The 65,798-nt window shown below is 35.8% G+C and overlaps 4 protein-coding genes and 1 pseudogene across 6 annotated transcripts; all 5 read left to right on the top strand.

The window, feature by feature from the left end:
• The first annotated feature begins 718 nt into the window (after positions 1–718).
• Positions 719–2,888, top strand: LOC103425538 (probable WRKY transcription factor 75). Its single transcript, XM_070815478.1, has 2 exons — positions 719–1,156; positions 2,525–2,888. The coding sequence occupies exons 1-2, from the start codon at positions 762–764 to the stop codon at positions 2,700–2,702; spliced, it is 573 nt and encodes a 190-aa protein (XP_070671579.1). The 5' UTR covers positions 719–761; the 3' UTR covers positions 2,703–2,888.
• A 13,819-nt stretch (positions 2,889–16,707) lies between these two features.
• LOC103416587 (uncharacterized) lies at positions 16,708–22,733 on the top strand. The gene is made up of 12 exons (XM_008354828.4): positions 16,708–17,030; positions 17,925–17,989; positions 18,410–18,487; positions 18,682–18,760; positions 19,041–19,105; positions 20,085–20,186; positions 21,185–21,274; positions 21,362–21,436; positions 21,533–21,565; positions 21,661–21,741; positions 21,966–22,088; positions 22,280–22,733. Exons 1-12 carry the CDS (start codon positions 16,985–16,987, stop codon positions 22,472–22,474), a joined length of 1,032 nt encoding a protein of 343 aa, XP_008353050.3. The 5' UTR covers positions 16,708–16,984; the 3' UTR covers positions 22,475–22,733.
• Positions 22,734–23,162: 429 nt separating this feature from the next.
• LOC139192986 (probable DNA primase large subunit) lies at positions 23,163–28,077 on the top strand (annotated as a pseudogene).
• Positions 28,078–28,607: 530 nt separating this feature from the next.
• LOC103403185 (teosinte glume architecture 1-like) lies at positions 28,608–31,495 on the top strand. 2 transcript variants are annotated; one of them, XM_008342016.4, is made up of 5 exons: positions 28,608–28,829; positions 28,970–29,029; positions 29,965–30,351; positions 30,464–30,600; positions 30,705–31,495. In XM_008342016.4, exons 3-5 carry the CDS (start codon positions 30,092–30,094, stop codon positions 31,235–31,237), a joined length of 930 nt encoding a protein of 309 aa, XP_008340238.3. In that variant the 5' UTR covers positions 28,608–28,829; positions 28,970–29,029; positions 29,965–30,091; the 3' UTR covers positions 31,238–31,495. The 2 variants fall into 2 exon arrangements, with proteins under 2 accessions (XP_008340238.3, XP_070671302.1); XM_070815201.1 differs by having other exon boundaries at positions 28,655–29,029.
• A 19,555-nt stretch (positions 31,496–51,050) lies between these two features.
• Positions 51,051–56,766, top strand: LOC103416586 (agamous-like MADS-box protein MADS4). 2 transcript variants are annotated; one of them, XM_029096341.2, is made up of 8 exons: positions 51,051–51,550; positions 53,774–53,852; positions 54,788–54,855; positions 54,944–55,043; positions 55,440–55,481; positions 55,625–55,666; positions 55,814–55,974; positions 56,461–56,766. In XM_029096341.2, the coding sequence occupies exons 1-8, from the start codon at positions 51,366–51,368 to the stop codon at positions 56,534–56,536; spliced, it is 753 nt and encodes a 250-aa protein (XP_028952174.2). In that variant the 5' UTR covers positions 51,051–51,365; the 3' UTR covers positions 56,537–56,766. The 2 variants fall into 2 exon arrangements, with proteins under 2 accessions (XP_028952174.2, XP_028952173.2); XM_029096340.2 differs by having other exon boundaries at positions 51,065–51,550; positions 55,772–55,974.
• The last annotated feature ends 9,032 nt before the right edge of the window (positions 56,767–65,798 follow it).

Raw genomic sequence — 65,798 nt, 5'->3', positions numbered from 1 at the left:
ATGATGGATAATTTTTGCAAAAATGACTTTCTTTATGAGAAATGATAAGGGGATTCTCCTATAAGTGTGACATTCTATAATTCTTTATCACACCACAGAACATTAATTTTTATGTTAATATTATAAAATATTATGCTAAAAATAAAAGGAAGAAATAATCTATAAAATGTCTATTTTTTAAGAGAAGTCCTTATCCTTCTCTTCCTTTATTAATCTCACTACTTACGTGCCGCTTACGACATCATCGATCATACGACAAAAGATTAATGGAAACTCGCAGCCACCAAGCCGCCTCACCCTTGTATAATTCCAAGTTTCCAATCAGAAAAGAAAAGTAGAAAACCGCCCCGCTATAAACCACATAACAAAAGTTACGTATAAATATTATTTATATTATGTTTTTGTACCATATTTTCAAGCTATCTTAGGTCGTATTTGATGTAGACAATTATATCATTTGAATTAATCAGATTTTTAAATTTAGTTCATTATTTAATAAACTAATAATTAAGAAAAACTAGTTAATTAAATGATGATTTTGGTATACGAGGAATCTTTCTTATTCCTTTCATTGGGTTTTGCAAATTTTTCAAATGATGTAGCTATCCACATCTGATGCCATCTAAAGTGATATAGAAATATAGTATAAAAATATAGTATAAATAACATTACTGCGTGTATTTATAAGTTAAAGCAATCTTTTCATCACTAACCCTCTCTCTCTCTCTCCCTCTCTCTCTCTCTCTCTCTCTCTCTCTCTGATGGAAAATTACCCAACATTCTTTTCTTCATCCACATCGCCTGCTCCTTCTTCCTTGTCATTGAACATGGGGAACCCAGCTCATCATGCTTACAATAGTACTGATCTTCGCCAATTCCAAAGTAGTAAATCATCGAATGGGTTCTTAGGGCTGATGTCAGAGATGGGGGCTTCAAACAATATGATTAATAACAATTTTAGTTCTCAGGGAAAAAGCGTTGGAGGATCTGGAACTAGTGCGCCAACTGTGAGATTAGGGATGAAAAAAGGAGATCAGAAAAAAATAAGAAAGCCGAGACATGCTTTTCAAACAAGGAGTCAAGTTGATATACTTGATGATGGATATAGATGGAGGAAGTATGGTCAAAAAGCAGTGAAGAACAACAAATTTCCAAGGTATGTACATACAGGTAGCTAGCTTCTTGATTAGTTTTGTTATGAATTGATATATATATATATATATATATATATATATACAGGTAGCTAGCTTCTTAATTAGTTTTGTTATGAATGATATATCTATATATATATATATATATATATATATCAATATTGTGATCAATATATACGTTATAGCTCCAAGCCTTCTGTTTCCCTGATCTGCTCTTAGCTAGGCTGCTGAAAAATATCTGGATGATAGTCATAGACTGCATATTTATGTAAGATGATCGGCAGACAAAGAAACTTGAATATAATCCGAAGACAATATAGCATGTGTTTAGTTGTGTGAAGAATATATTCACATATGGTAAGGAACTTTCTTTAGATAAATCATGCATGTTGAACTCATGTTTGATTAACTACCAGGTCATCCGTTATATATCATGGTGTCCTTTCGCTTCTCAAATCTTGCAATTCTCTCGATGGGCTTGGTTAGAATGTTGACTTTACTACTGTTTAATCCTTATAATACTAAAAAAGTATATATATAAAAAAATCTATAAACTGAATAGATAAGGAATTGTTTCTGTAGATCGAGTTATGAGTACTAGTAAATACGATCCCAGGCAATTTTGGTTTTAGAGTACTAGTCTTGTAGATTCAAGCAGTTAATAAAGTTAAAGAAGCCCTAGCTCAAGTAATTGAAACTAAGAAGCTTAACAATGCAATAATCAGAGTGGTAAAATTTGTATAAGGAGTTTGCCAGTGCAGTCAACTTGTTCTTGATAATTGCTGCAGCTGCTGCTTCTGAGACTTCGTATCATAATGTTGAGACTGAACCCCATATTGGAGAAAATGAGACCTTGCATGTTATAAGGAGTTGAGTTAATCCCTATATTGCCAATTGGTTAAGATATGGTGACAACTCAACATTTTTCAATAAGGTCACTGAGAAACATTTAATGTTATTTTTAAAAGAAGGAATTGTTATTGGCACTTCAAAAATCTCATTTTGCACTCCAAACTTTCTATAATTAGAAAAAATAAATGTACTTATGAGCAGTGCAAAATGAAAAATTTGAAGCGTTAATAACAGTTCTTTTAAAAGAATTAAATTCTGATACATCAAACTGGTCTAGATATGATCTGCGTCTCTATTAGAATATTATGTTTGATGATTTGATTATGTTCTGATTCCACATAAAATCGAGTCATTATCTTCATGCAAATGTTTGGATTCTTCAACTGCTCGGATATAGAACTAGTGCCCAGAAAACATTACTATATAATACATATTCCAACCTGCATAGAAATAAATCCATTAGTTTCCAAAAAATTAGCAGTTAACTTTGTATATTTGTTTATTATTTCTTATTTTTGCAGAAGCTACTACCGATGCACCCATCAGGGCTGCAATGTGAAAAAGCAAGTTCAAAGGTTAACGAAAGATGAAGGAGTCGTTGTGACAACTTATGAAGGCATGCATTCTCATCCCATCGAGAAGAGTACTGATAACTTTGAGCATATTTTGAGCCAGATGCAAATCTACACTTCATTTTAATTAGATATATGTCAATGTGCTCTGCGTAAAGAGACATATATAATATTTTACCTGCAAGCTGTAGTTTGTGAATAATTGTGTAGTTTAATTTGTAACAAAAATAAAATGTACGCATACGCGTCAGGAATTCAGATTTTTATTTTATCAGAACTTGAGTTGTTTTATAACTTATATTTGATTTATTTATTTCTATGTGTTTCACACTATTAATTTCAGGTTTTATTCTATCAGCTCTTACTTCCTTAATCTACTCAATTTTGTTTGTTTACCATCTAATCCTATTCACATTTAATTTTTACGTGCGCTCCATTCAATTTCGATATTGTTTCCAACATAATTTGTTTACTCTATCCCTCTTGATTTTTAGGCTCCCTCACACAAACCCTGTGAAACTCCGTATTTTGAAATAATATATGTTTATTATAAGTTTTCTTATATATGATATACACATGTATATGTGTATGTATATGTTTTCTTTGAGTTGATAGGATCTTTGGCTTTCTATTAATCCCTTTAAAAGCTTCTTGTAGACTTTTATGAGTCAGTTGAGGTGTTGTGGCAATATATAGTGATTATAGACTTCCACCTAAGAACTTTAGGTGATGACTATCTCAAGCTTCCTAATTGGACGGGTGTTGTATTCTATCTCCACCATTTATAGGGCAACCCATTTATAGGGCAACCGTTTGTCAATCCAATGTCGACTTACATTACCGCGCAGCAGCTTGTAGGGGAATTCATTTGGTTTGATCTGTAGCCACCCAAGCCAACCAATTAGAGCCTAGTGTTGGCCGCCTCTTTTCCAGTATAAATAGGAGCACTGCTCTATGGTTTTAGGAGTAATGCTTCACTTATTACATTTTTTATACCACATTTGTATCACCTCTTCAATAGGAGTAGGGCCCAATAACATATTTGTGTCTTATCTCTATTAGAGAGATGATACAAAAGTAGTATGAAAAATGTGGTAAGAGCAACATTTTTGTTGTTTTAGAACGTGAAAATGAAAGAGACTACATGAATTGCATGCAAAGTGAAAATCACCTATATACATACATAGTTCTAGCACATGTGTGATTGTGTAAATCATTAGTAGATTGTATTTAGGATACTAGAAGATCCTTTTGCCTTTAGGATTGTATAATTAGGCAACAAATCCTCCTTGATTTATTATAAGTAAAGACACAAAGATTGAGGAATAAAGCACATAATTCCTCAAGCCTATTCTCCATCTTTCTATCTCCTTTGCTGCACCTCTCTCTCTCTCAGATAAAATAGGCCATAACAATTTTAAATATATATATATATATATATATATATATATATATATATATATAGGGAGGGAGGGAGGGAGGGAGAGAGAGAGAGAGAGAGCTTAGTTTAAGTGAGTTTGTTAGATTGTTGGCGGGCTTGTTTTATCAAGATTCTAGGTATCAATTGAGGTAGTGGTTTATGTAATGTGTTCTAAAACTTCTTGTTTTACAGCATACTGAACTGACAAATTATATATTATACTCATTGCACGATAGTACTTGTTGCTCAGCCCTCACCCTTTTATTTTACATATGATTTATTTGGCAAGACAACGAACTAAGATTGTGTTAGATGTAGGATTTAAGAGCTTTATTATTGTCATGCACACTATTAAGAATTTTTTGATTATTTGTATAAGAGGAATTTTTATTAATTTTGTATTATTTAAATTACTTTTATTCACGCACCAAGCATAAGGTTTATCTTTCAACTAATTCTGGGTCAGGTTCGCGACATGCACACCTCAATCCGGGTGCCGCATCCAAGACCTTCTCCATGTATAGATAATGGTGTTGCTATCCACAAACGTTTTTTTATTTCTCACACATCTCTTATTAATTTATTCTTATGATCTTCTTCAACTCATTTGGTTTGAAGGTCGAAAATTAAGAGAAGTGTGAGAAATAAAGAGAGATGTGTGCATAGCACAATCTGCTTAGGTAATTGTTAACTCTAGAAATTACAAGACTTAGGTGGCATGCATACCGAGTAATTTACTGAGCTAACTGCATCCTTCTTGTAAATGCGGGTGCACCAACTTGCAACCAAGTTTAGTAGTGCAAATAGAATAGATGTAGTGATGTGGTGGTGTGGTGTTGAACGTGCTATTGACTTTTGTATTAAGCAACTACGGCCAAGAAACAAACTTTTCGGCCTAGAGTTCTCGAAATTGAAGACAAGGTTGCCTTTACTATGAGGTTCAATCAAAATTTGACTTTCAATTTACCAAACACTAAGTAATCTAATAACTCTTCACTTTGTCGAAAAAATTAATGAAGTGACCTCGTTTAAAGGACAAGTATTGGTGGCCATGCCAGAAACCAGAATTTTCTTTGTTGAGTGTTCAAACGTGTCAGATTTTCTGGCACTAAACGAAGAGTCGTCTACAACATAAATAAGATCGGAAAAAATAAAAAGGAAAAATGTAGCATTCTTACACATGCTGCTGATCACCATTTATTCTTAAAATACTCACAAAAAATTAGCCCTTTCGATTAGATCCTTATGACGCATTATATTGAACTTTATGCCAAACATTATGTATGTTCATTTTTTAAAGAGAAAAGTTTAGACCTTTATTGTTGAATGGATGGTTGAAAGGATAAAAAAAGGAGTGTGATATCCACACACCCCATTTTACTTCTCACACATCTTTTTAATTTTTGGCCGTCGGATCGGATGAATTGAAAAAGATCAACGGACAGAAATTATCAAAGGGTGTGTGAGAAGTAAAATAGGGTGTGGATAGCACACCCCTAAAAAAACAACTGAAATGACATAAAATCGACAATAATGCTTATCCTTTGCACATTTAAATTTCGGTGTCTAATTTGTGCTCATGACTTAGTGTTGGGAAGAGAACCACATCACAAACAAGAGTCAGTTCTTTGGCAGAAGAACATATGGACATTTTTTTTTTATCAAATTGCATTGTTTACAATTCCAAAACGAAACTTTAAAGCATTTCCACCCATTTTTGTGGATTTGGATCTTTTTTTTTTTTGGACAAATTGTGGATTTGGATCTAGAATTAGACTAATGACAATACTATTTACTTAAATATAAATTATCGTGACGAATTCGATATCAAATTAGGCTGTCTATTGTGTGATTTAAGGTAGCGTTTGGTACGCAGACGGGACGGGACGGGACAGAACGGAACAAAGATTCATGTCATGTTTGGTACTGGCAAGATGGAACAGAACGAAACTAGATTAAATGACTAACTTACCCTTTTTATTTGACTCTCTCTCTCTCCCGTTTCTCTGCTTTCTCTTCTTCCATTTGACTCTCTCTCTCTCTCCCGCATGCTCAGATCTCCCAGTAAAAATCAAACCCAGTAAATCAAACCCATACTTTCTCTTCATTTCATTATCTTTCTCTTCAATTCCAGTAAATCAAACTATTTTTCCCCAATTTAAAACCAACGATATGAAAAGGCTAAGGGAGGCGAGTGTGGATTCCCAATTTCCATCCACTACCTGGTTTAGCGTAATATCAATTTACCTCCTCCATTTGAAGATTTAACATTAAACACACATTACACACACAATGCCTCAATTCCAAAACATTAAAAACCTCGATTTATCTCTCACAATTTCAGGATTAACATTTCAGATCACTGTGATTATTCAAATCAACAAACGGATAATACAAATTTTAAAACCAGAGAGAGAGAGAAGGGGTGGGGGCTTACGGAGAAGGGGAAAGAGCCATTAAGGAGCAACAGGGGTTGACAGAAGCCATTGGAAGGTGGACGTGGAGCTGCTGCTTTCAGGCTTTCAGCTTCTCGTCGAATGTTAGGAGCTTGATTTCTACGGGCATGCTTGATGGGGTTCCTGAAAAATATGTTTCCTTGGCACGTGAGGTAAGCTCCTGAGCTTCTTGTCCATTTTTGTTCAGTTAAGAGAGAGAGAGCCGGCGAAAGAAATAGAAGAGAAGAGGAAGAGAGAGCCGACTCAGCCCGGAAAGCCCGAAATCGAGCTCGAATTCATCTGGGTTGCTGGGTAACGAAGCTACGTTTGGGTAACGAAGCATTTGGGTTGCTGGGTTTGTGGTGGAGGAGGAGGCTACAGGAGAGAGGGAGGGTAACGAAGGTATGGGAGAGGGAGGCTGCGGGAGAGAGAGGGAGGGTAGACAATGGAATTTTTGTGTTCCACATACGTGGAACAACCCGTTCCGGGGGGAGGAGGCGGGATGCAAAAACACCCAATTTCTGTCCCATGGAACAGCACGTTCCACCCATTTTTGACGTACCAAACGCGGAACGGAACGCCTCGTCCCGTTCCGTCCCGTCCCATCCCGCGTACCAAAAGCACCCTAACAGAACTCCCTCTCTCCTTAGTACAAAAATATCGATATACTAAAAAATTAATAATAAACTGTCGTGATAGTTACTATTCACTCTTCACTAATTGTCAATAGTAATTCACATTGATTTATTTTATTTTAATCTATAATTATTTAATAATTATTGAACGGATGAGATTAATTTAGAATATGTGACTATGATTATGCCACGTGTCCATGTCTATAAAAAATCTAGTTTAAATTTTTGAGTATATTTCGATTGCTCTTATCGTATCATGTGTCTTCATCTTTCTTCAACTATATATATATATATCAGAAATCTTGCTCAGATTCTCGAGAAGATTTCGGTTGCTCTTGTTTTGGCTTTTGACTCTACCTTCGGCGGGAGATGCCATTTTTGTAAAAGCATAAACAAAATAGGAACGTAAAAAGTAAAAGATTGTGTAGAGTTTTGGTGTGGGAAGTGAACAAAATGATTTAGTAGTATTTATAGAAGAAATTTACAAGTAATCGTTGGAGTGTTTTTTTTAACTTTTATTTGATTTTTTTTCTTATTTTTTAGATTTAAAATAAACACTATTATAAAATATAATAAGAATCGTTAGATTAAAGTAAGAATTTAAAATGGACATTTGAGATTGGGGCATGTAGTACGTAGTTGTTAAAGCCATCTGACAATTGTGGCGGGCTGCAGGTTTCAGAAACTGTTGCACCACTTGCCGAGCTAGCCGTGTGCTGGCAAAAAAAATAATTATACGGACATGCTAACGTCAATGCCAAAGATTTGAGTTTGGACTCATAATCGACATGACAGTAGCCCCAAAAATGAGTGGAGTTGTGTTTTGGGTTGAATTTGGGATCTGATGATGTCAGCTTTAACATGGATGAAAATGCTCTACAATTGTATGGTATTTTCGGTAATTTGGTCCTAGATAGTCAAAGGCTAAGTGACACGGTATGAGCAACATTTAGGGTATTAGGATTGTAACATTTCATATTATTATAGTAAGTTAAAAATTCATAAACATTTGAAAAATAAACACACACATTACTTTTTAAAAATATAAAAAAAAACTTTAAAAACATCCAAGCAAGGTTAAAAGTAAACACAATCACTTAAATAAAATAAGAATCTAGCGACTAATTTGACCAAAATTAAAAGCAACCCAAGCGAGATTTACTGTATTCATGTGAATTATTTCCTTTACCACTATAAATGAATTATTCAATCATTGTTTACTAATAAATAATAGGGGAATTAACTAGGGGTGAGTTGGAAAAACCAAAAAAAAAAAAGAGGGACCGAAATCGAAATCGTAACCCAAAAAACCGAACCGAAAAAAAATCGAACCGAAATAGTTTGGTACGGTTTCGATTTCTGTGGTTCGAAAACTAAATCGTACCGTACCAAACCGAAGTTAGTGTTAAACAAAGTTGTTTTACCCCTTTGATAGGTGATGTCGTTTTTTACTCATAAGTTGGTGCCTTTTTTTTTTGTATGTAGAAATGGCAAGTGGAAATTCAAGAAAATGTGCTATGTTGCCCCTAGGCCGCCTAAGTGTTAGAAAGCAAACTCTCATTCAAACGTAAGCATTGAGCTTGAGGAATTGAAGAAGTGTGGAAGACACGGAACTTTGCATGTTTATTTGAATTTATGATTTTAGTTGGAATGTTTATTTGGACTTTTTGTTTGTTTAGGTGTAGAAGACTTGAAATGTGATGTTTCTTTCAAGTTGGACTTTTGGAAGACTTTAACTTTGATGTTATTTTTAAGTTAGGACTTTTGGAAAACTTGAAACTTTGATGTTTATTTTAAGTTTTGGACTGTAGAAGACTTGATTCCAGTTAACTTTGAATATTTGAACTTTGATTTTAGTATCTTTGATTTATGTGGAATACTTGTTTTATTGATTGTGTTGGAATTGTTAATTTGAAGTTTTTTTTTTTTTTGAAGAAAAGAAAAGGAAAAAAAATTATTGGTACAAAACTGAAATTGAACAAAAAAAAAACCAAATCGAAAAAAGCCGAACTGAAAGAAAACCGACGAAAATCCGAACCAAATAGTAACTTTGGTAGGATTTCAGTTTTAGCAAAAAATTGAACCGAATTGTACCGATCCCACCCTTAGAATTAACATAAAGTCAACACTGTTTATGAAACAATCCAATTATAAGAAGTTCTTATATACTTTTGGGTATTTCTTGAGAAGGCATCTGTTAGATACTTTTATAAGTCAAAAATATTTTTAGGTGTTTTTTATGCTAAACGCGGCCAAAAATATATTTAATTAAGAGAGAAATTTAAGTAGAACACATACACAATTACCACAAAACATTTTAATTTCATAATACAATCTCATATATTGAAAATTTACAAATATTCTTATTTTATTAAAAAAAGCCACAATAAGAGCAACTCCACCCCTAAAAAAATGCGACAACACCCAGTCCATTTAATCCACTCAGTGAACAGTGATAGACCCCAATGAACAGTAATAAGCCAAATGCATCTCCACCCCTAAAAAATGTGCTGGCACAAACAATCTCCACCCCTACAAAATACGCTGGCACCCAACCCATTTAAAATATTATTTTTTAAATAATAAATAAATAAAATAGTTTTAATTTCGGATAAGATTTTTAACCAATCTCATCACGTCACGTGTCATTATCCGAACGTACTATTTTGTGAATACATTTCCGCTAAGATTTTTAACAAATCCTGATGCGCCTCGTGTCACTATCTGTTTACAATAATTTAGCCAAGATTGCGATAAGATTTTCAACCAATCTTGTTAAGCCACGTGTCATTATCCGAACGTACTATTTTGGGGATAGATTTCCGATAAGATTTTCAACCAATCCCGACTCGCCACGTGTCACTATATGTTTACAATAATTTAGCCAATATTTCGATAAGATTTTCAACCAATCACATAATGCCACGTGGCATTGTCCAGAACCTCATCTTTTCTTTTTTGGGTAAATTACATTTTACCTTCTCAAGTTTGGGGTCCATTTCAATTTCTTACAACATCTTTAAAACATTTCAATTTCATACATTGACTTGTCATTTTATTTCAATTTCATACATTCGTTAGAAAATCTATTAAGTAAACCGTTAAGTGATGATGTGGCAAATATGGGTTGACGACGTTGCCAAATTTGTGCCCCGCGGAAACTTTTTTTCATTTTAAATATAATAATATTTATCTTAAACAAAAAAAAAAAAAAAAAAAAAAACACGCACACGCACACAATCAAACCCAGAAAACCCATCCTCTGATCCACTCCATCTCCAATCTCTTCACCTCCACTCCCATCCATCCCACCCCACGATCACCTCCCCCGCAACCCCCCCACCCCATACCTACCTCACCCGCAACCCCCGCCACCCCACCTCACCCCACCCACCTATTTTCGGGTGAGGAGCATTGTCATACCATATCTAGAAACAAAGAACATCACCAATACATTATTGAGTGCAAGTAAACATAATAAGCCAACAACCACTTCACATTTCCACAAACACTTTCCAAGAAAGGAAAATCATGATTTTTTTTCTCGGAAAATTAAATTCAAAGCCAACTGATTCAAGTATCAAATCCAACAATGAATCGAATAACCCATCTTCTTCATTCAAATCAATAAACCCATTTGAGAAAATTCAAGAACAAACCAAATCACCCACCTTCTTGAATCAAATCAACAAAACCCATTTGAGAAAAACCAAAAACAAATCTTACCAAAGTACAAATCTCACCATGTCCCTGCTCTGAGGCCACGGAACCGGCACCTTGTACCATTTGGGAAGCGGCTCCAGGCACCACGGCGTTAGTGGGCGCGGGAGAAGAGATGGGTTGGGAGGAGAAGATGGAGGTCTGGAGATCAGAGTAAAAGAAGAGAGGGTAAGGGACGTTGGTGGTGGTGTTGGTGAAGAAGATGATGGTGATGCAGGCGAGTGGGAGTAAGAGGTGTGAAAACAAAAAGGAACTTTCACTCTTTAAAAAAGTTGGGGACTGAGATTCCCATTGGTGGGTGGGGTGGAGTGGCAGGTTGCGGGGGAGGTGAGGGTGGGTTTTTGGATCGGAGAGGAGATGAAGAGAGTGGAGGAGAGGGAATGGGTCGCTGGGGGAATGGGTTTTAGGGTTTGATGTTTTTTTTTTAAATTTTTTTTTAATAAGATAAATATTATTATATTTGAAATGAAAAAAAAAATTGCCACGTGGCACAAATTTAGCAGCCATATCAGCACAAATATGGATTCCATATTTGCCACGTCATCACTTAAAGATTTACTTAACAGATTTTCTAATGGATGTATAAAATTGAAATAAAATTATAAGTCAATGTATGAAATTGAAATGTTTTAAAGATGTTGTAAGAAATTGAAATGGACCCCAAACATGAGGGGGTAAAATGTAATTTACCTTTTTTTGGTCCATATAAACCACATCCCTACATCCATCCTCACACAAAACTCAATCCTTCTTTTTAGCTCATAATCCTTCTTCATCGTTTTCAAATCTTGAGTTCTTTTTACAATTTCTTCTTCAAGGAGAGTGTATGAACAGTTTAAGGAGCAATAGAAAATATTGTTGGCACAATAGGAAGAATTGGTCAATCTCGAGGAAGGTGGAGGTGGAGATGAGGCTTTCGCAATGGAGGAAGATAAGGATGATGACCATAGAAGGCAGAGGGCCTCACATTCCCGCTGTGCCTTGGAAGTTGTGGGTCAGATAGCCAAACCCAAACGTGCTGCAAACTTCGATAGAAAAAGGGAAAGATGAGGTAAAGACCTCTTGGAAGATTATTTTATTCCCAACAGCGTATTCCCTGATCGTGTTTTTAGACGTCGTTTTAGAATGCAACGAAGTTTTTTCGACAAAATCATGAGTGCTATTTGCAACCATGATCCATATTTTGTGCAAAGAGATGATGTTTTCATGTTCTAAGTCTTATTTCTGAGAAAAAAATTATGACTGCCTTATGAATGCTTGCATATAGAGCATCTGCAGACCAAGTGGATGAGATTGCGAGGATGGGAAAAACAACTATTTTGGTGTGACATCCTACATCGCCCAGGGGAGTGATCCTTAAATGTATATTCTCATCCCTATCTAACACAAGACCTTTTGGGAGCTCACTGGCTTCGGGTTCCGTCGAAACTCCGAAGTTAAGCGAGAAGGTGGCCAGAGCACTCCCATGATGGGTGACCCACTGGGAAGTTCTGCTCACGTGAGTTCCCATAAACAAAATCGTGAAGACGTGGTTGGGGCCCAAAGCGGACAATATCGTGCTACGGTGGAGTCGAGCCTGGGATGTGGTGGGGGCCTGGGCCGAGATGTGACAAAATTGTATCAGAGCCAATCCATGGTCGGAAGTATGCTGACGAGGACGTCAGGCTCCTAAGGGGGATGAATTGTGACATCCCACATCGCCTAGGGGAGTGTTCCTTAAATGTATATTCCCATCCCTACCTAGCACGAGGCCTTTTGGGAGCTCATTGGCTTCGGGTTCAGTCGGAACTCTGAAGTTAAGCGAGAATGTGGCCAGAGCACTCCCATGATGGGTGACCCACTGGGAAGTTGCTCGTGAGTTTCCAAAAACAAAACCGTGAGGGAATGGTAAGCCCAAAGCAGACAATATCATGCTACGGTGGTGGAACGGGCTCGGGATGTGGTGGACCCGGGCTGAGATGTGACATCTGGAGTCCCTAATGCGATTTTGCTCTGCAATTGAAGCGCTCTACACTAATGAGTACCTTCGGAAACCCACGCCAAGGGACATGCGAAGGCTTCTGAGGAAAAGTGAGATGCGAAGCTTCCCTGGCATGATTGGAAGCATCGACTGCATGCACTAGACTTGGAAAAACTGTCTAAGCGAATGGCAATGAGCTTATGGCGACAGAAAATGAGCCAAAAATATCATTTTGGAAACGGTGGCTTCATTTGATACATGGATTTGACATGCTTTTTTTGGTGTTCCAGAAGCTCAAAATGACCTATTGGGTTAATGGCACCGAGATGCCATTAATATCATTTTGGAAAATGAGCCAAAAATATCATTTTGAAAACGGTGGCTTCATTTGATACATGGATTTAGCATGCTTTTTTTGGTGTTCCAGAAACTCAAAATGACCTATTGGGTTAATGGCACCGAGATGCCGTCTCCAGTGTTCGACGAACTGTTGCAAGGAAAAGCATCGAGATGCACATATTGGGTTAATGGCCATAAATACGATGGACCATACTACCTTGCAGACGATATTTACCCAAGGTGGTCAACGTTTGTCAAAACAGTCCCACATCCACATAGTGAAAAAGAAGAACACTTCGCAAAATGTCAAGAGGGATGTATGAAGGATGTGGAACGTTGTTTTGGTATTCTATAAGCTCATTAGGCGATTGTCAGGGCTGTTACTAGAATGTTTGATGTCGAGGCTCTTCGATCCATCATGATGACGTGTATTATTCTCCACAACATGATTATGGAATATGAGTATTATTATGATGCCCTCGATGAATACGAGCCGGATACGATGAACAACTCAAGAACACGTATCTATTATGCTCATGACTGAACCGAATATCCCGTGCAACACGAGCTGTTAGAAAGTGATGGATGTTACAATGAATTGATCGTTGAGCGGTACACTTCAGTGCAAAAGCCATACTGACACATATGCCGCCAGAATGACTTGATTGAGCACCAGTGGGGATTGCAACAACGTGAAGATAATTAAAATGAGCTTCTGGTTGAAGAATAAAGTGTATTTTTTTAAGTTTATGTAATTTTATTTAGTGTGTTTTTTTTAAAGTTTATTTGGTGAGGTTATGTAATTTTATTGGGTTTTTTTTTTAATTTAGTTGGTGAATTTATGTAATCTTATTTGATGTTTTAAAATAAAGTTCAAAAAATAAATTTGAAATTACATAAAGTTTTAAAAATAAATAAGAAATTACATAATGTGACGACCTGTCCCGAATAATTATATATTTTATCCTTAATTGTGGGAAATGACTATTTTGCCCTCGTTGGCCTTGTGACATGGATATACCTAGATAATTTTAAATTATTTTTTCACGGACGTAATTAAATCATACTCGATGTCACAAGAGTGTTAACGCAATTTAGGGCCGAGTTGGGTTTATAACGAAAATGTTACGAATAAACGATTGTATAATCGAGCCAAAGGAAGTGACCAATCACCATATCTCCCATAATTTTGGACCCAATTAAGAATTTTAGGTTGTTATTGGATTAAATGAAACCCCTAAATATTGTGGCCCAATTAGGGCTTAAGATCCCTTTTATCTATGCCCAATTCGAACCACACGCACACACTCACACACACATATATACCCTCACCCTTTATCTCGATCTTTCATTCGTCTGTACAGTCCGTACACACATACACCCAACCATCATCATCTTGCACAGATCAAACTAGTGAAGGTCACTTTCGAGTTCCTTGCAAGTTCAGGAACCTAAGCATACCCTTAGTTTAGAGAAAAGACCTCGGAAAACCGAGAACTCGTGAGCTCCAACGAGGTGCTCTGCTACTTCATCGTGGTCATGGACGTTTCATGGAGTTTCAAGGCTCAAGGGAGGCTTAAAACAACTTCACATAGATCATAGAAAAGTTTTGGAAGGTTTTGGACGTCGGGATAAGTTAGTTCCTTAAGTTGCAGTTTTGACCGGAATATCGAAGGATTTTCCGACTATTTCCCAACAGTTTTAGGACTTCAAAGTCGTAACAACATGTTCTACTCATTCAGGGCTTCAAATCCATGTAAAGTTTGTAAAATTTGGTTGAGATTTGAGTGAGATATTTAAATTTGAAAATTTTCCAGTTTCCTGCGACGCAGCGGCGATCGGTGCTGGAATTTGGCGAACCACCGAAGAAGGAAGGGGAATATTTTGTCAACTTTGACGGAATATACAGACGGTGTCAAGTAAAGTTAACGAAATATTCCCTAACGGCATTAAAGATTCCGTTTGTGTGCCAGGCATGTGCCTACGCATTGGCTATGCGTGTGGCTGTGCCTTGGCCGGTACGTGGGTCATCGAAAAATTATTCTAAAAATATTGGGATGCTCATGGTGTTGAGTAGGTCACGATGGTATATTCAAACACCCCAATTGAGTAACATATGAGAAGTGATTATATCGTTTTGATTATGTGCTTAAAAGTAACGTTAAATTAGTTGTTTCACATATAAGTGAGATGTTTCCAGAGGATGAGCGCAGTCAGGTGAGACTCAGGGGTTACGACCCAACTACATATCAGTGAGTAGGCTGTTGGTTTTCTATATATATATATATATACACACGTATTTATGATTTAGATTTTCTTAGAAATTGTTTTAAATGAAATTATGTTTTAAATGCCATGTCGATTGCATTACATTTTAGTATATGCATTAGTATGGATATGCATATTATTGCATGGTGATGCAGACGCACAGGTAAGCTTCAGGTGAGTACATATTGATGATAGTGATTGTAGTATGTATGATTATGTTAAGATACATTTAGTGTTCATTATCCTGCACCCCGGTGTTAGTGCTCCGCCTGAGGCCAGGGCCTATCCTTCACGTGATTGTTCACCTCCCACACCACATGCTCACCTTGGATCAAAGGCAGGTGCCAGCCTGTTGTACATACCACATTAGGTGGTTCCAACTCGTAGGTGACTTGTGATATTTCGCACAGCCTTCACGTGATCGTATCACTTGAGCGTATTTATTTACACCCAACCTGTCGTACATACCACATTAGGTGATTCCGACTTGTGTGTAGGATTTGATTGATGAGCTATAAACTCAGCCATATAGGTCACATTAGGTGACTCCAGCTGGCATATTATTTTACATTGATTTATTTCACCTGACTTACTTATTTCATTGTTGAGATACTTGACATGGCATATACTCGGTTTTCACTACTCTCGAGCATGATTTCTATATATGTATGTATTATTTTATGGGAAATTATACGGGTTTTACAGTGAAGGGTTATATGTTTTGAAAGTGAAATGATTTTGAAAAGTTTTATTTTTGTCCACTCACATTTTCTGTTTTGCGCTCTTCCAGGTTCTAGATAGAAGTTCGTGTTGGTGACTCACGAGGACTCTGTGGCGGTTCTGACAGACATCCATCAATGTAGGGTTTTCTTTCATATCCTGTATAATTAGTATTTAGCCTATTGGACTGCACCTTGGTACCTACGCTCTGATTATGTGTATCTACACTCTTAACACTTCCACTCGTACTTATATACAGGTCTAGTATAAGTTAGTCAGTTTGGTTTTTATTTACCCACATTATCTTATCACCTTCACTTCCGTACGGCGTACATGGCTACGTCACCCTCACGTGACGCCCATCATGCCTCGATTTAGGTTGGAGTGTGTCGCACAAAGTACAAATAATAAATAAGAAATTACATATATTAATAAAAATAAAGACGAAATTACATAAAGTACTAAAAGTAAATACGAAATGAAGGTGCCAACGTATCTGCTGGGCTGGAGTGGATTGGCCGGATGCCGAGCCAATAATTTGGCTGGGTGCTTGCCTAAAGAGTCCCCAGTGGAACTGCTCTAACTATAAACCCGTTCTTGTAAATTACATCTTTGAATAGCGAGTAAAAGTTATTTTAAAAAGGGCCTTTGTACTACTAATCGAGCCCAAGGTCATTTTGCTTTCACGGGCGGAAATAGGGTTGTCGCCCTTGCTCTACAGAAGTAGTCGATTCTCAGTTTCCTCGTATAGGGAGGGAGGGAGAAAATACCCGTAATTCGGAAAGAGAGAAAATTCGATTTCTTGTGAAACAATTTACCAGCTCTGTGATCTCCAAAGGAGGAGGAGCTTCGATGCCTTGTCGCTCTCCAGTTTAGTCTCCGCGAGACGATACCTAAATATAATCAGAGTCGATGGCTGCTCTCCCTCTAGGCAAGCTCACCATTCTCGTCGGCGCAGGTTCCTACAAATCCCTCGTTCCTCTTTTTACCCATTCAATTTTGTAGTATCTCAAACTCCATAGCAGTCTATTTTGTTATGTTCTCGAAACCCCGTTGTAATTGAGTCCCGAACTGGTGTACTATTTTTAATTTTTGATTTTGGGCATGGTACTGGCAGAAAGCAATCATGCCCATGCACCTGGTGCGGGTTCGATCCCCCTCCCTCCCCCTAACATTTAACAATTCAACCCACTGCTATCGTTTGTCAAAAAGAAAAATGTTAGGGTTTTCGATGAACCCTGGTTCTATCATTTGGGAACACTGAAGGGATGCTGGGTGTTAGCTGGGAGGAAGTATGCGTTCTTTTGAATGTACTGTTAATCCGACATTGCAATTGAGAAAGGCGTCTGAGAGTGTGAAAGTGGAGCTGTATTGGTATTTGAGTATCCGGGCCATATTAGTTCTGTTGGTTTTTGCATTTGATTAAAAATATGCAGTGTTTTATGTTTATTAAGGAGCTTAAGTCGTGCTTAAACTATCCAAGACTCTGTTTTGTCATATGGGTTAGTGGTATTTTTAGGAGAATTGGACGGTATGCTGTGAAACGTGAAAGTGTAGGCTTTTGGGTATTTTAAAACTAAGTGGGAAAGGGTTCCTCTTGTGTGGTTATGTGCTTTCTTGCTTCTCGATTTTTCATGCCCGCTTGTCACCTGTCCAGTCCCATTCGAGTACTAGCTCCTGACTTCATCTAAGGGGTTCTAATCAATCTGGGTTGGTGTTCTTATTGTTAGTTTCTCGTGATTGGTGAACCAACTTATTGCAATTGTGGGGTTCGACGTAAAATTGTTAATTTATGCTGTCTTAGTTGAAGAGCATGTATTTCTAATCAATTGGTTTTTCGTATGCTTTTTAGGCATTCTCGGTTCAGTTCTTGCAAAAGAAGGACGTGTATCTGATGTTGTCTCTGGTGCTTTCAAGGTAGTTTCTCATGCTACTTCTGTTTTGTTTCTATATGTTAAAAATTGCACTTCAAATTTGCTGTTTTAAAGTCTATGTATGGGTGGCATCCAATGTATTACATATTGATCATGCTACCAGGTGGTGATGTTGCATCCAAGGACTGAGTATTTATATCAATCAGGATAAGAGGGTAGAGGTTCAATGTTCTTGAGGGCTTTTGAGAAGAGATTAGGACAATAGGGAAATCTGTGTGTCATTACAACTATAAGATTTTATCGGGATACAATATGCATATTTTGTTGGGCTTGGCTGTATTCTTTAAACTATATTTAAAAAAAAATCTTCAGTTTTAATGTATCTTGCTTTTCTTTAAATTGTATAAATTTTACTGTATATCATTACGACCACAAGATTTTATAGTATTTGTTTTTACCACAGATTGCTTGGAAACAAATTAGACGAAGTGATAATACTCCGGCGGTTAATAAACCACACAATGACTCTCTGATGGCTCAGGTTTCATATTTTCTTCTAGAGTTTTTGTTACTTATAATTGCTTTTAAAGTAGTTGGGTACTAGAACAGTTATGCCTCACGACACACATTGAGCAACAAATTTTCTTTTTCTCGGTCAGCATCTGTGTGCTTTCATTATTGGAGCTTCGTATTTTAGTGGATGGCATAATGTGATTAAATAATTAAATTTTACAGATGAACAACCTACGGAAGGAGCTGGAGATAATAGCCTCAAGTCGACCACCAGTTACAATTATAACTATGAGTCGAACAGGTTTTGATTACCTTCCCTTGACTTCTGAACATGATTATTTATTGTCTGGATTAGTAAGCTCGCACACCAACAAAACCTTAATAAACTAACAAAATTACATGGTTTTTGTATCTTATTTTTTCATCCAGTTTGTAAACATCTTATGGCTCAGCTAGATGAGCATGAATATATGTTATTAATCAAGTTCAAAGTTTTCATAAAATTTATTGTTATGTGTTCTGTATATAGCTCTGTAACTATCAGTTTGTGATATTCTGTGACATGGTTTTGGTTACTGCAGGTACTAGCAAATATGGTATAATTATTGTTGTAGTAGCCGCTGGATATGGCTACTTGTGGTGGAAGGTAAGAGGTTTTATTTAGTACGATATAATAAAGAGGTTAAAGCTTCCCCCTGGGCCAACTGATCAAACTTCTTTTTCCAAATTCTACCTATCACTAAATTGTGGACGTTAATAACATTCTTGATTTGAAAAATGACTATTAGTATTTATCTATGACTTCTGTGGCCAACTTGTTTAGCTTTAAAGAGAAAAATTTGTACTTGAAAATGTAGTACTGATATCTGTTTGTGAATTCTTTTACATTAGTGAAGACATCAAACTTCAGCCACTAGATACTTTGGTTCTTTTCAGTTTTGGTATCTACTACAATTGCTAAATAATAAGTACTACCAGTGAAGACATGATTCAACCCCTTTATGTTTCTCCTTGACATTTTGATATGATCTACTATAAATAACAATCCAAGTAGTGGATCAAGGTATACAACGAGCAGAAGTTATGATAAAAGGCCCGGGTCTCGGAAGAGATTTGGCATTAATAACCATCCTATTAACTTCCTTACATGCATTTGTTTGGTCCATCCAACTATGCCTGTTTGGGATGCTATAATTCTTTTTCATCTAGTAGGATCCATTAATCAAAATGGTTACTGAAACAAACACTTTGCTTACTTGATATTAGCTTTGCTAAGGATTGCTTGCCTTTGTCTAGTGGGACGTTGTATCTAAACTTGATGATAATCTTCTAGTGTTCGTGTCATAGCATACAAAATCTAAAGTAGATGAATCATTTAACAATTTAGAATTGAATTTTGAGTATGCTCTCAAGGACTCTGTGTTTGTAGGGTGTTTATTGCGTAAAAATCATAATTTTTTAAAAGGTTGTAATTATGATAGGTATCGTTCCAAAATCTCAACCTGTTTGGTTTGATAAACAAATTATTTTTGAAAAAAATTAACTAGGGGATCAAACTTTGTTTTCTTCTGTTCTCTCTTGTCAAAGTTGTTTATTATATATGTGCATTTCTTGTATGTTTGCAGGGGTGGAAGCTTCCTGACATGATGTTTGCAACAAGACGTAGCTTGTCTGATGCTTCCAATTCTGTAGCTAAACAGCTTGAGAGTCTGTTTACATCAATTTCGGCAAGTCTTCTCTCTCTCTCTTTTGCTATTGATTTTCTGATGTTACTTTTTCTATTACCAAGTGAAATATTGTGTCTTGTATCCATGGTGGAATGTGTCTTGTATCAATGGTGGAATTGACATGGTGCACTATGTAATAAGTTGGTTGTTACGTTGTTTCATGTTATGTTAAGTGCTTTCTCAAGAATGAGAGGAGCTTTTGTTTTTCTGTCTTCACTGATGCCATTCAATTAGGGTTTCACATTGACTATATGTCTACGCCATGAATATTCTGTTGCAAGTCAAGTGTTTGTCTCTTCCAAATGTTGTCGGTAAAATTTATATGGACCCAACCATTTGCTCACTAGACCCATCTATTATTTCTTTATATATTTTTCATAAGTTTCAATTCCCTAAACAAAATAAATAAAACTAAAAATGAGCCACCCCCTACCTAGCTGGCAAACTCTCTGCGATGGTGGACCAGGTGCAGAAATTTTCTCTGTGAGGTCGCAGCCCTCCATTCCATTCAGATTTTTGATAGTGTAGAGAGCGAAAGCAAGAGATGAGAGCAGGGGCTGATGGTTGTAAGACTTAACGAAGTTGACGTTGTCGTTCCGGTTGGGCATGGCGGATGGTTGTTGGGTTTCTTTAATCTTTCATTATTTTATAAATTTTATTGAAGGGCAAATGTTGGAATTTAGAAATTACCAACATTTGGTTGGGTTTTATGAGCAAATTATTAAGTCCACATATAACCATCCATGTTATGAGGTACTTGATTTATTTCCAAAGGGCCTTGGTTGTGGTTGAAACTTTTGTGATTTAGACGAACTTGTGTGATTAGATGATTTCATCTATTTCTGGTGGTTTCATGAAAGTCTGCATAATTCACAAGAAAATTTTATGAACCTGTTATGTTTGTCATGCTTTTGGATTGATTTTTCTTTTAATATGTTTTTAATTAGAAATGAAAAATAAAAGTCTCTAACTTTGTAGATATTTTGTTTGATTTTCAGACCACTCAGAGGAAATTGTCTTCCCAACTTGATAATGTGGAATGTAGTTTGGATGAAAGTATAGAAAATACGGCTAGGACACAACAGGAGGTGGGTATATTAGATATTAATGAGTAGTTTTGTTTGTATTTCTGTGATTCAAGTTCATTAACAAGAAACCTTCTATGCCATTTATAGGTTGTTCAACTACAAGGAAGGACGGATACCATTAGCAGAGATTTTAAAAAAGTTCACCATGCAGTGCTGACTCTGGTGACTCATTGTTTTATTATTTCTTTTCATCTCTCACAAAGTATATTCATGGATGGAAAATGGAAAATCATATCCCTTATTTTTCTTTGGTCTCAGGAAACAAAAATTAATAGAATTGAAGGGAAGCAGGTATATAGTAGTTAACTCTTTTGATTTATGAGTTGTTATTCTCTACCCTTGAATACTGTTTTGTACTGACAGCCTGGCCTTTGACTTCTAATTAGGGTGAAATTGCCGGTGGAGTATGGAAGTTATGTGACTATGCCCTGAACATGGAAAAGGGCATAAACGCCGAACGCATTCAGGCATGTACTGATTATTTCCTGCATAACTGGAAGATTGATATTTATGTCTGATTCTGTAGTCATCTTACGTTACTTTTCCGTAGTACTGCTTCATGTAACATTAATTTTTTCGTTTTTTCAGAGTTTATTACTTTTATGGCTTTGTAACTTTACTTTATCAGAATGAGCCTCAATTGATATTGTTCATTTGGCATTTTATTGACTCTGATTTCCACAATATTCAGGCATCACCATCCAGTTTTTCCAGGCCAGTTCTTGAACTACCACCAGCCTCCCCCTCATCTTTGGTGACACCACCGAAGGCCTCGAGGCCAGCGCTTGAGCTACCCTCAGCATCACCCTCAAGGGTAAGATTGATGTTCAAAGTGTGTATAGTGGTTCGATATGCTATCTTATTAAGATAATATATTGAATTGGTTGGAGGCTTAACACCTCTATTCTTAAACCAACTCTACAATTGTTTAAATTTTCACTTACTTGACTTTGTCTCATTTTCGGTTGAGGTATTTATAGTCCTATCCATCTCCCGTCGTTTCAGGGGAATAGTGGAATCTTGGAAGTTGTTGAGTCCTCAAATCGTGGCGAGGCTTCCAATGAGCTTTGTGCTCCAGAAGGCACAAACAATGCGTCTTCCAGTTCTGGTTGGTTCGGGTTTGGGTTTCCAACTTTGAATAGTTCGGCACTCCTGAGGACGCGAAGTGCTACAACCGGAATGGTTCAACGGAAACGATGAACTGGTTAACCGTTATGAGGATCTTTGTATAGATCTGTTAAAGTCATTTAGAGTATATTCATATGATAAATCATCATTTGTACTCTCTCTGAGGTGAAAGCCTTGAGCTTTTAGACTGTTTAGTTTCGAGAGCCAAAACCTCAAATATAGCTAACGCCTCGTCCCCATTCAAATTCATTGTAACGGGACGGGATGCTGAGAATTTTGTAGCGCAGTCACGAAGTAATATTGGTAATTCAGATGGTGACATTTTTCAGAATTTGTATTTGTGTATATGAATGATGCCCGTTGTCGCAGAAGAGGTTTAAGTTCGTTCTTTCGGCCAATAATGGCATCAAAGGTGAGAAATTCTTAGGTGTGACTTTGTGTATATACTCCTCTAATAACAATCTAGTTACGTTACGTGACTTTGATGTGGTGATTAATTGAGTGGCGTAAGCATCCAGTGACACCTAAGAATTTATTATCGGTAGTTACTCCATGAGAAATGCGAGCAATCTTTGCATTTGGACTCTCATGTTTGCACATGATACGTGTAGTTTTTACACAAAAAATAAGACCTTTAATGTCTTTGATACTATGTTTTCTAGTTTTCATCATTAATTCTTAGCTAAAAGCATTAAAGGTTGTGTTTTTTTATGTAAAAAAGATGCGTCATTTGAAGAAGCGAAAATGTTCAAATGTAAAAATGACGCTTTTCTTAGTCTATATTGCAATACGGTTTTTGATAATTACGAATTGTAAAGTGAACATAAAATAAAAAATTAAATTGTTTTGGATACATTCTAAATAAGTAAACATTTCGTAATTAAATTTATTTAAATGTTCATTTGAATACATTCCAAATAAGTAAATATACTATGAAACCCTAAATCCAGCTTCAGCACGACCTTTTTGAGCCTGTAATGTAAAGAGAGCTGTTTCCCGCCATTTTTCATTGCTCGGCTTCTTTGGAGCGCAGGTATAAAATATAAAGAATTCACACTGCAGTAGTGGCCCACCGGAGAGAGAGGAGCAAGAATGCAAGCCGTTCGATCTCAGAGGAAATCTTTCATCTCCCGACCCTCCCTCTTTACCGCTCCGCTCCCGCCCTCGAAGTTCGTCTCGAAGAGTTCGAGCTCTTCGCCCTCGATCGCCTCCGAGGTAATTTTGTTACCTTCTCCGGAATCCTTGTAATTTCTCTTTCGCTGCTGATTTTTTCTGTCGAAACTTCGGGACTTATCTTTTAATTTTGGTTTTTGTTTGGTTGCTGAGAAAATTTTGGAAAAGGGAAACACTTTTTCTGGTGCTAAGTTAAACCGTTCACCGTTTAGGGCGTGAAATTAACCGAAAAGGAAGAGCCAATAAACTTGGGGATGAGAATGATTGAGATTCATAGCGGTATACGATCTTGTATTTTTTGGATTAGTTTGTAAGTTTCTTATTAAGGTGGAAAATGCTGAAAAAAATTGATTAATTTTATGCTAGAGTGTGACTGTTTGGGAGCTGGGAAAATAGAATTGCTTTCGGAGTTGATTTTAGTATAGCTCCATGGCTTATTTCGGTTGGTCTGGTTTTCCCTTTTTCTTCTGGATTTCGGAATCAAACTAAATTTGTGAAATTTGATTCGTGGCATTTTAATGGAGAAGGTTAAGTAAGTTCTTCGACGGAATATGAGTTTAGCGTTTTCCCTACATATATCTCGAGAGTTGGCAGTGATTGACGGAAATTACTGCTGTATGCAGTGCTTACAGGGATTTCTGATGGATTATCACGCGGAAAGAAACCTGACGAAATGCAGAAGTTGGTAAAACCATAGTTCCAGGTTGAAATTCTTTTCATTTCCCTTGTTGCACCCCTTTAGACAATTAACATTTAGGCATTTTACAGGCAATAGAACTATGGAAGACAAATATGAGGCATCCTCAGGCATCTGAGGTCGTCAACAAGGACATAATATCGCACTTTGTTCTGCGACTAGTTTATTGCAGAACGTAAGAACTTCTAACATTTTATTCTCTTAAAAGATTTCTTCATTGTATTTTATTTTATGTTGTTACTTTTTAATCTGCATTTAGGGAGGACCTGAGAAAATGGTTTCTTTCCATGGAGACTGCCTTATTTCGTTACCGATTTATGAATGAACAACCTGAACCGCAGGTAATCTACATTTTACTTGGCTCATTCTGTTAGTCAGTTTCTGATCAATATTCTGCTTTTGGTTTTCAGCGGGCACTCATGGAAGAATTTGATCTTCCATACAAGGCAGTCAGTGGTTCTGAACTTGAGGTAATTATGTGCTCAATATAGAAAATGTGCATTTGAAACTAAGACCATTTCGGCATTTTTATGTCAGTTTCATACTTTCTAAACCCTTTAAATCCTTGGTATATACTGCAATCACCGTATAAGTTTGTCTTTCCTTGCAGAGTGTATTAGATAAATTGGTCCTGGTTTCACGTTCGCTTGGTGCTCAATCTCCACCAACTGGTAGGGGTGCATATTTTATAACACTTTGTAATGCCTGAGTCAATAAATTGTGCATTATCCTACAACCCGCATCACTCTCTGGTTTCTGTCCTGTCTTATGTGGGTATATTAGCATTTCAATTAGGCGATCAGAGTCTAGATGTATGTAATGGGAAACTCCATGGTAACATGTTATTTGATTACACCTGCTGTTGCATGTGTATTTGGTACATAGACACTAGATACTAGTCAGTGACGTTTACCACTTATTGGGTTTAGTTGGTGCTTTTATATGCCTATATGCAAGTTAGCTAGAGTTTTCAAAATTATTTGAAGTCATACAGCCTTGTTGTGCTGAAGAAGTTGCAGAATTGCAAATGATGATTTTGGGGAATGCAGAATGGCATATATATTATGTAATTTATAGTTTTTTGTGGCGTATTTTGGTGCATGAAAATTGTCAGCTGATGTTTATACGCACAACCTTGCTATGAGCCTATGACAAACTATAAAAGTTATCAAAAGAATCATGAATCTATCTTTCTCGGGCTCTTCCTTCCCTATTGCTAAGTTTTCAGATTAACCTCTGTGTAGGGTGTTGGGTTGAAGCTGGATGATGCCCTTGGGTTTTGGAAAGCTGAGTTCTCGCAAAAAGTGAGTATGGAGTTTCTTAAGTATTTCATCTACTCATTCTTAATAATCACACCAGACACAAGATTTTCTTTCAACGTTTATTGTCCATGTATGGTGAAAAAATTTGTTTTAAATTTGTAATTCCAAAATCATAGTGCATTGTATTATAAAGATGTTTTCCTGTTCCGTGCCTGGTCCTTGTGACTTGCTTGGAATTTAATTCCAAGCTTTGTATTTGATCTTTGCCATAGGTTGGTGCTGAAAGGTTTGACAAAGAGTATTCGTATGGCATACGCCACAATTATGGAAGAGAGGGGAAAAGAACGGTAAGACATCAAACTTAAGATTCAAGAGTATAAAGATGATATAGTCTTGATTCTACTCAAATAGTAAGAATTGAGTGATGTTATGTCTAGACTCATATCACGGGATCAAAACTGAAATCATGGGAAATATTCAAGAAAAATTGAAACCTCTACATAGTTTATTGCTTGTTGCTGTTGGATGTTAATCTTAGATGTATAACATTTTTGTTGAAAATACTATTAGAAACCTGGAAGTACTTGTGAAGAAATATTTGATATATATCATGCTGTGTAGTATGATGACGATCAAATATGTTTGCCTTTTGACATTGCAGGATTACACACCTTATTCCTGTCAAAAAATCATCTCATCTACTCCCGGTGTAGGAGATCATCATGGATGCCCATATCGATATTTCAGGTAATTTCGACAATAAAAAATTTCATTATTCATCTGGATGATGTTTAACTTGGCCTTTCCAACGTTACTGGCTGTATTATATTGGATAGAAGTACCATAGCACGAAAACTAAATATATCAGTGCCTTATTTTAGTAATGCAATGGATTTCAGATAAAGTAGTCATACATACATGGCTGATCAACCATATCCTTCTATTCGCCATATTTATCTGCGACAGTGAAGAGAACTCGAGAGCCGCTCTTGGTAAAATGGGAGTTACCGGGCGAGCAGTTGGAGATGTAATGGACAAAGTTAAAAACAGGCATTATCAGGTGGAAATGTTACTAATCTGCATCAAAATTATTCCAAGTTGTTTTTGTTCTGACACAAGATTAATGTGGAATACTTGGTAACGTATGCATCAGCTGGCGTGCACCTTTGACGTTTGAAGCTATTCATGGTTCATCATGCGACGCTGGGATTAACCATCCAAATCAGTACTTTAACGACAGCCAAGTTATCATAAAATCGAAGGTAAATTAAGCTTTTATTCACAGTTTCCTACAGGACACCAAAAATTGAGCAAAACTTGTTTTTAGTTGTGTTGTGAGAGTTTGCCTAGGCTTCCCAAAAAGGCTCAAGTTGTGTACTACACGCTTATCCGAACTTTCCCTTTGTAGAACCGGTCTGCAGCGGAAGGGAGAGCCTTTTGGGCATCCGAAGAGACGGATATATTAGCATATTCTCATTCCACAGGTATCTCTCTAAAAATAGGCTATGTACAATGCAAATAATACAGCATCCAGCCAAATTGGACTCCTTTTATTTCTAGCCACCGAATTAAATAAATCAAAACACGAGCAATGAACAAGGTTAAACAGAATAGTGTAGGATGAGAAAGAAAGGTTGGTGGTTATCACGACTCTTTTTATACTGAGATCTTTTTATAAAAGGAAAACTAATGAAAAATGTTTGAAAATTTTGAGTTTTAATGATAAGGACAAAATAAAGGGTAAAGTAAATAGTACCAGGTTTGACTTTTTAGTGTAAAAATGTGGTTTTTCGTTAAAGTGAACAGTACCGTGAGCTTTTCGTTAAAACTCCCTTTTATAAACTCAAAGAAAGCGTCCCAAAGTGCTTTTGATCTGCCCCAAAGTAGGAAGGGCAAATAGTTCGGCTTCCTGGTTTAAATTTAAAAACATATGATAAGCATTAAAGAATGCTGCATGGGGGGACCGATTAAAGAGGAATCTTGAAAAGGGGGGATTACTAATATTAGCAAAGTGTTGTTCTGCAACAGGGGGTCCACCACTTGCATTGCTCCATCTCATCTCTCCCCTGCCTTTTTCTTATCTTTTTTTGGCAGCTGAGCTCGAATTTGTTCTGGTCGGGCTGAAGAACTAATCACGACGAAGCTCATGATATAACATATTGTTGCCATAAATAGTGTTCGGAAAGTATGTGGCCGACACTTTGAGCGTCGAGAGAAGAAAAACGTTGCGAAGGAGCGGGGACCATTTCTTTTTGGCGGGTGGTGCTCGCGCGTGCCAAGATTTTAATTTATTTTAATTTAATTTTTACCAAAAGGGTCGTTGACACGTGGTCTTCCAAATCCGAAAGGTCTTCGGGGCGTATACTTCAATTTGCGGATAGTTTGAATACTTTCTTTTTGTGACCATGTGGCAGTGGGGGACTGCGCAAAGTAGCTTTGCTAATCATAATTAGGTTTCCGGATTTGTTTAGTTGAAGCAGATTAGCCTCTTTAAGAGGTGATTAATTACCAAGATCAGCAAAACTGATTAATATTTTAAGGAATCATTACAATTTTAGTACTCAAGCAAAGGTAGGTATCCATTGCCCATCCCTCTCACAATGTGGGTCCCCCCCCTTTGGCTCCACCTAAGCTATCATTACAATTTTAGTACTCAAGCAAAGGTCTGTTAGTTATTGATAATGGGTTAATATCATTGCAATTGACGAAAAGCATCGACATGTCAAAGAAGCGAAAAAAAATTTCTACTTATGCAAAATATAAATATGATAGATTCCATGAAGTTGATTAACTTCCTCTTCCAAACCTAATCCAATGGCTAATCCGTCACAATATCAGTTTTAACTTTTGTGCACAATATCAGTTGATTTCAAATCCTGAAGTATGTGGTCAAAATTCAACAGATAAGAATCAAAGAAGTAGCGATTGAATTTTATAATAAGAGACAACTATCTAATTAAAACAGCTCCCATGATTAATGAAAGTAGCATAAAGTCAAATGAAATCAAAATACACAAAGTTTCATTGAGTTTCTTCACTTGTAAAGTAGTCGGAGTGTCCTGCACAAGTTTTTGTCCCATGAACATAAAACGTGAATTATGGAACACAAGAAACTCTCTCAACTCTTTTTATTTAATTCCATTTGGCCTTTCCCCTAAAGTTGAAAGCAACTACACTCTGTCCCTTTCCCCTCCACTCGTTTTTCCCCTTTTATTTTGCTTTTATTAATGTTCAGTCTATATTAATGGTGTGCATCTCTCACTCTTTTTGGCTAAAATGGCTGCAAATCCAAAGGGTAAGAGGGGAAGACTTGCAGCTCACTCTTTACTCAGCTTCTTGCTCTCTGCCCTCCCTAGCTAGGAAGAGTTAGCAGCTACTGCTCTAAACCAAGCATCTTATTCTCTATCTTTTTCTTTGTTTTTCTTATCTTTTCAGGATTTCTGTGTGTAATTGGAGAGCTTGAAGGTTATCAAATTAAACCACCCAGAGTCTGAGGTACCTATCAATCATTATATCCTTTTTGGTTTTGCTTTTCCTCATCATATTTGGGAGACAAGTTCAAAATTCTCTACTGTTTATTGCATTTGAAATGATAGCAAAAAGTGGACTGAAACAGTCAAAACTCTTGTGTTCTTGTAACTACTAGAATGACTTTTAATTCAATCAGGAAGGCGAAAATTTGCTGGTTGACCAATTTTTAGGAAAAGAATTCGAAGAAATTATGGATGAATAATTCAAGATTGTTTGTTAATAGTCCCTATATTTGTTTAGATGTAGGTTACGTCAGTTAATCAGGGCAACGTGTCCGTCCCATGCACACGAGCCGGAATCCCCCCCTCCCCACTAACCCACCCACCTACTCATCAGTTACGGTGTTCAACTGACTTGCACCAATAGACCACTATTGTATTGGAATTAGGCGCCCATCTTTTTACTGTTGTCAACTAATCTCTTCGATATATGATTTAACTCTATGTTCTGTGCTAGGAAGCGTTACTCCTCTTTTCATTCCAAATTTAGGAACAAGGCCGATTCGATTAATTGGTCTGTGTGCCTCTGTCATTACTTTTTTGTATCCCTGTTCCTCAGATACAATTTGATCCTTCTACGGCCAAATCTCAATTTTTGGAAAGCCTTCAATGCTTCCTTATGAAAACATCAAATTTTTTTGGGTGTAAACGATATTTCTTTATTCTTTATGATATTGACCACATTTCTGATCCTTATTTGCATTTCTTCTCGTATGAGAAGTTATGGAATGCATGTGCAGGCTGATTGTTCTTCCTTCCTATGTTACTTGGAGGGAATATATTTCATCTGGTTTTAAGTAGATAAGATTTCAGAAAAGAGAATTACATAAATAAATAATTTCATGCAAATCTTTTTCTGTTATTCTTTCTTCTAACCTACTTCATTATTTGGTTATTGAGGACGTCTCGGAAACTGGTTTCCCTGAAGAAAAAGCGTGTTAAACAGTGCTCCAATTTCTAGTTCTGCATAAAAATAAGGGATATTACTTGATAAAGTTCAAAACTTTGAGCTCAGTTGATTATCGATATGGAAGATGGATCAAAGGGCAAGTTGAAGGATCCTGGGATCTCTATGAGGAAGCCATCTTCGAGTACTACATCTTTGAAAAGACCACGACAACCCAATAACGAAACCAAGATTGCTGCATGTTTGGTTGATGGGTGCAATTCGGACCTTAGCAAATGCCGTGATTATCATCGACGGCATAAGGTATGTGAGCTCCATTCAAAGACCTCAAAAGTTACAATCAAGGGCCAGGAACGGCGGTTCTGTCAGCAGTGCAGCAGGTAAGTGGGATGCAATGGCTCTAGGAATTTCTATGTTATAAATGCATGCTGTGATGAAAATGTGATTAGTCTTACAAACAAACAAGTAACATTTCTTTGTGACATGACAAAGGTTCCATTCGTTGGTGGAATTCGATGAAGGGAAAAGAAGCTGCAGAAGACGTCTTGATGGACACAACAAACGTAGGAGGAAGCCTCAGTCAGAATCCATGCCCACAAATTTGGGAAGATTTCTTTCCAATTACCAAGGTTTGGAATTTTTTTCCTGATAAAATGTATATGTACTAATGTTTTCATTGGCATAACTGAAAGCACAATGTGTGTTCTTTACTGTTCAAACTTATCATATGCAGGCACAAGATTCTTATCATTCGGTAATCCACAAATGTGTGCAGCAAAGAACACACATTTGTGGGGCTGCGCATTGAAACCGGAGAATGATTATGTGCTGCTTGATAACCACTCACAATTAAATGAGACAAGAAGAAGCTCATATGCTTACCGAGAAAAACAAATCCCATTTATGCAAGGCTTTGAATACGCGCACTCAGAAGCTGCTGTCTACCAACCATTTACAAATACCAACTTTGCACCGGGAAATTCTAGCAACAGCCATAGAATGTTTGCCAATGGATTATATGGCGACATAGAATCTAATCGTGCTCTCTCTCTTCTGTCATGGACACGAGCAACACAAGAGGAGATTGGGCTGAGCAACACAGCACAGTCCAGTTCAGTCTGCCCGGCTCAGTCCATGATCCCAAGAATCCACTACAATAATCTGGGAGTGCAGGATGAGGCTGCAATTTCTAATTTGGTTAGTGATGGCAACAGCATTGGCAATCTCCACTGCCAAGGCAAGTTTCAGAATTCAGATTATTCCTGATGCCTCAACTGCTGGTGCATTCTACCCTTCTGGTGGGAAAAGTTTTATATGCAAAATTATCCCTCCTACTTGTTTGTCCTTTCAATTAAAAAGAACTTAACAGTCCCCAGAAGGGTGGAAATAATGATGCTGCTAGATGGAAGTGTTTTTCCCATTTCTGAGAAGAATTATATTTTGCATAAGTGGAGTTTTCATTATGTAACCATTATGAGTTGCCACTCTGATTAATGTTTCTGAAGTTGTTTGCTTTCATGACAAGACGATATGCGCAACCACTCTAATATACAGGTGGATTCAAACTTTGGTGTAAGAGGGTAAAAACACTAGCCTAATGTTGCATTAGTTATGAAAAAAAAAAATTCTATTACAAGCGATGTCATTATTCTAATTTACACTAAGAGAAGGGATGAATGTTTGAACACGAGGCGTAGTGGGTTAAACAGAAAGACATTATCCACGAGGACAATTCACGACCTACGGTGGTTATGAAATAATTGGTTAGCGAGCATGCAAATATCTGCAGGTTTGTGAAACTTCACATGTTAGGAGGTAGTTTGGAAAATGGAGTTGTATGGGCTCGAGGCAGCCCAAAATTATACTCTTCAATTGTTAGTTAAGTTAGTTTTGCTCACAGCCCAGTCAGTTAGTCCCAACACACCCTTTTTGAAAGTTTGGGTCGATCAGAGTGTCAACAACATGACACGAGGAGAGAAACACAAGATAAATTGTTCGCAAACTTTACACTCGAGAACGATTGAGAGATGAGAAATTTTTTCACGGTTATAGATATAAATGATTATGCAACTGAGTTTGAATTTTTTTTCTTGTAATTTAGATTAGTTAGAGTAAATATCCATCACTAGTACTGCAATCTAGTAGTATTCATCTTCACCTGTAAGAGGTCTTAAGTTAAACGTTAAAACACGTAAATGGTGAGACTGATACTAATTTGAGTCGTTGTCTTATCGTTCATCAGTACACAATACATTAAACCCGGCCATGATCATATGTGTTACTGAAGTTCACTCATGTTAAAGTACATGTTTTGTTTATTAATGTTCTACCAAAATTTATAAACTCATTGTCCAACCATATTATATCACGTGGTGAATCAAACCGAGATAATTTTTAACTCCAACAAAATTCATTTGTTACTTCATCAACATAATTCATTAACTCCATGTTTTCATCTTCTTAATTAGTATCAAAACCAGTTGTTAATTATGTTAAGATTATGCATGATTAGTATGGACATAAGACCGCACCTTTCAATTAGAGAACTAAAACCAACTTAACTAAAACAACTTACGAAGAACAAGAGTCAAACTTCACAGACAATGGAAAACGTGTTTTTTCTTTATTTCCAGTTTAAGTTTAAAAATATGTTTAACACATTGAATAATACTAGTATTAAGAAGAGAACCACGTTTTTATTTGCCAGAAATAATTGATATATTTAAAGGGGAATAGTTGCGTCGGTGTTGGGTTTCTGCTGCTGTCCAATTGTGGTTGAAAGATGACCTAAAGTGGACAAAAAAGTAAACCAAATTAAGTTACTTTCGTTTTCATAAGTGAAGACCTCCAATTCTTTAAACCCTAAACTGCAATCCCTCCCTCTGCAAAAGCCCCATCAGCGCACATGCTTCACCGCAACATTGCTTTCAGCACAATTATTATCCTCTTGGTGGTGCATGGCATGGCGCACACAAACCCTCATTCAACACACACATGATCCGATGAGATATGATTAAGTTTTGGGTTTAACTGTAAGTGGGTTTGTTCATATGTTAAATTGTAGCTTTGGTTGGCATGCAATAATTAATTAATTAAAGAGAATAGGAGTTTTGGTCTGTGTAATTTGGCTCAATAGGGGCAGTCTCTAATCTAAAAGTCCGTGAGTATTAGTCCTTAACTTGTCATAATGTGGAGCAACGGTCTTTGGATAAGATTGTTAAAACTTGCATACAAAATAAAAGGTTTAAAAAGGTAAATAAGGGATGAAAGTTATATAGACTTTTTTAAAAGAACCAGTGCTACACATTGTGGCAAGTTCATGGACTAATACTCATTTTTTTCGAGGACCAACGCTCCAAGTTAGCTAAAGCTTAGAGACCAATGCTCCAATTTTCTCGATTAATTAAGTGATGCTTCATCTAGTAGCCAAAGTTTTGTCTTGATTATAAACCATCGATTTTTTGGGGGGCAAAAGGGAAAGTCTTCTTGGAAATCAAGGCGTTTTAGGTTGAAAATCCCTAATTTTCCAAGATTGGTTGATCACACAAGAGAGGCCTCGAAGCAAAAGTAAGAGTTTCGGGCACTAATCAGAGAAAAGTAAATAGGATTTTCTACAGTACATGCAATGAAAGTTTCATTCCATCCTCCTATGTCTGCTTCTTGTGTTGTGTTTTTTATAGATAAGATTTAGGGTTGCAAGCCATGTGCATACGCGTTATTGAGGTGTTAATTAGTGTCGCCATATTAAGTACTTTAGAGTTGATTATGCCTTGTAAGATCAAGTTACTAAGTAATCAAGCAGATTGATTCCTTTTAATCAAGATTAGGTTAATTTCGCTCCTAATTAGGGGTTGGTTTTAGACTTTATTGTTGACTAGCGACGTGATGTTTTCCTACTAAAATTCGTACATCGTGTACTTTGATTAACCGCTTGGACTCGGACTCGTTCGGGTAGCTTCATAAATCAAAATACACCCTATCTCTCTCACTTGGAATTGACTTAATTAGGAGCCAAATTGACAAGTTAATCGCATTCACTTTTAAAACAAGTTGCTAATCATGTTCAACTAACTAAATATGGTATAGAGCTTGTGTATGAAAGAAGTTTGGTGCCAGCAATATTCTTGTTAGCTAGGCTAAGTTTGATTGGAATAACGTGTCATGACCGCAATATGGGAAAATATTATCCCTCGTTAGATGCTATTCCTAGTTTCTAAGATTCCCATTAAATTTCCCCCAAAGTAAAAAAGAATGGAACACCAATAATGATTAGCATCGAAACTATGGCAGGGGCAAATGTTCAACTCCATTCAATTATATTCATCGCATGGAGTTATGCTTTTGTCAGTCGCCTAGTCACAAGTGAGTAATTTTTAGTTGTTGATGCATATGTAACATGCACTACATTAATAGCCAAAGATTGTTCATATTAACACGAGGTGATTCCCAATATTACTTATGATTGAAAATCATTACGTTTACGCGTAAACAACTTCTCTAAATGTTTTTCTTTGTGGTATACTTTTCTTTTAACACGTGATCAAAATCACATACATATTGAAGCCAAGAATATTGTTCTTCTATCTTGCTTTTTGTTGAGAGTATCAATATTATATTTGGGAAAGAATGAATTTTGCATGTGTTTATAAGTTAGTTCAATTGCTCTCCATATTTCCAATCACTTTTAACGAAGCCAGCAAAGACTAAAAGATAAAAGACTTTGAATTAATGGTGAACTAGCTAGTAGTAAAAAGAATGGAACGATTAGTACCCAAATTACTTGTGGCATGGGCCAATGCTCAGCCTATCCAATCACATTCAACATGAGTTGTGTTTTTGTTAGTCTTTCAGCCATGATCCATAAGTTCAAGTTGAGCACATCAGCAATAAATGATTCTCAATCGTTGATTCATGTCAAAAACACATTACATTAACGATCAAAAACCACTCACTCGAGCATAAACGACTGTGTTAAACGTTTTTCTTCATCGCATACTTTTCTTTTAACACATCATCAAAATCCGAAACAGATTGAAAGCAAAAGAATATGGTTCTTTGATCATGCTTTCAACAAAGCCAAAGGACTCAAAGATAAAGACTTTGAATTAATGGTGCACTCTGGCTGTGACAAAAGAACAGCGACGTATCTCACATTATTTTTCAAGGGGGAGTAAAGACCCGCCAGCAAAGAAACTGGATCAGCGCTCTAGAGAAGAAGACCCACTTGGACATGACTTCCTTAAAGTCATGTGCCTAAATTGGAAAGGGGTCCACGAATCAATATGGTTGACGTTGATGGTGTTCGCCCTAAAATGGTAATAATCTGCCAACCCTAGGTACTCCACGGGCCCACTTATTTCAACTGTAGCCATTGGATTTCCTTCATCTAATAAATTATGCCTGCCCGCTCGCTGGTCCCCACCCGTCCACCCCATTCAGTGTATGTAATGTGTGTGAAATTATTATACCATCTATAATTTGAAAGTGACAAGATTTACAATATTTGCATGTATAAGCTGGCTGTGTGACATCAAATTCCTTTCTCGACTAGTTCTAGGGTTCAGACTTGGTTTCTAATCTGGGCATTTTAAATCTGACAATTCTTTATTCCGTTACGTTAGAGTCACCCATAGATAAAAAAATCAATGAGAAAAACAGGAAGTTCGATCAGAACATAACACGATTAATTAATTAAGTCAACGTAATTCGCGACTTCAAAAAGTGATTAATATTTAGCACGAATAGGAAGTGGCTCAATATGAACACGGCCGTACTTCTAATATGTATAGTGCACTCTCCTAAAATGAAGACTTTTTGTTTGGTGAAAAAAGGGTGAGAGCTAGCAGTGAAATGTACGCTGAAACCCTAGCTAGTATATACAATTTACAAAACATAAAAACTGAGAGTATAATTCCCTATTTTTCACCAAAGAAGCAAAGAGTATGAGCAGTGAAAACCGGAAGCATATACTTTTCCCATAGTTTTTAAACCCTTTTTCATGATTTCATCAACCCAATAAGTCCATAGATACCAATTACAAATGTACCGCATCGCAAACCAGATTGGTTAAAAAAGGTGAGTTAAAAAATGGAAATTTGTTCCAAAGATTGACAACACAAAGATCCCCCCGTGGGCTGATGAACAAGTGCTAGCTGCAGCAGCTACAAGCAATTTGATTATATATATATATTAAGGTCTAGTACATGCAAGTTTGAGAAGAAAAAGCAATCTGTTATTTGACCTAAAAATGTGAAATAAAAAAGGAAGAAAAACAGAAAAGCTATATAGCCAGGCATCTGTGTTGAGTGGTCCACTGAGGGAGTGATGATGGGAGAGGAGAGTTGTGAATACGAAGGCACGATGGTGGTGGTCGGTGGTCACAATCAAATAGTTGTGATATTTTAAGTGCTTCTGTCACTCTGTGCGTCTCTGTGTGTGTGCTTCGATTTTTAGCGTGGGATGCGTTGCCATGTTTCTCTCTCTCAAAAAAAATTTATATGTGAATAGTGTAGAAAGCTTGTCGATGGTAATTTTAAGAATGCTGTAAAAAGAGTAGGGTTCTAAGATTTTAGTACACTTCTATCATGATGTACGGAGAAGAGGACATAGACCATCCCTTGACGAAAGGATAAATGTCTGATGGGTCGGTATTCATATGTGAATAAAGATTGGGTCAGGACTAATCTGATTATAACATTAATTATTAACTTCATTTTTTGTGGGATAACTAATCTTTGGAAGAAGTTATGATAATTAAACCAACTTTGGTACTTGGACTGGGATGGGATCTTGTGGTTAGGATGAAAATTCTACCGAGTGACCACTGTGCTCGGACTCGGCCTGATATTCTTGACGCTCAGGACTCGAACTTGGAGCCAAGATGCCTAAGACCTGAACCAGGACTCTAGGCCTCTGAGACAATGTACCGCAAACCCTTGTCATGGTAATATTACTTTGCTTTCATTTGAGCAAAATTCTAATCTGACCTATAGTAGGGGAGGGATATTCAAAACTTGAAAACAATGAGGGGAGCACAATGTTGTAACTAACTTGGTTGCAGCCAACTGAATGATCATTTTACATATCACAAACTTGTTATTTTGAATACCAGGAACTGTAATTTAAATATACGTTAAAAATCAAACTCAAAAACATTAATGTGTAGGTGTAGCACACCAAACAAAGAATCGGATTAGCATCATGATCCTCTCCAATCTAATGAAATCCTAAATCCTAGTTCCAAATCCTATTCAATACAAGCCACCATACATAAATATAGCCAATCTATAATATTCTCTCCTAAGTCCTCCACTGGCTAAGGTGGTTTCTTGCAGAATATATACACACGCAGGAAGACCTTGGACATATATAAATATATATGGCGAACGCTGTGCATTTGAGAAAAGGTGAAAGGCAGTTGATTGGCTAATTCAAAAGTTGCCATACCTGCCAAGTCCTGTATCTTTGGACCACTCCACAGGGACTGTTTGGAAACGCATCAGTTAGAGCATCCCCAATAAGGCATCTCCAACCGAAGGGTCTAGAGGGTCAGAGGACCGAAAATAGTCCGAAAACCGTCTCCAACCGAGGGCTAGGCCAGAGGGCTCTGGAATCTGGGAGGGCCCCACAGAATCGGGGAAGGCCGGAGGGCTTGAGGGCTGGCCAATTTTTTTTTTTTTGAAGTGTTGGATTTCCTGTCGGTTAAAACCGACAGGAATAGTATAGAATATAATGAATTAAAGCTAATGGCTAATGGGATATTTATTAATTAGTATTAGTGTCGGTTATAACCGACACATATAGTTTGAAATTTTTTGAATACAACGGCTAGCTAACTGCAGCTAGCCGTTGTATTAAAAAAAATAAAAAATTTTGAATTTAAACCTTTTTTTACTTCTATAAATATGGTGAAGCACTTTCATTTCTTCACTTCATCTACAATATTTCCTTCAATATTTCCTTCAATATATTTTTCAATATTTCCTTCATATGCAATATTTCTTTCAATTTTTCAATAATTTCCTTCAATATTTTCTTCAATTTTTTTCAATAAAAATGGCCTCATCTGCAATGAAAGGTAGGGCGTGGACCCGAAAAGAAGATGAAGCTCTTTGCAGGGCTTATAAATGGGTCTCGGAAGATAGTATGAGGGGGGTTTCTCAAACAAGTGAAGGTGTTTGGACTCGTGTGTTCGAAAAATACTTAGAGTTCTACGAAGACACCAGTACACTGAATATCCGAAACCACGAGAGTTGTTCTTCAAGATGGAAGAAACATCTTCATCCAAGTTTGAATAAATGGCATCAAGCACTATTAGCAGCCGCACGTAGATATGAAAGCGGCGCCAATTACTACTACGAAGTTAGTGTTTTCACATTTTATTTTAAATGTTTAAGTATATTACATTTAATTTCATGAATTAATTTCCTTTAATTTTTGTAATTATATTTAATTATATTACGTTTAATTTCATGAATTAATTTCCTTTAATTTTTGTAATTATATTTTCTAGGTATGCCAAGCGGAGGAATTGTATATGGAGGCAAAACCCTTTCAGTTTCACGGTTGTTGGGAAATTTGTAAAGGGTGGGTGTTATTTGAAGATCCACCTCAACATAGAGTAGATCCTTTGGGAGTGATGGGAGCTGCATCCCCATCTGTAGATATGGATGAAGATGGATTTCCTACCATTCAACAAACAAGGGTACAAAATCCGTCTCCGTCCGAAAGTTCTTTACCTAGGGCTATGGGACGAAATAAGGCCCGAAGGTTGAGGGAAAAGGGCAAGGCAAATGATGATTACGCCGCTCAACATGAAGTGGCGGCCTCATTGCGATTACTGGCGGAGCAAAATGCCCTTGAGTCGGAAGAAAGGACGTGTAGACATGAAGAACGGGCCAAACAAATACAAGAAGAGATGGATGATAAGAATATGGAAATGAACACTTCAAATTACACTCCAATGAGTAAGGCCTATTTTGATAGGAAAAAAAAAAGGAAATTATGTCTCGGCGGCAGTTTTTTACCTCTGACTGTACTCCTACAATGGCGGATGATGAAGATGATGTTGATTATGGATATTAAATTTAAGTCGTTGTAAATTTTAAATTTAAGTTAATGTTGTTTTTAAATTTAATTTGTAGTTTTTAAATTTAATTTGTAGTTTTTAAATATAAGTTGTTGTTTTTAAATTTAAGTTGTTGTAGTTTTAAAATTTAAATAATAAATTATGTTTGGCCCTATGGCCTTTTGGCCCTTGGTTGGAGACGATTTTTTGTGACAGGGCTAAAATGAGCCCTCTGGCCCTCTGGCCCTCTGTTGGAGACGGAGGCAAATATGGCCATGTACTGTTCATTAAAATATTAATATTTTGGAGAATCTTGGAGGGCCAGAGGGATAAAACGAGCCATCTGGCCAGCCATCGGTTGGAGATGGCCTAAGAGGCTCTATATGGGGCTCAAAAAGTGGTGGATATAGCCCATTTTGGGGCTTCGAGGAATCTTTAGGGCTTTATAAAATAATCTCTCCCAATGAGGGGCTACATCTTTCGGACTATATATATATTTATTTATGTAGTAATTTGATTAAGCGATGATTTTTTTTTTGTGTTAGCTTTTCTTAAGTTGATTTGAACATGCTATATTAAATTTTTTATTTATGAACCCTTCAACCTAAAATGTTCAAATTGTGACAAAGTTAGATTTCATCACTTATGAACCGTTGGTTGGTTTAAATTCTCTTATCTCAATCTCATCCATTAAAAGAAACAAACTCCCACTTTGCCCTCTGAAATAATTTGATTTTCACGTATAATACAATAATTTACCTAGCACTAATTAGTAAATTAGTATCAAATTATTTTGAAAAACATGAAAATTTCACCCATCAATGCCCATGAATGTTAAATCAATTTGAAATTTTAATTCTTATGGAATTTAAAAAAAAAATCATTAATTAGCCAAATTGCAAGAAAAATAAGTAAGAAAAAAGAATTAAAAAATAATAAAATGAGAGTATAAATGTATTCGCAAGTGGAGGGAAAGTGATAGAATTTTGCTTACATAGGTTCCTACTTTTTTTGTGGGACCTATTGTTTTTTGGGGCTAGATGTAGCCCGATTTTATGCTACCCAAAAAAGGAAGTTGCTAGCCCCAATAGTGGATCTAGCCCCATTTTCCGGCTCATTGGGGATGAAATTTCTCGCTAAGGCTAGAAATGTGGTAGCCTCATGAAAGATAAAGCCCCTCTTGGGGATGCTCTTAGAAATTTGGGTTCTTTTATTTTGTCCATCTCAATGCGACTGCTTGATGTGCTCTTACCCATCCCCACCCAACCAATGTCTAATTACTTGGATTCTTGCTAGTTCCCACCTATTTTCCATCTTTTTCTTCCTCCCTCTAGTAAATAAAATGCACAAGATATTTTGGATATTAGTTTGAAGAGTACTTAATTAATCTTCCCAACTTAAATAATTACCTAGATAAAGTGCTTAATTTAGATGTTTAATCATAGAACTAGCTGACTCCACAAGATCACAACCACTTCAAGGTTTATATATTATTCTAATTTAAGTAAGAATTTATATTGTCGCTAAATTGCATTATACAATCTAGTGATATTCTTTAAACTTGTAAGTTAAAAATCTTAAGTTCAACTTAGATGGATGACAGCTCGATACCTAACTGCGAATGACCAATTTTGTAGCTTTACCCAAATTTACAATCTCAGTATCGTTGTATAGAAAGGAGAGTAAGATTTTCAAATTGTCTATCTACTTCAACTCTCTCTCTCTAGTGGTAAAGATCACATGCATGCTTGTTGATGTGACTTGTTCGTTGGGTTGATCACTTGGAGTAGATAGAGGTCTAAATGTAAAATTGTAATGTAATGTGAAATCCACATATTTACAACTCTGGATTCGACTTTTCCAGTACATGCATGGATGGTGGCCATGTTCACTAAAAAGTAGGGTTATCTAATGGACTTTGAGCTGAAAAAAGGTGGTCGATCGAGCAAAAGACGCTTTGTGCTCCTACCTTAAATATTGTAGTATAAGAGAAAAAGGCCAGTTCCATAGCTTAGTTTAGTCCTTTATTTGTTTGTTTTCTCAACTGACCTAAAACAACTTCCTTTCATCACTACTCAATTAGCCAAGACAAGGTTCAAACCCTAGCTCCTAATAGCTTACTACATTCTTAATTATAATAATAATGTACCATTTGGATGGCTTCAGCGCATGATCATATGTATTATGACTAGCTAATTAGCTAAACAATTATCTAACAGAATCTTATTTGTCAACTAAAGAGGGTACACTCCACTTCAATTAAGGAAAATTCAGCATGTGGCCTAATTATACGCTTCTAATATTCAACAAGTTGGTTCCTTTGATCATATATATAGTTGTCCACCATGTTTTTCGTGAAGCTAACTTTCAACATTACTGAAAGGAAAAATTAGTATCCCCTAACTACTAATGTTCATTGACTGAGACCTTATTAGTTTTCAGATTTTGATCGAAGTCCCTAGCATTAATGTATTAAGGAATTTACATGTTTTTTTTACTACATCGATATTTTTACACTAAGAGGAGGGGGAGTTCAACAAAGCCACACAATAGGCAGCCTAATTTGGTATCGAATTCGCCATCCACGAGATTTGAACCTAAGACTCTCACTTCCAAGTGAAGATGAATATCTCCGGATCGTAGTATTGACTGGCAGGAATTTACATGTTAGTTCCTTAGTTTTTTAAATCAAAATGAGTAATTTATTTAGGGTTTTAATACTCACACCTTTATTAAACTTCTAATTAATTTTCAATTCAAAACATTTTCAAAATAAAATAAAAATAAGTTTATACCCATTAATTTTCTATAAAAGATTTTCCAATTTTTAATCTTAAATGTACCAATTCATCTAATTTTTTAATTCTTTTAATCATAAATTTAACCATTCTTAAAATATCAATTTGTTATATGTAAAATGTCCCTTTTTAGTATAAAAGGCACCCTTTTTTTTTATGTATAATCCATTCAATTTTTTCTTCTAATTCATTTTTTTAATTTATATGGGTACATCCTTTTTTTTGTTGATTTGAGAATGTATCAATGTCAAGTTTAATCGAAAAAATTTACCAATGTTATTGAGCCTAATATCTATTTCTTTTTGTGCTTTTGAAGAATGTACCAAATTTTGGTGCAATAATTTTTTGGTTAATTTTGATGAATGTGCCCACATATATATATATATATATATATACACACACATACGTGTGTGTGTGTACAATATATTTGAGAGTATAATTTATCTTTTAATATAAATAACTAAATTTCAATTTTTAATTTTAAAAATATAATAACCTACATAGAAACACATTATTATATTAATGTCAGAGACTCCAATAAAAAACTGAAAACCAATAAGGTTTCAATCAAAGAACATTGATAACTAGAGAGCGCATCCAAAGTCTCCCTTACTGAAATATAAGATGGATGAAGTCCAAATGTGGTTTTATATTCTCCCTCCAAATGCGGTGTTGAGAAATGAATTCCACATTAAAAGAAGAACCATAGCACGTGCTTATAAGTAATGGACTACTCTATACATTGCCAATTGGTTTTATGGTAGAACCTCAGCTTCTTCATGGTAACAGAGCAGATTGTTCATGTGTCAAGCCCAATGTCCACACGCGATCCACATCAGGCTTGAAAAATTTGCCTTGCGTGAGGGGGTATGTTGAGAAATGAATCCCTCACCAGAGAAAAGAGAAACCTTGAATGTATTTATAAGTAATTAGGCTATTCGCTATATTACCAATTGTTTTTATGTGGAACCCCAACTTCTTCATGCGGATCGTACATGCTCTTGATAACTTTACGCGCCTTAGGATCCTATTCATTTTCAATTTTTGATCAAGGTCCTTGGTATTAATAACATAATTAATTATTTGAATAATAAAATATTTTTATTTTTAAATATATTCCTTTAGTGTTAAAAATGTTACAATTAGTATATTTATATTTATGGCTAAATTTTTATCATATATTTTTATTTTTAGTTTGTACCAATTTTTTTTTCATTTTTAATTTGTACCCATATATTAGTTTCTTTTTGTACCCATATTTTTTAAAGTTTTATTTGTGTTTGTACCCATGTGTATACCGTCACTTGACATTGTATATTTAATCAATGATGGAAAAATTACATATGGTATATTTATGTTTTATGCCCAAACTTTGTATCATATATTTATATTTTTAGTTTGTACCCACTTTTAATTTGCAACATTTTTTTTAATTTGTAGTATTTTCTTTTTAGTTTTATTTTGTACCCATGTATTAATTTCTTTTAGCGCCTGTATTTTTAAAAAATTCATTTGTACTCATAGTTTTTTAATCTTTTATATGTACCCTAATTTAGTTATAATGTACCACTTTGTTATATGTGAAATGTACCAATTTTTTTGTAAAATGTACCAATTTTTTTAACACTATGGATACATTATTTTGACATTTATTATTTCTTATTTTTACATAGTTTTTATCCATTTATTCAATCAAAATGTTTGAATTTTTTACTGAAACCGTTTCTAATAGTATTATAATGAGGGATTTTAAATTTATAGAATTATAAATCTCATAAAATATCAAACAATTAATGTCAAAACTATAAAAATATTAATATTAATTGTAATATAATGAGGTGTACAAAGTCAAGGACTTTGATCAAACTTTGAATACCATTAAAATTTTAGTCAAAGAATATTAAAGATTAGAGACCTCATCCAAAATATCCCTTTTAGTTTTTATTTTATTTTCTTTGCCAACACATTGTAAGTTGTAACCTACTTTGCAATTAATCTGCCGCGAGAAAATTTTAGTGGTCTGACTCAAGTCTTTAGTACTAGTAAAAAGACGTAACCATCACAACAGCATATATGTATTGCAATATTTAAAAAACTGTGTGTTTTGTGAGATTTGGGGAAATGATAAAACTGGAAAATAAGCTGGATTTGTTGATATATGGGTCCCAGATGACTTATCCTGATTAAATAAAGTGTATTGTCACCACCGTTTAATTATTCTTTATTATTTGCAGTTCCAACTTCCAACTATTACTTTAGTTGAAATAAAAAACTTTTATTTTAGTTGCAGATTTCTTTCAATGATCGATTAATAGTAGTTTATGCTAATTACGTGTTTAAAATGACATTAGTATTCTAAGAAATGTTAAGGGGATTTTCTCAAAAAGAGTTTTTTATGGGTTTTCTGTCGTCTTACATTTTAACGTTAATTTTCATGTCAACATTATAAAATATTATGCCAAATATCATTTTCTTTAGTATTCTAGTCTAGTCATATGAGATATAGCAAGTTGAAGAAAAAGCTTAACCAAGTACTACTTGCAAATTCAATACTTAATTATTAATGAATCATTGTGTGACTTAACTAAAATCTCTACGTAAATATCGTTGGATGAAAATATTTAAAAAAAAACATTTATAAATCAAAGAATCTATTGGAAAAGGAAAAAGAAACTCAATCTAAATTGCCGGCACGGGACTAGGATGTGATTCATGGGACATTGGTTTGGTATACTTCATAGTCTATAGTTCAAATTAAAATAGTAATATTGAAAAAAAGAGTGAAATTTGAAAAGAAAAAAGATTATGTAGATTAGGAAAAATTTAGGGTTGGCTTGAAAACGGTTAGACAATATATAATGTATTTCTTTAACTTTAACTTGTAATAACCAGGCACGAAAGGTGAAGCACATATAAATCATTGTGTATACTTTGCCTCACCCCTTACCCAAAACCCTTGCTTGCTTCACCTACTTTATTTTCTTTCCTTGATCCAGTCCAGAAGTCCTCTCCTTAAAGCCTAGAAATTGCAGAAGATTTTCACATGCTTCTTCTGTTCCATGGAGTCAAATTTTCAATATATATATATATATATATATATATATATATATATATGTCTTTGTCAATCGGGTCAGTCCCGTTCTCCTGGACTCTTTTGGCCAAGAAAATTGAGGTTACCTACTGTACAATCTAATTCACCGGTTGCAAAAAAAAGTAAAGCAACAAAAGTTAAATGATCTCCTTCAATGGATTTGGACCAAACAATAAGTGACCTTAATTTTCTTAAACCATAAGATTCAGGAGAACGAGATTGATATGTGATGTCTTTGTTACATTGGTCAAAAGAAGGTAAAACACTCAAACCCCAAATATTCCGGGATTAATACGGCTTGTCTATCCCATAAAAATTGTTTCAAACGTTTACGTGTTTGTCTTTAGTTAAATAGAGATGTTTAGTACAAACATTTTATTTAGCAAGTGTGCAAAACTCCATCAAATCACACCTTATTAATTAACTAAACTAATTGATTAATTAGTACAAAGCATACTTAAAACCCAGGTTTAAGGCCAAGTAGAATCATCGTGTTATTGGAGTGATGTTGTGCTCCATGCATGTCTAGGCAGTTTAGGTAATAATAAAAGAAAAACCCTAAACAAAACATGTTTTAATTTGTACGTACATGCATGGACCTGAAATAGAGCATGCCTTCCCTGGCATCATTCGTAAATTTGAGCTCATTAGGTTCGATATATATATAACATATAAAACATATTTTGTTTTTTTGTTTTTTCCTTAATCTGAATGATAAAATCAAAAATCAGATTTTCACCTCTGCATTTTCTAATAAGTATGCAGACAAAAATATTGGTTTGTGTTCCAGTCCTATTAGATTAGGAATGTTATTGTGTAAATCCTAGTATATATTGGAATATCTCTTATATTCCTATTAGGAATATATTAGCTATTAAATGTTTTAATCCTAAATGGAAAGGTTTTTACCTATCCTACTACTATACATAAAAGCACAATGAGGTGGAATAGAACACACATCACAATTACACATCTCTCTCTTCTCTCTACTATTGCCGCACCTTTCTCTCTCTCTCTATGGCCTCCATAATCGCTCAGTAAATTATGCCTACAACAGTTAGGTTGTTATTTATTGTTTATTTCTTTTTATTTTCTGTTTGCTAGGCAAGGTTTGGAATTTACGATTTTCCTCATTCTATCAATAAATCCTATTTTTATGATGCTTGGAAAATATGATTTAAAAACTGGCAAACCCAAAATTGAATCTCTAGATGTTCATGCAGACCTATCAATTGATTAAAAACTAGCTGCCATTTAAAATTGTCCAAAAATAATGGAGTAATTTTGGCAATTGAAAAATTAAGACAAGTACATCCTAAAATTATATAACATTAATATCAAGTACATTTAGGGCCTGTTTGGTGTGTTCTTTTTTTTTTATCAAAAATTATTTTACTTTAAAGTTAAGCAAGTGCTTGGTACGTAATGTTTATTTTAAAAGCAATGGTCTTCAGACAATCATCTTTTAAAGCAACCTACATGTTACTTTTAAAAGTTATTTTAATAAAAAGCGGAGTTAAGCCTTTTTGAATACTTTCAATTCCTATAATACTGTTCATTTTTTAAAATGACATTGTGTAATCTTCTACATACATTTTTCCTCTTGTAGAACAATGTGACCACCACTATTTACCACTACAATTACTAACCTTACATCAACACCGCCATTACCACCACCATCATTGCCGCTACTATTACCACCATAATCGTCACCACGACCACCACTAGCACCACAACTGCCATTACCACCACCATCATTGTCGTCATTGTCCCCAACCACAGCCACCACCACCACCACCACCACCACCACCACCACCACTACCACTACCCCAACCACAACCACAATTGCCACCACTGTCAACTCAACCACAACTACCATTGCCAGCACCTGCACCCCAATCACCACACGCCACTATTCGCACTGTTATTGTACCCTTACTATTGTTGTTGTCATCACCATCACCATCTCTGGCCCCACTGCCACAACCACTACTATTGCCACCACCTATGACTGCAACCACCAACCTTACACAATTGTCGCCATCACCATCACCATCATTGCCATTGCCACCACCAACAACGCTGCAATCGCCACCACTACTACTGCCACAACTGCTACCTTTGCACCCAACCACCACACCTTATTATTGGCACCACCACATATTCACCATTGACGTTGCCATCATCGCCACTACCCCTGCGACTATTGTTGTTGCCGCCACCCCTACTACGTCTATTTTTTGTTATTATATACAATTATACCACTTTTACATCATAATTTACCAAACGCTTTTGCACTATTTTTCATACTCATAACACTTTTAAGAATACAGTTTATCAAACTCTCAACTACTTTATTTTACAACTGATTATTCTTAAAATACAACATAAGTAATTTTTTGAAAGAAAAAAAACACAACAATACCAAACCGGCCTTTAAGCTACCGACTAATCAAATGTACTTAATTTTATAAGTTATGTTTTATACACAAACAATGGATCTTTACAAAATAAATTTACAACTAGTCTCAACACCCACACTAAAATTACATACGTTGTCACAGTTGAACTTGCCATAATTAAAACCTCAACTCATAAACAATATATGGTTCTCGTATCTACGAAGTCTATCGCCCGTGTATCTATGAAGTTGAACTTGAGATTAACTCCAACAAAATGAAGACAGCTACCAATAAATCAAAGGTGTATGTCGCCCTTGTATCTACGAAGGTGCATGAGGGCAATGGGGTGTGGACACAATGAAGGGTATTACGGTAAAATGGGGGAACATACGAAGGCTCGCCTTCTTAAGGTTGGGTCACATGATTGCCCGTGGCCAAAAATGGTCAGGTGGATATCAGACGTTGTTGACTTAATATTTCGACACGTAGCGTTTTTGGGGTCCTCTGCATTGATTGCCCCAGTTTGCCGGACTTGGATTCTCTGCCCTCCCCGTGCCCTCCTGTTTGTGTGGTCACGGTTAAGCCACGTCAATATTTTATATTACTATTTTTTTTTGTCTTATTATTTTTATAAAAAACAATATAAAATGTTAGCATGGATTAACCGTGACCACACAAAACAGGAGGGTACGGAGAGGGCACCGAAATGGGAGGGCAGAGAATCCAAGTCCCAGTTTGCCAGCCATTCTAAGGTTTTCTCCCATTTCGCTCGCTTTTCTCCTATTGGTCTGTCTCTCTCTCAGTCACCACCTCCCCTCTCACGTGCCAAAATCCTCCTCCCTATTCATGCGTATTTTAAGTGTAAATTTAATATAAGTTTATGTCTTATTATATTAACACCTTACGAATTGTTAAATAAATTTTACATATTTAATACATTCTAAATTTGCTCTCTCAGTCCTCATAATATCCTCACACCCCACATTCTTAATATACACATTATATTTTTTACATGCATCCTATATTTTCCATACACACCACATTTCTCAAATCTTATGAAGTTTTTAATTTGGACAAAAAATGCCGACTAGAATTTTGACAAAAAGATACCGTCAGGGATTTAAAGCATATGTGGGTTGTTTTCAATTCCATCGTTAAAACATGTGTCGTCTGTTTTTAATATTTGATGGTAATTTTAGGTGTTTAATTCTTCATGTAATCTCTAAAAAATGAATACGAACATAGAAGCTTGAATAACGCATCAAAAGCAAGATTAAATAATTATCGATGTCGTCGAAATCACTAAAAATAATAAAAAAAATATGAAGTCTTACCTCATGTGAAGCTTCCGAAACATCGATTTTATGTTTCATTCGTCAAAAATATTTTTTCTCAATCAACATGTTTGTAGTTTCATTGGTTAAGGTTTTGTTTAACAATGGAGGGTCGGAAGGGTTTTGATAGTTAAAGAATATAGATAATACGTTAAAAGTGATTTGGGGTGTATATAGACTTTTTTTAACCTAATAAGGTCAAAATTGTCATTGCATGGTAGGGTAAATAAGTTATTTAATATTAAATTTTAATGTGGGGTGTATTCAACATTTTGTGGGGTGCTAATATAAAAAGCCTAAGTTTAATTTTGTGAGTTATTATTGAATTTAGTCTACTCTGGTTGCGGCCACTTAATACTACAGTCTAGTAGTATTCCTCTGTAGTTGTAAGTAAGAGGTCTTATATTCGCTTCTCACCAAAAGTGAATTTGAACCACATTATTGATAGCACATTGTGAGACTTAGTCCACTCCCTCACCTCCCTTAGTGTAAATAATGTCGTTTGTTAAAAAAAAAAAAAAAAAAAAAGTCTACTCTGTTGGGTAGGTCCATTCACTGATTATTCATATCAACTTTTTTTTATTATCTTTTTATTAGATTGTGGTAAATGTCATCGCTTATTTATAGGTTTATCTTTTATTCAATTTTAGGATTAAATGTAAAAATTAAATACTCCCTCATTTGCATCTCAATGTTTTCTTTTAACTCCATCACATGTTAACTCTATTAACTAATCTATGTTGTAGTTACTCTATATATCAGCATATATACCAGTATGAATTTATAAATGTACAGAAGATGAAATTTCTTTGAACTATTTTCATGGATGATAGGTAGATTAATTTTTATTTATTTTTGTAGATACTTTTATCACATGTTAAATGTATTTTATCAACCTATTGTATGTGTATCATATCTGATGTTATATAAATTTTCTTTTAACTATTTTTTATGAAAGTGGTTATATCTAACTTACATATTAATAGAACCCTGTTTGTCAGCTAAAAGATGGTGAAAAAACTATTTTGTCTTTTATTATAATAAAAAAGTTAAGGGCAATAACGTAATTTCACAAAACAAAATTTTGTTTTGTTTTGTTTAAGCTTCACCTCCATGCAATTTTAATATCTCTAAGTTAAAAAAAAAAAGTTAAAAAATTAAAAATAAACCTCTCTCCCCCTCTCCCACTCCCACGTTTTCTCTCACACTCTTCCTCTCTCCTTCAATTTTGAAAACAAAGATAAACAAAATTCACTTTGTGTGTGAGCATATACTTGTTTAAATTTTGAGTAAAGATGCATAAATCAAGATGTCACATCCCAGCCCGGGGCGGATCACTTCCTGGGCCCGCTCCATCACCGTAGCACGATATTGTCCGCTTTGGGCCCCGACTACGCCCTAACGGTTTTGTTTTTGGGAACTCACGAGCAACTTTCCAGTGGGTCACCCATCCTAGGAATGCTTTGGCCTCCTTCTCGCTTAACGAACCCGAAACCAGTGAGCTCCCAAAAGGCCTCGTGCTAGGTAGGGATGGGAATATACATTTAAGGATCACTCCCCTGAGCGATGTGGGATGTTACAATCCACCCCTCTTAGGGGCCCGACGTCCTCGTCGGCACACCACGGCCAGGGTTAGGCTCTGATACCATTCCGTCACATCCCAGCTCGGGCCCGCTCCACCACCGCAGCACGATATTGTCCACTTTGGGCCCCGACTACGCCCTCACGGTTTTGTTTTTGGGAACTCACGAGCAACTTCCCAGTGGGTCACCCATCCTGAGAATGCTCTGGCCTCTTTCTCGCTTAACTTTAGAGTTTCTACGGAACCTGAAGCCAATGAGCTCCCAAAAAGCCTCGTGCTAGGTAGGAATGAGAATATACATTTAAGGATTACTTCCCTGGGCGATGTGGGATGTTACACAAGAAATTAAATTAAATTTTAAAAATAGAAAAACTAGACTAAATCCAAGAACAGCTCAAAATTTTTGTCTTGAATCTAAGTACCCATTTTTTAAATCTATTCAGAACATTGTCATGTGACGTTATTGTCTCATCTAAATTATAACACTTGTGTTTTTTTTTAATTAAATAAACTTTAAAAATCAGACATACCAATATTGCAAAAGGAGAACATATAAAGGATGAGTTCATTACCATGATGGCGTTCTAATCCAATATTATAGCGTATGTGTAAGTTTATCTTCACATGACATTCCATTATTAAAACTAGATGTTACATAAATAGCAATGAATTCATTTCATGTTAATTATTCTCATGTCGTAGTAATATAATGTTTCGGTGTACATAAAAATTTATACACTCAACCGTCGGTTCCATCTCTCTCTCAGAGGCATCATTTAGTTGAAGTATTAATTTGATTCCTTCTGCTCAATTACTCTGTCTTTTCTTTGTTAACCCAACTAGAGAGAGAAGAGAAGGAGAAAGAGACTGAGATTATTGAAGATGGTAATAATGTTGAGCTCATAACTATGAAAATACATAGAATTATATAGAAATAGGAAAATTAGAAAAATAAAACTATATATAAAAAGCAAAAGAGGAAGCTTTTTGCACCCATTGTTGTTGTAGTTGTTTTTGCTAGAGAGAGAGTCAGATAATTTGATTGGGGAATAGATAAGGAATTCTAGAGAGAGAGAGAGAGAGAGAGAGAGAGAGAGAGAGAGAGAGAGAGGGAGGAGAGATGGGAAGAGGGAGGGTGGAATTGAAGAGGATAGAGAACAAGATCAACAGACAGGTGACCTTTGCGAAGAGAAGGAACGGACTTTTGAAGAAAGCCTACGAGCTTTCCGTTCTTTGCGATGCCGAGGTTGCTCTCATCATCTTCTCCAATAGAGGAAAGCTGTACGAGTTTTGCAGTAGTTCAAGGTTCTCTCTCCTTTTTTTTTTTTTTTTTTTTTTGGTTATTTCACCGAAACAACTAAACCCCCGCTTTTTCCCTCCCTCCATTTCTATACCATTTCGGCTATCGCAATTTCTCCCACACGCATACATATATACACTCTCTTTCTCTCTTATTTCTTACAAAACTTATTAATTAACTATTTATTTATTTGATTTAATTTCAATTGTTTGTTTGTTTGTTTGTTTCTTCTTCTATGATTCCTGGAGTGCTTTTTTGGATCTCCAAGCCGTTTGCTTGCGTGAACATTTTTTGCTGTTTTCAGTTTTGTCTGGCTGAATCATGAATCTTCATCATCAGCAGCAGCGCTTTGACAAAAGCTCCCTCGTGAAGTTTTTTTTTTTTTTTTTTGGTTTAAAAATTTAAAAATGTCGCCCTTTGTGTTAAATTGTTGAAATTTGATGACTTTTAGCGGCGGTTTTTTTGTTGCCGTTTTGGTGAATGTCTCGGTGTTTTTAGCAGGTTGAGTGTTTCTGCTTCGGCATTGCTGTTAGATCTGCAACAGGAAATAAAGATAAACCCCATCAAAAGAAGATCTCTCATTTCTCATCACTCGTCACTCACTGTTTTTTTTCACAACTCTCCATCGGTTAAATCCTAGCTAGCTTTCTCTCTCTAAACTCTCTCTCTCTATGCTTTAACTTCTGTGAACTGGGTTTTCCAAAAGCCCTTGCCCATTTCCTTTTCTTAATTTGCTCTCTCTCTCTCTCTCTCTCTCTCTCTCTCTCTCTATGCTTTAACTTCTGTGAACTGGGTTTTCCCGAAGCCCTTGCCTTTTTCCTCTTCTTAATTTGCTTACCCTAGCTTTAGCTTCACTCAATCATCTCATTTTTCTTTTCTTTTTTTAGTGATTTTTTATTTATCACAAGAGCCATATCATCGATCCAAAAGCCCTTGGATCAGCATTTGAAGCTTTCTGATCAGCCAGCTTAGTTAATTAGTATCAGGTTTTAGACTCCGTTTTGTTCTTCACCAGGCCCGCTCTTCTCTCTCCAAAAACCTAGCTGCTTAATACTTAGCTAGGGTTTTATTTTACCAAATTCCCTTCTTTTTTTCTATTAACAAATTGTTATACTTTGGGGAATTTTCAACTTAATTAACTATTCTATTTCAGGTCTCAGCTGGTTCTCATCTCTGCTCTTACACTGAAAATTTAGGGCGAGAATTTTTTTCTATTTTTTTTAAAATTAAATTGAGTTTCCTGGAAATATTAATCCAAAAGCAAGAACTTAATTACCCGGTTTTTCCAGTTCCTCATTTGGGTCCATTAAATATACAAGATTTCCCTTGTTTTCCACTGGATTAATTTCTCCCTCTCTCTGAAAGACAGATGGTTTTCAATCACATTTTGACATCGAGTAATTAGTACTAAATATCTGCAATTTCTGCCTTGGATCTGACTTTACGTCAAAAATAACTTCTGAATTTTCGACTTGCTTAATTATTACCAGTGCTCTATCTTATCTCAGTAAAATATCTCTTTTTAATTGCACGTATTTTTAGGGCTTAATATTTTCTCGTATACTGTATTAATTATAAGTTCATTATTTAAGTTTAATTTCTATGAGATTGGCTTGATTTTGTCCTTTTTTTCAATTTTTGTTTTTCGTTTTTTGGTTTCTCAAATGCATGGTAATGTAAAAAAATTTTAGATCTTGTAGTACCAACTAAATTATAAAGTGTTTGTCTTAATTACGTAATGATTGAAGTGTTTTAAATAAATTTATACATTATGTTAGATAATATGAAATATGTAAGCTTGAGAAGTAGAGCTTTAAAAGCAATATTTACTTATTTATTGGATAAGGTTTAAAGGTATTACAATGAAGTAGGCTCTCCATAAACATTCATCTCATTCAGCTAACGATAAATTTTCAGGGTAAGACTAAATTCACATCTTAATCTTTTGAATAATCCTATAGAGTCTTGTATATGGACGAGGAATTTCCTACTTGCATTCGCTAATTATATGTTTTCCTACACAAAGTGAAGTGATGTTTTAGGATTCATACAACGGACCCTATTTAGTCGGATGAGGCATTCTTGTTGATGTTATTTGTTTTCCTACACGAATACAAATATAATTACCTGGCTTGTGATCCATCAATTCATATTTTGTATGATTTATGCCCTTCAAATAATGTTTCAAAGAAAGGCTAATTTACATGTGTGTTTATGTTGTTGTACAGCATGCTCAAAACTCTTGACAGGTACCAGAAGTCCAGCTATGCAGCACCGGAGACAAATGTATCTACAAGGGAGGCCTTGGTAATACATTCAACTCAGTTAATTAGTTTAGATGGAGTTTCTTGCTTGTTACCCTGCATAACAAGGACTATTGAGGGGATACAAAAGAAACCAAACTACTGGCAAGTAAACATTGCATCATGACAAGGATTAATTTCAAACCTATGGATATATAGAATGTTTTCAAGAGAGTACAAATGAAAATTGATACTATTTTTAGTGGTTTTTTACTTTTCAAGTAAGATCTTATTGGTACTAATTGTATATGCATTGTTGGCCTATTGACTAATAACAGCTTCAGAGTTGTTTGATAATCATTTCATTTTTAGTTTTTAGTTTTTAAAAATTGAAAACGAAATGATGATCAAACAACCCTTAGTTTTTGAAGTCTAGTAAAATTGTCTAACATGAATTTTGAGTTATAAATGGTTCTATGGAGTCCATATTGAGTTCGAAACTTCTAAACGGCACCCATCCCAGACCTCACTAATTTGTTAACCGATAAGGTGGCACTGCACTTATATGTTATTTACATATTTGTCTACCTCTTCTCGTGTAAGATAGATGCACGTAAAGGAGGGTGTTAATTGATATACATAGTTGATTCATTTTCTAATTAGAGATTTTGTTATTTTCTAACCATACTACTTGTTTCTCTCCCTCCCTATCTTAATGTTATTTCATAGCTTGATGTTAGTAAAAGACTATCCCAACATTTTTCTCTGTATTGATGTATTTACTTATACAAAGAATTCACTGTTTGGGATTCAAACAAGCTTAACTTTTTTTCTTGCTATTAAAGAAACTTATAGACCAAAAATCTGATTAAGGTATCTTGTAGGAAAGGTTTTGGGATCAAATATATATATGACAACCTCCTAATTCATATATCTATATATCTTTATATTGTTTATCTTTGACCTGAATACATCCTACTTCTCCTGGACCATATGCAGGAATTGAGTAGCCAGCAGGAGTATTTGAAGCTCAAGGCACATTTTGAAGCCCTACAACGAAACCAAAGGTTATTGTCTTTCCGACCTTCAGTTATATAAACGTTAAGGGCTAAAAATTAGGTTTACTAAGTACTAACTTTCTTGTTACTACCTTAGGAATCTCCTTGGAGAAGATCTTGGCCATTTAAGCAGCAAAGAGCTTGAATCGCTTGAAAGGCAGCTGGACATGTCGCTGAAGCAGATCAGATCGACACGGGTACCTTACCTCATCACCACCTTACAGTTTAAACTGATTTAACATATTGTCCTTTTCTCAATGATTCCTTGACCATTTGGCTGTTTCAAGGTTTTTATTATTGTGCGCTAGATTTTCATGTATTGTCAGGTACTCCATAAACTTTTCTAACTTTTTGTGATATTTGACACTGCTTGCATCATGCTGTATTTTGAAAACCATGAAGTGAATGAGACGTGTGCATAAAATCCATGAAAAATCATCCTTTATCGCTCAAAAAAGAAGAAGAAAAAGTTTACCTAGTGTATATAGAGACTGGGAATCCAAAACCAAGAACACGAAACAGATTTTCCGAATTGGCTCCAAGTGAAGCATGAATGACTTAAACTGATATACCTTGGTATTCTTATATTACAGACCCAATACATGCTGGATCAGCTCACAGACCTTCAGCGAAATGTATGAGAACACATATATCCTTGTGTATTTTCATTTGAGTTTACTCTTCCCATGTTAGCCAACTGAAAGTTTTTGTGCTTTTCGCAATGCATATTCTCCTCATCCTGTACATTTACTTATTTATGGTTCTGATTTTTGCACAGGAACACGTGCTAAACGAAGCAAACAAGACCCTGAAACAAAGGGTAGGCAAACGACAATAATTTTCAGCAATTTGGTTTTGAAAGATTATGAATAACTTTCAGCAATTCCGAGTTGCAGGGCGGTAATTAAGTTGATTTTGTTTTCAGACGTTGCATGTACCTGACTTTTTGGGTGATCATGCTTTGCAGTTGTATGAGGGATACCATGTAAATTCACTACAACTGAATGCACATGCCGACGAGTACGGCCGCCAACAAGCTGCCGACGAGTACAACCGCCAACAAGCTCAGGCGGCGCAGGGTGATGGCTTCTTCCATCCCTTAGACTGCGAGCCCACTTTACAGATTGGGTATGTACTTGTACTGCATTTATAATATAATTAAACTCCCTAAGTTACATGATTAAGGAATCCATTTTGGCCTCCAAACCTGATTAAGTTTTTTCTCAACTTAAAATCTCCTCTTGTCTGAACCAAGAAGGTGGATGCCAAGAAAATACAAGCATTTTTTTAATTATTATATGTGCAGGTCTGGGTTTTCTGGATTTAATTAGCCTCTATGCTAAACCCAGTTAATTAGCATTGTAGTTAAGGTGAACATCACTAAAACTGGGGGTTTATGGTTTGAATTAGGCCACTAATGGGCCTTTTACGCACTCAATTTTGTACATTTAATGTCAGTGACTATTGTAAGTTTAAGATCCAGATTATGGATAATACTCTCTCTCTCTCTCTCTCTCTCTCTCTCTCTCTCTCTCTCTCTCTCTCTCTCTCTCTTTGTGGGTTGAGTTGAGTCATCTTTCTCATTGAATTAATGTATCTGTTAAATTTTTGCAGATATCAGAATGATCCAATATCCGTGGTGACAGCAGGTCCAAGCGTGAGTAATTACATGGGAGGATGGTTGCCATGATAATAAGTGTATGCATGCATGCATGGTCATCAACAACAGCAGCAGCATCTAGCATCTAGCCATGCATGGTATTTGCAATTAATATTGATAAGCAAGATACAATTTATGCATGTCTGTTTTTTATGTTTGATTTTTATTTGACCAAAACGGATCAACGATGATGATCAATTCTCTGTAATTGTATGGATTTATGCCATAATTAACTCTGGACCCTTAAGAGTTGCCAACAATTGTGCGCGCGTGCTTTTTTTTCTTAGCTTAATTTCCTTTGGAATAATCACTATGTATAAAAGTATATCGCTTTGCATATGACACTGAGGTTTCTGTTTGTGCCATATCATCTGGGCATTTTTTTTTAAAGTTGTGAAAGGTTGTCTAACCAATTTGTTCTAGGGGTGTAATCTCGGTCTTTTTGCCGAGTTTTGTTGGTCTTAGCCCTGTTTTTTTGCTCCATAGAGAGAGAAATTTTTAATTGTGACAGAAATATGAGTGGTACACCACATGTTTTTATGAAAGTGGTGGGAAATTTTATTTAGTTCTTAACTTTTTAACACACATTCTATCATTTATATAATAACACGTGGTGTATCACCTCGTGTGATGGTCATATTGAAAAATCTCTTCCATAGAGATCTGATCTGCCTCAAATACTTTGGGGCAATCTGCCGATGCTTGGTTTTTTATTCGGTCATTACTGTTGCACGTTGAGGAAGCTCATATTTATTCGTTTGTGTTTTAATTTAATTGTTTTATTTGGTGTGGGTAGTGCTATATACACACCTCTCTCAATTTTCAATGGTCTGGTCAAATGAATTGAAAAATATTAATGGCAAAAAATTAATAATGGTGTGTGAGAGATAAAATGTTTACTACTCGTAATTGAAATTAGAACGTGGAGTGGGATTTCGATTACGAATTACTTGGAAGCTTACAAATGAAAACGTACGGGTGGATTCCTCCACACAATTATCAAAGATTTGTTACTTTTGGAGGAATTTGACTCTATTTGTGAGCTAGAAGCGTAGAAGCACTAGGGTTAACAGCGGCCTGGACTGACTGGGCTGGAGAGCCTGACCAAATATGAGGCCCATGCAGCAGAGCGGCCTCGTACTTCCTTAACATTTGGGAAATGGTATTTGGGTTTTTTTCGCTACAAACTTGAAAAACACGACGAAGTTGCGTGTCAATTTTGTTGCCACGATACAAGACGAAGACGATCGAGATTCGAGAGCATAACTTTACCGGGAGAATCCTGGATTCTCTTTGTGAAAATATTGTCGGAATCCTCTATTTACATTCGTTTATCGTATATCGTGCGGTCAGAAATTATTATAAATTATTTTATTTAAAATTAAATATAAATAATGCCTAATAAAAATTGACCGTATAATATATGATGAACGAATGTTATTGAATGATGCTTAGAATTCTGACAGAGGATCGCGAGGATCCTCTCTCATAACTTTATAGCCACAAATGTCAATAGTTGTATTGACAAACGGGACATAATTCATAAACAATGAAGAGGTGGATATTGGGAATCTAAGACATAAGGAAAACGTGTTTCGTATCATATAAATATCGAAGATTTGTGAATATATGTGTAGCCAAAGCGAGCGACCATGAAATCTTGTCACTTAATCATCGATGTTAATTTAACAATATATGTCTGTTCAGCTACACAAGAAAAATTTTAGAACCTATAACTGGTGAAGGGTTGTTCATATTAGCCACCAAATTCACGTGAAAGAAGGAAATAGAACCAAGCTCACTCAGAAATTACACTAGAATTTTCTCCTTCAATTATAGATATCGTCGTTGCACCGGGTGAGCCGCTTGAGGTCTCTTATGGCCAAACATAAATCAGGTGTCGCTAAACAAACTTTTGGGAGTATCAATTCTACATCAGAAAAATGAAGGATTTTGCATGTGTTTATTGGACTATTCTCTATATTGTCAATTGATTTTATGTTGGAAACTCTACCAACTAATCACATGCAACTAGAATTTAGATTTTTTTTTTGGTGGCAAACAATAGGTTTTCGTGTTTAATTAATCTATTAGTTTCAATGAATTTTTTACTTGAGTTTACTAATTGAAGCAAGCATTGTACTAGTTCTCGTTTTGAGTCTTGACCAAAGAAAAGGGCGTGTACCTAGTTGGTAGGTGGTCTAATCTTCTAGGCAATTAGATTAAGCGCTAGATTGCGACTCGAAATGGCTCTCTTTCCCCTCTAACTAGGGCAACAATCAAAGTTAGTTAAACTACAAGATAAATGCTAAGAAGAATCTTATAACTTGGGACGTTATATGAATTTTCTGTCATCTTACAATTTAACGTTAATTTCTGTACCAATATTAGAAAATATTTTACTAAAAATATGCAAACAACAACAACAACAAAGCCTTTTCCTACCAAGTGGGGTCGGCTATATGAATCCTAGAACGTCATTGCACTCGGTCATGTGCCATGTCCTCTGTTAGATCCAAGTACTCTAAGTCTTTTCTTAGAGTCTCTTCCAAAGTTTTCCTAGGTCTTCCTCTACCCCTTCGGCCCTGAACCTCTGTCCCGTAGTCACATCTTCTAACCGGAGCGTCAGTAAGCCTTCTTTGCATACGTCCAAACCACAATAACCGATTTTCTCTCAGTTTTCCTTCAATTTCGGCTACTCCTACTTTACCTCGGATATCCTTATTCCTAATCTTATCCTTTCTCGTGTGCCCACACATCCAACGAAGCATCCTCATCTCCGCTACACTCATTTTATGTATGTGTTGATGCTTTACCGCCCAATATTATGTGCCATACATCATCGCCGGTCTTATTGTCATCCTATAAAAAATTTCCTTGAGCTTCAGTGGCATACGGCGGTCACACAACACGCCGGATGCACTCTTCCACTTCATCCATCCAGCTTGTATTCTATGGTTGAGATCTCCATCTAATTCTCCGTTCTTTTGCAAGATAGATCCTAGGTAGCGAAAGCAGTCGCTCTTTGGTATCTCCTGATCTCCGATTCTCACCCCTAACTCATTTTGGCCTCCATTTGCACTGAACTTGCACTCCATATATTCTGTCTTTGATCGGCTTAGGCGAAGACCTTTAGATTCCAACACTTATCTCCAAAGGTTAAGCTTCGCATTTACCCCTTCATGAGTTTCATCTACCAACACTATATCGTCTGCGACCAAGGAATATCATCTTGAATATGTCATGTTAACTCATCCATTACCAACGCAAAGAGGTAAGGACTTAAGAATGAGTCTTTATGTAATCCTACAGTTATGGGGAAGCTTTCGGTTTGTCCTTCATGAGTTCTTACGGCAGTCTTTGCTCCATCATACATATCCTTTATAGCTTGGATATATGCTACTCGTACTCCTTCTGGATTCATTTTTCATAAGGATTCGACGTAACCTAGGAGTGTCGGCTGTTGACTACCTGACGCCCTCCCCCTTCTCCTTTATTCGGGCTTGGGACCGGTAATGTAAGATGAACTTACACAGGCGGAGTTATTTTACTAAAAATATGCGATGGCAGAAAATTAATAGAGATGCTCACTTTTGAGAAAGAAAAAATGCTAAGAAAATTAAATTTGTAAACAAAATAGCATGAAAATTAATAATTGAATTATTACATAAATGATCTCGTTCTATTAACATTTTTCTAACTGAAACTTTTGCCATCGCACCCTAATCATGTGAACCCATTCAAGCAAGCTTCTTTTTCTTTTTTTTGTTTTGTTTAAAATGTATTCAAACGTGACAACCCGAATGATTTCACAGATTCTTGTATTGTGCACATTCTACTATTGAATGAGAACAACCAACATTAGGCAACCACGGCCGGTTATATATATTATTATTATGTATTTTATATATTCAATTACATATAGAATCTTTGGGGGATATGAAATGCCACGTGTATGGGATTGAGACCTCAACAATGGCATCCAATTTTTAAGAGTTTAATAATTTTGTGGATCAACTTCAATGATCTGCCTTCAACCAACACGCAACCCAAATTTGGCACCATTTGGTATACTAGATTTCTCAAGTCATAAGCCAAACACACAAAAATAATAATTCATCCCGAATTCAAATATCGGTCTAGTGATATTTATTTTCACTTATAAATAAAAGATATCAAGTTCGATTCTTATCAAAGAAAAAGTTAAACCACACTATTACTAGTCCGTCGTAAGGCTAAATTCACTCCCTCATTTTTTTATATAGGTAATATCATTTGTCCCTTTCGTGTGCACATTTAATATAAAAAATTAGGATTTATACTAAAAAGTAAATACGAAAAATAAGTAAACCTTACAAGTAGTTTCATTAGCTCCATGATAAAGTATTATGAGTAACTATTAGTGGCGAATTTATAAATTTTTCTTCTAATAACAAAATAAAGCATGTACGTTATCTGCATACCATATCTCAATTTCTTTCCAAGCATTTTGTAAACATTTCGTATTTTAATACATTTAATTCTAAATTATATTTTTATATTAAATGTATACATTAAAAAGAGAGAGAAGCGTTTGAACTCAGAAATGTAGTGAGGTTTTTTTTTTTTTTGTGTTTGGCTTGTGATTTGGGAAATATAATCAAACTCACTCAGAAATTACACAACCATTTTCTCCGTCAACTATATCTGTGCTCGTGAGTATTCTTATTTGAATCCACTCTATATATTATTTGAATCTACTCTCTATATTATCAATTGATTTAAGTATTTAATTCATCTATTAGTTTAATGAGTTTTAATGAATTGTTGATTTAGAGTTTTAACCATTTAAGCAAGCATTGTACAAAGAAAAAGGCCCTTGCTGGTTGGTAGGGGCTCTAATCTCATAGGCAATTAGATTAAGAGCTAGTTGCAACTCGAAATGGCTCTCTTTTCCCCACTGATTAGGACAACAATCAAGTAATTAATTAAGCTACATTCTAGACTTGGAGAAATTAAGTGTGCTAAAAACACAAAACGTTATAGCAAGTATTATAATACAAGTTGTTAAAAAAAAATTGTTTCAATATCTAACCACTTATATTATAGTTTTTGATGTACCGGATTGTTTTCCACACAATGAAAAATCTATACTGTATATAAATATAAGTCACATTTTTCACGTGAATGCATAAATACAAGTTTCTTGTTATTTTTTAAGTCTATTCAAACGTGACAACCCCAATAATTTTACAGATTCATGCATCGTGCATGTACTTACGATAAGTTAATATATATTATGTATTCATATACATATAGAATGCCACGTATATGGATTGAGACCTCAAGTGTGCCATCCACGTTTTAGGAGTTCAGTAATTTTGTGGATCAACTTCAGTGATCTAGCTTCAACCACCACGCACTTAGCCAAATTTGGCTCCATTTGGTTACAAGATTTTTAAAATCATAAGCCAACACACAAAAATATAACTCATTGTGTCTTCAGTTTAAACTGTTCTTTCTCTCTGCATATATTCAATATAAAAATATAATTTATACTAAAAAATCAATAAACAAGTCTCATAAACAATAGCTTCATTAGCTCAAAACAAGTCTCATAAACAACAGCTTCATTAGCTCAAGGTTAAAGTATTATAAATAAATATACTAGTTGACACACCCCGACCGAAGTCAAGACGTGTTGGCCATCACGTGAGCGTGACGTAGCCTTGTGCGCAAAGCGGAAGCGATAAAGAATAAGGAAAAACGAACAATTTAAACCAAGCAACTAGCAATTCCCGTTAAGAAAAGATGCTAGTGAGGGTCTAAGTGTATAAATACACTTTCAGAGCAATAAGAACATCTAGTTGTAGTCAAGTAGGACAATTACTAAAATACAACACCCGGAGGTGAATCCTACTCTTTCGGCTTCTGTCAGAACACCGTTGGATTCCTCGTGGCCACCAAACTCGGCTACCTAAAACCTGGAGGGGCGAAAAACAAAGTTGAGTAGGTCAGTAAAACACATTTACATGAAAACCTTATTTTCCTTTAAATATACTAACCCCTCGCCGTAAAACAAGTATAGTTTCTTCCAGAATTAAGATATAAGAATATACATAAATAAATATATGTAATTATATCATTTCAATCATGCTTAACATAATCATAAACATATGTATGCCATGCCAAGATATAACAAAGTAAGCAATTCAGGTAAGAATAAATTCATAGAAATATGATATGTTAGCCAGAACCCATGTGGTAGTCTGTGTGGCTGAATTCATAGCTCAAAGTCAATCTAGCCGGAGTCACTACAATGACCTGTACGGCAATATACTGCACATAAGTCGGAACCACTAAAAAGGTCTGTACGACAAGATTGGGTGTAATATAGTTATGCTCAATTTTACTTTCTCATAATAGCCGGGCGATAAATCGCTAGTCACCTACGAGTCGGAACCATAAATAAGGTTTGTACGACAAGACTGTACACTTAAGTTGGATCCAATATGAGCATATAATGCGAGAGGTGACATAAATAAACAGGTCTGTATCATATCTCTGGCTAAATCATAATCACACTATGTGCAGTTTTATGAACTCAACGTTATTCAATCATATATCACATCATCGACAATTCACATAACCAAACATAACTTACCTGAGCTTACATGAGTCTCCACAGCACCACACACACACACATATATATATATAACACCACATATCAAATCGTACCCGAAATATAAATGCATATGCATGGCATTTATGACATATCATCATTTAAACACATTTTTCTGGAAAAATATCAAGTGTGTATATATATATATATATATATATACTGAAAATAATTGCCCACTCACTGATATGTAGCTGGGTCGTAACCCCCGTGCCTAGCCTGGCTACGCTCGTTCTCCGGATAGGTCTCGCCTATAAGAGAAACAACTATATAAACGTCGCTTTAATGCACATATACCAAACCATGTAATAACTTCTCATAAATAGCTCAAATTGGGTATATGAATATACCACATTGACCTACACAATGTCACGATCACCCAGGAATTTTTAAAATAATTTTCTGACCCCGCACGCGCAGGGAATCCTGACGGATTCTACAAATGGCGTCAGGAATATTCCTTGGAATATTCTGTTAAACCTAAATGAAAACCGTTACTCTTAACTGACGGCGTCAGAATATTCCATCAGGACTGACGGAATATTATGTCGTCTTCTTCCTAAATCCCTGACGACTGTCGCTGTCACCGAAATCTAGGGATTTCGAAAAACCTTATTTTCTCACTCAATTCTTCACCATTTTCTATGAAATTTGCACCAATGGAAAGCTAGAGATGGGTAGAACAACATTATACCTGTTTTAGAACATGTAATCCACGAATTCTTGAAGGAGAATTTCGAGAAAACCGGCCAACTTCGAAACTAGCTATCATGACGTCCAATTTCTTTAAACGAAGTACTCCGAGCTTCGTAAGGAATTCCTTAAGCTCCCTGTGAGCTTAGAATTTCCAAAAACACATGTTTTTACATTAGCATGAACAGTGTTCAATTCGGAGATTCTTGGTTCACTAGGTTTTCGAAGGTTTTCATACCTGAAGCTGGTATGGATGAGCTCGTGGTGAGGAGATGAAGACAATGCAACCAAGCACGATCTCGATCTGTGCGTGAATGGGTGAGTTTGGTGCTCTTCCGTACGAAGAAGGAGGAAAGAGAGAGAGAGAGAGAGAGAGTGAGTCTGAGAGAGAGGGCACGGGAGTGAGAGTGAGAGAAAGTGAGGTGTAGTGTGTGGACGAAATCTCTCCAACCAATCAAAATTTAGTCTTTCTTAGTCCCTAAGTGGTTCAAAAAACTTAGGAAATCATAATTAAATCCAACTTAAATACAAGTCATACACCACACAACTTAACATCCAAGGGTAAACTAGTAATTTCATGTCAACGGAAATTATTTTCCGGAACGGACTGTCACAATCTACCCACCTTATAAAATTTCGTCCTCGAAATTTACATAATCCATCTAATTCATTAGTAACCATAAAACAACCTTGGATACATTTCTCTTATTTGATCCTCTGACTCTCACATAGCTTCTTCCGCTGAATGATTTCTCAACAAAACTTTTACCAAGTACACTGTCTCATTTATGAGGACTTTTTCTCTTTCCACTCCAATATAGTCACTGGTTCCTCACCATAAGTCAAGTCCAGATTAATATCCAAAGGCTGAACCAGAATCACATGCAATGAATCTGCTACATAGTAACGAAGCATCGAAACATAAAATACATCATGCACTTCCGACAACTCTGGAGGCAACTCAAGCTTATAAGTAACTTCACCGACTCGCTCGGTGATCACATAAGGTCCGATGTACCTAGGACTTAACTTGTCTTCCATTTCAAACCGAATCACGCCTTTTCAAGGTGATAATTTAAAAAACATCCAATCACCTACATTACACGCCCGGTCAGTGGCATGTTTGTCTGCTAAGCTCTTCTGTCGATCCTGGACCACTTTCAGGTTATACTTAAGTACTTGAATATTCTGAGTAGTCTCCTCCACTAACTCAGGGCCTTAAATTTTCAAACCATTCGTGGTTGAACCTTTGCTCCCCAAAATACCTTCTGTCCACAAATCCAAAAATTTCGAAACACATGACACAGCTTTCATGGGCCTTATGATGTTACTTTTGGGAAACTGACGTGACCAATATGCCCAAGAAGTTCAACAGATCCGTATGCCCAAATCTCTTTTCCATAAAACAGATAAATAACTGTTGTATTTCTGGAAAGGTTACTGTTCCTTTACTGAAAAATAATGCGCTGACTTAGTAAGTCAATCAACTATCACCCAAATTTCCATCGTAACCATTTTGTGTACAAGGTAGCTTGTACACGAAATCCATCGTAATATTCTCTCATCTCCACTGTGGAACGAGAAGTGGTTGCATCAATCCAAAAAGTTTCTTCCTTTCTGCTTTAATTTGTAGACAATTGGTACACTTACTAACATATTCAGCAATTTCTCTTTTCATACCCGGCCAATGATAAAATGGTCGATTGGTATGATACATTTTAGTATCTCTAGGATGCATTACATATGCTAAAATATGCGCTTTATCCAAAATTGCTTTCTTAATTCCACATCATTAGGCACATACATCTCGTTCCCTTGCATAAGCATGACATCTGATTCTCCAACTCTGAGATCTTTTTTTTTCCCGTCGTTTCTTGTCTCGATTAACTCTTGAATTTCTTCATCAATCCTCAGGGTATCGAGTATACGATCCACTAAAAT

This window comes from Malus domestica, chromosome 16 (assembly GCF_042453785.1).
Source record: "Malus domestica chromosome 16, GDT2T_hap1".
Classification (NCBI taxonomy): domain Eukaryota; kingdom Viridiplantae; phylum Streptophyta; class Magnoliopsida; order Rosales; family Rosaceae; genus Malus; species Malus domestica.
Note: the sequence above shows the minus strand (reverse complement) of the source record. Positions and strands in the feature narration are given on the sequence as shown.

What these genes read in the sequence shown, in the direction of transcription:
- LOC103416587 (XM_008354828.4), top strand. Translation starts at nt 16,985, where the DNA reads ATGGCTGCTCTCCCTCTAGGCAAGCTCACCATTCTCGTCGGCGCAG. An exon ending in TTGTCTCTGGTGCTTTCAAG is followed by an intron (nt 17,990 to 18,409) that starts GTAGTTTCTCAT and finishes TTTTTACCACAG; the next exon opens with ATTGCTTGGAAACAAATTAG. An exon ending in TATAACTATGAGTCGAACAG is followed by an intron (nt 18,761 to 19,040) that starts GTTTTGATTACC and finishes TGGTTACTGCAG; the next exon opens with GTACTAGCAAATATGGTATA.
- LOC103425538 (XM_070815478.1), top strand. Translation starts at nt 762, where the DNA reads ATGGAAAATTACCCAACATTCTTTTCTTCATCCACATCGCCTGCTCCT. An exon ending in AAGAACAACAAATTTCCAAG is followed by an intron (nt 1,157 to 2,524) that starts GTATGTACATAC and finishes TTATTTTTGCAG; the next exon opens with AAGCTACTACCGATGCACCC.
- LOC103416586 (XM_029096340.2), top strand. Translation starts at nt 51,366, where the DNA reads ATGGGAAGAGGGAGGGTGGAATTGAAGAGGATAGAGAACAAGATCAAC. An exon ending in TATCTACAAGGGAGGCCTTG is followed by an intron (nt 53,853 to 54,787) that starts GTAATACATTCA and finishes GACCATATGCAG; the next exon opens with GAATTGAGTAGCCAGCAGGA. An exon ending in TCACAGACCTTCAGCGAAAT is followed by an intron (nt 55,482 to 55,624) that starts GTATGAGAACAC and finishes ATTTTTGCACAG; the next exon opens with GAACACGTGCTAAACGAAGC.
- LOC103403185 (XM_008342016.4), top strand. Translation starts at nt 30,092, where the DNA reads ATGGAAGATGGATCAAAGGGCAAGTTGAAGGATCCTGGGATCTCTATG. An exon ending in TTCTGTCAGCAGTGCAGCAG is followed by an intron (nt 30,352 to 30,463) that starts GTAAGTGGGATG and finishes GACATGACAAAG; the next exon opens with GTTCCATTCGTTGGTGGAAT. An exon ending in ATTTCTTTCCAATTACCAAG is followed by an intron (nt 30,601 to 30,704) that starts GTTTGGAATTTT and finishes TATCATATGCAG; the next exon opens with GCACAAGATTCTTATCATTC.